Source organism: Urocitellus parryii, chromosome 1, assembly GCF_045843805.1.
Source record: "Urocitellus parryii isolate mUroPar1 chromosome 1, mUroPar1.hap1, whole genome shotgun sequence".
NCBI lineage: Eukaryota > Metazoa > Chordata > Mammalia > Rodentia > Sciuridae > Urocitellus > Urocitellus parryii.
In genome coordinates this window covers 147,261,863-147,333,951 of record NC_135531.1, presented here as the reverse complement: position 1 = coordinate 147,333,951, position 72,089 = coordinate 147,261,863, and the positions used below count along the sequence as shown (strand labels likewise).

General features: G+C 41.1%; 1 protein-coding gene across 5 annotated transcripts; it reads left to right on the top strand.

The window, feature by feature from the left end:
• Nucleotides 1–29,086: 29,086 nt before the first annotated feature.
• LOC113187525 (PWWP domain-containing protein 2A) lies at nucleotides 29,087–65,968 on the top strand. Of its 5 annotated transcripts, none has more exons than XM_077797644.1 (4): nucleotides 29,087–29,676; nucleotides 50,231–51,192; nucleotides 61,203–61,322; nucleotides 63,769–65,968. In XM_077797644.1, the coding sequence occupies exons 1-4, from the start codon at nucleotides 29,093–29,095 to the stop codon at nucleotides 63,780–63,782; spliced, it is 1,680 nt and encodes a 559-aa protein (XP_077653770.1). In that variant the 5' UTR covers nucleotides 29,087–29,092; the 3' UTR covers nucleotides 63,783–65,968. The 5 variants fall into 5 exon arrangements, with proteins under 5 accessions (XP_077653770.1, XP_077653773.1, XP_077653780.1 ...); XM_077797647.1 differs by lacking the exon at nucleotides 63,769–65,968 and adding an exon at nucleotides 51,784–51,925 and having other exon boundaries at nucleotides 61,203–61,288; XM_077797654.1 differs by lacking the exon at nucleotides 61,203–61,322.
• The last annotated feature ends 6,121 nt before the right edge of the window (nucleotides 65,969–72,089 follow it).

The window sequence follows — 72,089 nt, the reverse complement described above, 5'->3', positions numbered from 1 at the left end:
GGGTAGAAAGTCCCTGGGCCCAACTTTCAGGGCAGGTAAGGGGGATAAGCAGTCAAGGTCTGCTTTCCCCAAACCACATAGAAGGAGAGTGGAGAAGTGATTTCCTGAAGGATAAACGAGGATGCTGCTGACAGAAGGAGCAGAGTGGGTGCTGGGCCAGGAAGAGCCACAGATGTCCTCTCTGGAGAATTCCACAGTGTGAAAAAAAGCTGAATCACAGAGTCATGGAATCAGAGTCTAGATGGTAGGAGCTGAAAGACTCCCTAAAAGTCGGCTCATCCAACCCTTTACGGGACAGCTGCTGTCCTGGGAGCCCCATCCTCTCCCTGGCTGATGCCAGAGTCCCCAGCAGCCTGGGAAGTCTGCGAAAGGGTCCCTTGGTGTTCCCCCTCCCTCTCCACTGCTCTTCCGAGGGAAGATTCTGGGTCACAGCTGCCCACCAGGCGCCTTGTTTACGCTCCTCCCCAGGGAGCTCTGGGCTCTGGCCATCTGCCAGGCTGGCAGACAGCCACAGCCAGCCCCGGACTGCACACTCTCTCCCTGACACCGGGCCAGTGGTAACGACATCCGGGACTCCACGGGAGCTCAGCTCAGGCTAAGGAGCATGAAGGGATGATCCACTCCGAGGCCAAGGCCCAGGGCCCTCCTCTGGACTGAGATGTTCAGTCTCCTCCTTGACACCCTCCACCAGCGCTGGGAGCAAGGGCCACGCCTCTCCCAGCGCACGGGAACAGCCTGTTCAGACAGACCTGCTCAGACATTGCTGAAGCCTACGTTTCTCCCAAGTGAGAGCAGAGAGCAAGGGGAAAGGAAGGATTAACCTAAGTGAAGCCCAGGGAGCAGAGAGGCCAGGCCTTCCCCTCCCTGACCTCTACTTGGTGTGAATCAACAGAGGTTCAGAGGCTCTGCAGAGGCTGAGCAGGTCTCAGGGACAGTCCCCAGTGGCTCCTGCCAGCCCCTCATCCTTTCATTCTTCCCTCTGGCAGAAAAGGGAGCTTTAAAAACACCTAATCCAGAGATTGCATAAAGTTGGTTCACAGTCTAGAACATACTGGGTTTGGCCCTCCCACTATTTAGGGAAATTTTGAGCCAATCTAAAAATTCACATATGTGACTTCTCTAGAAGGCTTTTAAGTTCTGTTAACACTGGGCCTGTGAGGCCAAATGGTACCAGTCTGCCCATGTTGAGTGTCACTCCAAAGACAGAGTAGCTAGGCATCCCACATGTGCCCCTACAAACAGGAACTGGGCTCTTTTTAATTTTTTTATTGTGAGACAGAGTCTTGCTATGTTGCTGAGGCTGCCCTCCAACTTTTGATCCTCCTTCCTCAGCCTCCCAAGTTGCTGGGATCACAGCCATATGCCACTGCACGCGGCTCCCCTTTTGTTTTCCACCGGAGTCAAGTGCCAAATGGCACTTTTTTTTCCCTTGTTGCATTTTTAGTTTTATTTCTTTACATAGTTTGCTTCTATGATTCCACCAGAAATAGGAAAATGAAATAGTAGGAGGGTTGCATGTTGCAAGGAAATTGAAAGAGAACCTACCTTTTTGCAGAGGAAATGAATATTACCAGGTGTTTCTACTGTCAGCCAGCCTGTGAGGTTTGGGTTTATAATTCCAATCTAACAAAGGTTTGCAGAAGGACTTATCTGGGCCCAGAAACCACAGTCCAATATCTTGGCCAAGGTTGCAGCAAGTGTGGGGAACGGCTTCTATGCCTGAACTTCTTGAATATCCAGGGGACTCTGTGTTCTCTCCATGCTTGCATGCTCTTAGCAGGGAATGAGGACATCGTTGGAGAAGCAGCATCACCCTCATCCCTGAACTTCTCAAAGAAGGATCCTTTGTGGAGACTTAGAAGCCTTGCTGGGTAGTGGGGGAGAAGGGGCCAGGGACAATCTCTGAAAAGCTGTCTGGCAGCTGCAAGCTGACTTCTCTGCAGCTCCAAGCTCTGTGCAGTGGTCCCTGGGAAGCAGGCATCTTCCCACCAGAGGGAAAATTTTTCTGTTGAATCTTCCTGTTTGAAGAAGGAGCTGCTGGAGAGGTAGGAAGTTCCTGTTTGGAAACCATCCAGCAAGGCACAAATCCCCTGATGGAGATGAAATAGCAGAATAGGAGGTGGAGGGTCTGAGTTGGGCTGAAGTTATTTTTTGCAGGTTCTCTGATGAATATTGAGGTTTTGTGAAAAACCTAAATTCACAGTTATGTGTCCAAAGAGATCATTTATGACTTTTCTCTCTGATTCAACGGGATGGGTAGACTGACTCAGCGGTCGGACTGTGCCAAGGTAGGAGGGCACTGCGCACGGGCTGAGGTGGACTCTGTTCCATTTACCAGCCGTCAGCCAAGCCACTGCAGCGACTAGCTGCTGACCCTCTCTCGGCTTCCGGTTCTGGTGCTGCATCCCTGAGACAAGCATGACACTGCCTACTTTGTAGTTTTGTTGAAGTTTAAGTGAATTATAACGTTTGGAACTATTATTATTGCTGATAAATTCCTTTCAACTCTGGGATTCTATTTTTGAATGTGTGCATAAATGGCAAATTTTACAAAGTCTGCATTTTCAGAATTATGCATTTTAGCAAATGCTGTGATCCATTGGCAGGACTCTAATGGTGGATCCCAATCTGTTGTGGGGCAAAGAGGGGGAAACGACATAGCTACACTTTGAACCTCTTTTTTTTTTTTTTGGTGGTGGGGGTGGTACCAGGGATTGAACTCAGGGGCACTCAACCATTGAGCCACATCCCCAGCCCTATTTTGTGTTTTATGTAGAGACAGGGTCTCACTGAGTTGCTTACCACTTCGCCATTGCTGAGGCTGGCTTTGAAATTGGGATCCTCCTATCTTAGCCTCCTTTGGGATTACAGGCTTGTTCCATCACTCTCTGCTACTTTGAATCTTGTTAATATGACTTTGAACAAGTTCAACTTCCCCGCCACCCCAGTACTGGGGATTAATCCATGGCCTTGCATGTATTTAGTTCTACCACTGAGCTACATACCCTGCTCTTTTAATTTTTATTTTTCAGACAAGGTCTCACTAAATTGCCCTGGCTGAGACCTCAAACTCATGATCTTCCTGCCTCAGCCTCCTGATTAGCTGGTTTTAGTTTGTTTGCAGTACTGAAGATGGATTCCAGGACCTTGAGCTTGCTGCACATGTGGCCTACCATGGAGACATATCCCAAGCCTTTTTATTTTTTTGCTGTTTAAAACAGGGCCTTGCTAAATTGCTGAGGGTCTTGCTAAGTTGCTGAGGCTGGCCTCAAATCTGTGATCCTCCTTCCTCAGCCTTCTGAATAGTTGAGATTATAGGTGTGCATCACTGTACCTGGCTCAAGTAAAACTACTACTTTCTTTTCCTCTTCCTCCTCCTCCTCAGATCCTCCTTCTCCTCCTCCTCCTCTCCTCCTCCTCCTCCTCCTTTTTTTTGTTACTAGGGATTGAACCCAGGCATCCTTTACCACTGAGCTACATCCTCAGCCCTTTGTACTTTAATTTTTTAAAAGTCAGGGTCTTGCTTAATTGCTTCCAGCCTTGCTTTAGCAACTTAGCTGAAGCTGACTTCCAACTTGCTATCCTCCTATCTTAGCCTCCTGAATGTCTGGGATTACAGGTGTGAGCTACCAAGCCCAGGCTCAAATTAAATTACTTACGGCCTTAGTTTTCACACCTATAAAAATGGGAGTCATAACTGTTACTATGTCTAGAGATGCTTTAAGAAAATATAATTCATTTAAAGATTCCATATAGTAAGCACTCAAAAAAATATACTTTTTTTTTTTTGGTGCTGGGGATTGCACCCAGGACTTTGTGCATGTGAGGCAAGCACTCTACCAACTGAGCTATATCCCCAGCCCCATCAAAAAAATTATGTCAGTTAGGTATGGTGGCACACACTTGTAGTTAGTTTCAGCTGTTTAGGAAGCTGAGACAGGAAGGCCAGCCTTAGCAATTTAGTGAGGCCCTAAGCAACTTAGTGAAACTCTGTCTCAAAAATAAGTAAATAAATAAAAATAAAAGGCCTGGGGGTGTAGCTCAGTGGTAAAGTGCTTCTGAGTTCAATCTCCATATAAATAAATAAATAAATAAATAAATAAATAAATAGTGCTTGCCACCTCATTCTAGGTTCTTCCTATAGATCCTAAAATGACAAAATGAGTGTCTTCTGCACATCCTAAGCTCAGTTATCACCCTGTATGTTTCTGCGGTTTATGTTTTACATATTTGCCCTTTTCTCTTGAACTCTAAAGCCCATGGGGACAAGAAATGACAGCCACCACATGCATTGAAAAGATCAGGAACTCGGGAGCCCTTGGTTCTATTCTAGCCTCAACTATGACACTAAGGAGTAGTCGTATCTTTACCTTGGATTTCAAGGTTTCGTTTGGATGAGAATACAGCTAAGAATTATTTGGTGGTATAGGATGTGGTGGCACGCACCTGTAATCCCACAGATTTGAGGGGCTGAGGCAAGAAGAATGCATGTTTGAGGCTAGCTTGGGCCACTTAGCAAGAATCTCAGAGGGGTGGTGGCTCAGTGGCAAAGGGCTTGCTTCACACATGTGAGGTACTGGGTTCAATCCTCAGCACCACATAAAAATAAGTAAACAAAATAAAGATATTGTGTCCATCCATAACTAAAATTTTTAAAAATATATTTTTTAAAAAAAGAATATCAGCAATTTAGTGAGACCCTGCTTTCAAATTAAAAAATAAAAAGACCTGTAAAGTGCCCCCGGGTTCAAACCCCAGTACCTAGAAAAAATCAATCCTGTAGCAAAATAGGAAAAAGGCTGGGGCCCTAGGACTCCTCATTATCCTACCCTCAAAAAAAAAAAAAAAAAGTAAAGGTAGCTTATATTTTCATCTCATTTTACACATGAAAAAATGAGGCTCATAGAGGAAAAAGGTGACTCTAGATCACACAAGGGGTAAGAGATGGAGCTAGTTTTGCCCTCAGAGTTCAAGTACTTTACCACTAAAATCAACAGAGTGATTTCCAAGAACCCGGCATCACCGGTGGCCAAGCATCATAAATCTAGGAAACTCAATTCAACTCCAGTTCATTGCTTTTTCCACTTTCCATTTCTCTGCCTTACCCACCTTATACCCATCTTCTAGCAAAGTTGGTACCAGTAGAAAAGCCTTCATTTATTTACATTTCTTTTCTGGGTCATGGAGTTATGAACTCCTCCTCCTTGGTCTGCACAGCTAAATGCTTCTTTCTTAAGGGTTGGGATGTAGAGTACTTACTTAACATGCATGAGGCCCTGGGTTTTATTGTCAATACCGCCAGAACAGAACAACAAAAAAATCAATCTCTGTCTGTCTGTCTCTCTTTCTTCATATATATATATATATATATATATATATATATATATATATATATATATATGACTGCTGGCTTCTTAATAGTTACTGGATATAATATATAATATATCTGAAGTATCCCAGATGTACAGTTGTATGGTGATTTGCAAAAACAAGAGTTAGCCTAACTCTTCAGTGACTCCAGAACACCATTTATTCCACAAATATTTATTTATTTGGTGCCAGGGATTCTTAACCACTGAGTCACATTGCCAGCCCTTTTTATTTATTTATTTATTTTTTTGAGACAGGGTCTTGCTAAGTTGTTTAGGATTTTGCTAAATTGCTGAAGTTGGCCTCAAACTTGTGATCCTCCTGTCTCAGCCTCCCAGGTGTGTGCCCCTGCGCCAGGCTCCTCCATTATTTTTGTGTTGCTGCCAGGGAACAGACTTCAGGGCAGGGGGTGGGGGGGACGGGACTTGTCCTAGTCCCCGAGCTTGCAAGTGGCTTGCTGGGCACCCTGCCACCGCGAGTCTGCGGATTTCTTCGCCTTGTGTGGGCTGCACTGTGAAACGTGTGGGCCGGACTGGTAACTCCTGAAGATGCTTCCTCCAGCGTGGTGCATGTAAACCCTGAACAAAGGCGATGTGCAGGCAACTGACGCCTCAGAGCAGGTGCTCGGCTCAGTTCTCCTTACACAGGAATAAAATACTAATTAGGACCCCAGCGCTGCAGGGCTGCGCTCACCGATGCTTTGTCTGAAACTGTCTGCTCTGGGTTTCAGACAAAGCCTTGTGGTTTGGCAGCTGCAGGAACAGGTCGGTAGTTATGATACCTAAGGCAAGCGGCTTGGCCGGAAATCCCTGCCCTGGTGAAACAAAGGACAGCACCTCAGGCATCTGGCAAGGGCCAGGGCCAGGAGCCTCCTTCTAGAGGTGGACAGCTCAAGGGAACTTCCTCTTCCCACGGGGCTCTCCTGTGGAGCAGCCCCTGGTCCAGGCCACAGAAGGCCATCGCCAACTTCCTTGCTTCTGCTCTTCTTAGCTCTTGGTTTCTCCCTCTATTAGACCACTCCTAGGGGGGAAAAAAAAAGAAAGAAAAGAAAAACAACAACTTGGCTATAATTCAACTCCCCCCACCCCCTGCAATGGTAGGGATCAAACTGAGAACCTCCTGTATGCTATGTAAGTGGACCTCTGACTACACCCTCAGTGAAATTGATGATGACCACTGTGATCCCCTGCTAAGAGGCCTCATAAACTCATCTCATCTAGCTTGCTTATTCATTTATTTATTTAGGGTACCAGAGATTGAACTCAGGGCACTTGACCACTGAGCCACATCCCCAGACCTATTTTGTATTTTATTTAGAGACAGGGTCTCACTGAGTTGCTTAGTGCCTTGCTTTTGCTGAGGCTGGCTTTGAACTCGTGATCCGCCTGCCTCATCCTCTCTAGCCGCTGGGGTTACAGGCGTGTGCCATGGCACCTGGCTCTAGTTGATTTTTTATGGTGGTAAAAGTATATTCAGTGTGAAGGGTTGGGGAGGTGGTAGTGGTAGAGTGTTTGCCTAGTGTGCACAAGGCCTTGAGTTTGAGACTCAGCACTGCGGAATAAATAAATATTTTAAAAAAATATTTATTATTTATTTATTTTTTTTTTAAGTGGACACAAAATCTTTATTTTTTATTTTTATATGGTATTGAGGATTGAACCCAGTGCCACGCATGCCAAGCGAGTGTACTACTGCTTGAGCCACATCCCCAGCCAGCAGAATAAATAAATAAAGTGGCTGGAAGTATATTTAGTATATATAAATGGTAAGTCCAGCTTACCATTGTGATTGATATATATATATATATATATATATATATTTGTTTGTCCTGGGGCTCAGACCCAGGGCCTCACACATGCTAGCAAAACTCTCTACCACTGAGCTACAACCTTAGCTATTATTATTATTATTGTTATTATTATTTATGTGGTGCTGAGGGTTGACCCACAGGCATGCTACTGCTGAGCTACACCCCCAGCCCTTATTATTTCTAAAGTTCATTCCCTTGATGATTTTTTAAAAAAATTTTTTTAACTTGTCAGTGATCCTTTTTTTTACTTAATTTTATGTGGTGCTGAGAATCAAACCCAGTGCCTCACCCATGCTAGACAAGCACTCCCTTAATGATTTAAAATTTTTTTTTTTTTTTACTTGTCAGTGATCCTTTTTTTACTTAATTTTATGTGGTGCTGAGAATCAAACCCAGTGCCTCACCCGTGCTAGACAAGCACTCCCTTAATGATTTTTAATTTTTTTTTTTTTTACTTGTCAGTGATCCTTTTTTTACTTAATTTTATGTGGTGCTGAGAATCGAACCCAGTGCCTCACCCATGCTAGGCAAGCACTCTACCACTAAGCTACAACATCAGCACCTCCGCCCCCAGTCCTTTTTATTTTATATTTTGAGACAGGGTCTCACAAAGTTTTTGAAGATCTTTCTAAGTTGCCTAGTGCCGTAGCCTGCTGGCTAGGCAAAATAACGGGGGGGGGGGGGGGGGTGACGAACAACTTGTGTACATTGATACAGCAGGAGTGGAAGCCATTTATTGTAGGACAACAGAGGTATTTATACATTCCACACAGCTTATCTTAATTAGCATAAACTACATACAGCAGTCAACCAATAAGGAATCTCTACACTTAATGGCTCACTGGCATTATTTCACAAACCACTCCCTCTGTCATTTTGCCAGGTGCCATCTTGACTTGTTTACAGACCCTAACATTTCTCTGGCAAAATGCCTGGCACCATCCTGACTTATTTATAGACCTTACAGCCTAGGCTGGCCTCAAACTTGGGATTCTCCTGCCTCAGCCTCCCAGATTGCTGGGATTACAGGCGTGCACCACTGCGGCGGGCTCCTGGTTTGAATTCCTTAGGTGCAACTGTAGCAAGGACTGACACTCTTCACTTCTGCCTGTACAAGGCCAATGGGCAGCTTAAGGCAGGATTAAAGACTTGGCATCTCTGCTCCATTTGGCATCCATCTCCTTGGCTCTGAGTCACCTTGGATTCCAGGAACCAGATCTAACCCACACATATCTTAGGTAACAGGGACTTTCTTATGGACCTGGCCAATCCTGAAATAATCATGGACCAACCACACCTGGTCAAGCTCACCTGCTTTGGCAGCTGTGAAAAGCCTCCAACCCTGCAAGCCCCCAAGTCTTGCCCTTTTTCCACTTTCTAATAAGACCTCAAAGTCGTGGTCAGTCCCTCCAAGACAGGGTCAAGGGCATGGGTTCCCTGTCTTCCCTATGTAGCTGCACTGATTAAAGTTCCTCTCACGCTTTTCACCATTATCTTTTCTGTTTTTTTCCCCCCTTTTGGTACCAGGGATTGAACCCAGGAGTGCTTAACTACTGACCCACATCCCCAGCCTTTTTATATATTTTATTTTGAGACAGTGTCTCAAAATAAAATATATAAAAAGTTGAATTGTTTAGGGCCTTGATAAGTGGCTGAGGCTGGCTTTGAACTTGCACTCCTCCTGATTTTTTGTTTGGTTTTTGGGCGAGTGGCTGACCTGGTTTGTTGGATCCCCTGAATCGGGCCTCTACCCTAGGACATACCTCGAGGTGGAATTTGGTCCATAATTCATCTAATCTTATTAGGTAAGAAGGAAGGTAAAAATATTTACATTTCATGTATGAAACAACAAAATCTCAAAGAATTCATTTGCCCAGGGTCAGTAGATTAAAAGGTATGTTGTTGGTGGGAGGATGTCACTTAGTGGTAGAGTACATGCTCAGCATGTGAGAGGCCCTGGGTTCCATCCCTAGCACACACCCAAAAAATGTAAATTAATTAATTAATTAATTAAAAACCTCTCTTGTTTATATCTGTCTGTGCCCCTAGATTATGACCTCAAGGTCCCTGACTGCCTCTCCCCTAGTTTCCATCCCAGTGACCAAGAGCACCATCCCAAAGCCCAGGCCACTGACAGTGCTGTTAGACACTGAAGGTCGCTGTAGATGTGGCTGCCCCTGTCTTCCTAGAACCCACAGTCTAGTGGGGAGAGGAAAGACATGAAGCAACTGGGTATACAACAAGTCACTCAGTGACAGCTGTGACAGGTGCCAGGTCTTCCCATGCTCCACCACAGCCCATCACCAAGCCTCAAAGCTGCATGGCCCTCCAGGTTCCAAGGCTACCTCCATCCACAGCCTTGCCAAAGTGAGGTAGGACGAGGCAATAAAGACGGGTGAAAAGAGAGCTAGCTGGGCGCATTGGGGCATGCCTGTAATCCCAGCCACTCAGGAGGCTGGCACAGGAGGATTGCAAGTTAGAGGCCAGTCTGGGCAATTTAGTGACAGCCTTCTCAAAATAAAAAAATATAAAAAGGGCTAGGGGTGTAGCTTAGTGGTAGAGCACCCCTGGGTTCCATCCCTAGTTCCACAAAATAAAACAACAATAAAAACAGATGAAAGACCAGGTGCTGTGGTGGATGCTTGTAATCTCAGCAGTTTGGGAGGCTGAAGCAGGAGGATCACACATTCAAGGTCAGTCTCAGCAATATAAGGAGGCCTTAAGCAACTTAGGCAACTCAAAATAAAATATAAAAGGGGCTGGGGATGTGGCTCAATGGTTAAGTGCCCCTGGGTTCAATCCCCAGTACCAAAAATAAAAAAGGGAGAAGAAAATATAACTTTTCGTTTTGTGTGTGTATGTGTGTGTGTGTGTGTGTGCGTGCGCGCACATGGTTCTGAGACTGAACCCAGAACTTGCCAGACAACTGCTCTACCACTGAACTATATCCCTAGCCCTAACATGTGTTTTGAGAATAAATTGAGCAAAGGGAGATACAAAACCAACAAGGTAGAGTACTTTTCTGATGTTATCTACTGATGCTATCCCGGGGGTAGGGGATATCATCCTGAGGATCCTGAGAACAACCAGACCATCATAATCTGTTCTGTGATCACCAGACTGATATCCGAACATACCTTCCATACACACCACTCACCAGGTCTCTTTCAAAACAAGAGACTGAGCCGGGGCGCAGTGGGTGCATGCCTGTAATTCCAGCGACTCTGGAGGCTGGGACAGAGGATCATCTGGAATTCAAAGACAGCCTCAGCAATTTAGAGAGACCCTGAACAACTTAGCGAAAACATCTCTCAAAATAAAAAGGGCTTTTTAGTTTTTATTTTATGGGGATGGGGCTCATTGGTTAAGGGCACCCAGATTCAATCCTCAGCACCAAAAAATAAAATAAAGAGACACCTGAAGAGTGTCTCCCCTCTCAATGGCTCCCACACTCCCTTGGGTGTGTATTCCTTTCTTTCCTAAAGAAATGTCCAGCCGGTTCAGAAATTCTCTTCCATGGCATTTGTCAAGGACTCTATCTATAGAGATCACCTTCTCCAGGACCTCCTCACACAACCCCAGGGACAGAACAGGACAGTGGGTCCCCCCAGATTCTGTACCTTCCTCACCATTTCTCACCAAGCAACCAAAGGGGCTCCTTCTCCTCCTCCTTCTTCTCCAGGGGATTGAACCCCAGGGCACTCTACCAAAGGGCTACATTGCAGCAGTCTGGCCGGGCGCGATTCAGGAGCCACTTGTCAAAAGAAACAAACTTTATTTTTGGAACCACACAGGCCAAACAAAACAGCTCCTCAGGAAAAACCCTCAGAGCCCAACTGCCACCACCGGCTTCCCACAAGCCTCTCACCCCCACACCAGCCTCTCCACCTCCCACAATCCTCCTGCTCTTGAGGCCGATTGGCTGGGTCACGTGGGCGGAGCCAAAAAAAGTCCCCCAATGAGCAGCTCCATGGTCTGAAAGAGCAGGGAAACAGCCCAATGAGCATCACCTCAGAGGAGCCAATCAGCTAGATGTTGCTGGGGCCGCTGTGAGCCAATCATCAGCCGGCAGCTGGAAGTTTGCTGGCAGCTGGAAGTTTGCTGGGGCCCCTTCAGCTGTGGCTCTCAATACTACATTCCCGGACCTTTTTATTTTTATGTTGATGCAGTCTTGCTAAATCCCCCAGGCTGGCCTTGAACTTGGGATCCTTCTGCCTCAGCCTCCCAGAGCAGCTGGGATTACAGGCGTGAATCACCATACCTGGACCAGAAGGGCCTTTTAAAAGTTGAAGTCCAGGCCAGGCCAGGCATGCGCGGTGCTGTAATCCCAGTAGCTCCGAAAGCTGAAGAAGGAGGACTGTGAGTTCAAAGAAGCCAGCCTCAGCAGTTTAGCGAGGCCTAAGTAACTCAGTGAAACCCTGTCTCTAAATAAAATATAAGAAAGGGCTGAGGATGTGGCTCAGCGATTGAGTGCTCTTGGGTTCAATCCCTGGTACAAAAAAAAAAAAAAAAAAAAAAAGCGGGGCTGGGGAAATAGCTCTGGGGTAAAGCACTTGCCTAGCATGTGTGAGGCACTGGGTTTGATTCTCAGTACCACATATAAATAAAGGTCCATTGACAACTAAAAAAATATTTTTTTAAAAAAAGTAAGTCCAGTCCTGACACTAAATTGCAATGATTAAAATTTCTCATTGTTGCTGGGCATGGTGGCACACGCCTGTAATCCCAGTGGTTTGGGAGGCTGAGGTAGGAGAATCACAAGTTCAAAGCCAGCCTTAGCAATTTATGGAGGCCCTAAGCAACTCAGTGAGACCCTGTCTCTAAATAAAATACAAAATAGGGCTGGGGATGTGGCTTAGTGGTTGAGTACCCCTGAGTTCAATCCCTGGTACCAAAAAAAAAAAGGCTGGGACTTGGGTGTTTCTGTTAAAATTCACATTTATGATGCCCCTTCATTTCCCTTATCATTCCCTTGTCATAAGTCACCAACATGACCTATTGACAGGTGAGTTGCTAAGGGAAACAAAGGTGGCTGAGGGATGCCCTTACTTACTTTTGAGATTGAGGACAAAGGGGCAGCATGGGATAGTGAGTCCAGGGCAGGGATGTCCAGTAGAAACTTCTGGAGTAACAGAACCATTCTAAAATCTGCACTCTTCAAACATGGTAACCATTAGCCACATGTGGCTATTAAACACTTGAAATGTGTCAAATAACTGGGTGTGGTGGCATATGCCTGTCATCGTAGGCATTTGTGAGGCTGAAGCAGGAGGATCAAAAGTTGGAAACCAACTGAGGCAATTTAGACTCTGTCTCAGAATAAAAACTAAAAAGGGCTGGGGTGCAGCTCAGTGGTAGAGTCCCCTGGGTTCCATCCCCAGGACCACAAGGAAAAATAAAGAGATTCAGAGAAAAATGGCGATGTTTGCTCTGGGGTGGCTGCCCTATGGCTTGCTAATGGCTACCCAGAGCACAGTCTTTGGAAGGTAAAGGTACTGGGGATGAAGCCCAGGGGTTCTCCACCACTGAACTACACCCCTAGTGCTTGTATTTTTTGTTTTGAGATGTGGTCTCACTAAGTGGTCCAGGCTGGTCTCCAGTTGGTGATCTTTCTACCTCGGCCTCCTGAGTTGCTGGGATTGGTATAGTGTGCATCACCATGCCTGGCTGAAGCAGTCTTGAGAAGGGTTGTGCAAGCTGAGCATGGTAGTGCGTGCCCTGTAATCCCAGAAGCTGAGGAGGCCGAGACAGGAGGATCACAAGTTTGAGACAAGCCTCAGCAATTTAGTGAGGCCCTAAGCAACTTAGTAAGACCTAGTCTTAAAATATTAAGACTAAAAAGACCTGGGTTTGTGGCTCCATGGTAAAGTGCCCCTGGGTTCAATCCCCGGTATAATTTCCATGCTGCCTGGGAAGAAGAAGGCAGTGACTGGTCAGTAATGCCACTGTGGCATGCACAGTGGATCCATTGCCAAAAGCTCAGTCCTTGTCCCTGATGCCAGTCCAAAAACAAGGAAGTGGTTTTGAGAAAAAAGAAAAAGAAGATTTATTGCTTTGCTAGCAAAGAAGAAACACAGGGAACTCTTGTCCCTCAGCCTGTGATTCGGCCCATCCCAAGAACAGGGGGTTTTTAAAGAGGTGACTCAAAGGTGACATTCTACTGTTCTCTGCCTGGAATTGTAAGCCACTTGTTAATTTGGAAGACAGTCAATTCTGAGATCTTCTGGTGCCATCCCCAAAGCCTAGATGAATTCATTCCTATGGTGGGTGTGTGCTCAGGGACAGATAAATCTACCTAAAAATGGGGTGGAAAATTGACCTTGTTTCCCTGAGATTAGGGAGGGGGAGAGATTAGGAAGCTGCAGGGAGAGAGGAAGAGAAAGAAACAGGCCCATTTAAAAAAATAAATTGCCGTGGCAGAGAAGCCAGGGCTATATTCAAAAGATAAAGTGGACCCTTGTTACAAACCCCCACCTTGGGCAGAGTGGGTGGTGTCCGTACCTGGGCCATGAATTTACAATTAAGAAATCTAGAGAAACTATAACCAAATTTTCCCACGTGGCCCTGGAACCCGAGCTTTGTTTTTCAATCCCTTGTTTTTGAGGTGCTGGGGATCAAGCCCAGGGCTTCACTCATGCTAGACAAGTGTCCTCCCAGAGCCACACCCCAAGCCTCCCTGACACCTATCCTGAGAGACAAAGCCCAGCCCCACAACAGCTCTGCTTTTACGACACAATATTCCCACCAATATTGGGTGCCTACTTTTGTTAAGCAGGGGGCCAAGTATGCAAACCAGAGCAAACCCGCACTTCACTCATCTCTGGGGTTCTCTAGAGCTCTGTCTCACCCAGAAGACTCAAGGCTGCTCTGATTTTCCTGACGTGCCAACAGCTCCCAGGGAGCTTCAGAAAAGCAGAGAACAATCTGTCATTAACAGAAGAGACGGCCAGGGGAAAGGGGGGTGCTCCAGGAAGCACACGTCAGAAGCCACTTGTCAGGGCTTCTGATCTTCTTGTCAGGAGGTGGCATGCGCAGGAAGAAGGCAGGTCTCTGGGTGCACACATTTCTTGCTGGGTGTGTCTAAGTTCCATTTATGGAGTTTCATGGTCCACTTTATGCTGTGAATATAGCCCTTGCTGCTCTGTCACTGCAGCTGATTTTTAAAATGAACATGTTTCTTTCTCTTCCTGTCTCCCTGCTCCTACCTAACCTTTCTTCCCCATTTTAGGCAGTCCCTGAGCACACACACACACCATAGGAATGAAGTCATCCAGACTTGGGGGACAGCACCAGAAGATCTCCGGAAGTGACTATCTCCCAAATTAACAAATGAATAACGACTCCAGACCTAGAACACGTGAAATGTCACCTTTGAGTCACCTCTTTAAAAGTCCCTCTGTTCTGCTGATGGGCAGAATCACAGCCTTTGGGGTAGGAGTCCCCTATGTTTCTTCTTTGCAAAGCAATAAACCTTCTGTAAGGGTCTGGCAAAGCTTCGGAGGAAGAGACCACCAGAGACTGACTCATGCAATTGCAGAAGGGGATTTATTGAGGATCCAATTCAGCTCCAGGCTCACTCAAGAAGGGAGAGCAGCCCAGAGCCCCGGGGAGGGGTCGAGCAGTGCTTAAGTACACTTTTGGGGGAGGGCAGGGGCTTTGCATACATCAGAACAAATCAGCATGAGGCGCGGGAAAATTGAACAACAACTCTCATACATGATTAGCACGTTCATTGGTGGGAACAGGTCGGGAGGGGGTGATTGGTCACTCCTAAGCAGGGTACACATTCAAACTGATTGGTTCGGGCCCTGTATGCCTACGTGACAAGCTGCACAGGGCCCTAGGCTAAATGGCCAGTAGGGCGTTGTCTTAACTGCCTCAGGAATTTCAGGTTCTGGGTGTAGCAGAGGAATTTAACAATACCTGGTCCTTCACTTTTTAACTCAGGCCTTGCAGCTTAGAAACTTTACAATGCCCGGTCTTTTGCATTTTAACTCAGGCTTTGCAGCTTAGAAACTTTACCCTTTCACTTCTGTTTCATTTTTCTCAAAATCATGTCTTCATTACTAGATTGGCATTGGGGACAAGGACTGAGCTTTCAGTAACATTATGTGCAAGCAAGAGATACATTACAAACATTTATCTAATTTAATCTGTAATGCGTTTGGAGTTCTGATCTGTTTTGTAGAGATTAAACCACAGCTCAGGGGCTGGGGATGTGGCTCAAGTGGTAGCACGCTCGCCTGGCATGCGTGCGGCCCGGGTTCGATCCTCAGCACCACATACCAACAAAGATGTTGTGTCCGCCGAGAACTAAAAAATAAATATTAAAAATTCTCTCTCTCTCTCTCTCTCTCTCTCTCTCTCTCTCTCTCCTCTCTCACTCTCTCTTAAAAAAAAAAAAAACATTAAAAAAAAAAAATAAACCACAGCTCAAAGAGAAGTGAGTCACTCATGATTGCATATAACCTGCTGGAATTCAAACCCAGGATTTTCTGATTCCAATGCCCATGTTCTTATCACTACTGTTCCTCTTTCCAGCCTCCTCTTGTGACTGCAAACCCAGAGGGTCAAATCCATCTAGAATATCAAAGTTGAATGGGCTCTTAGAAATAATCCAGTTTAGGCTGAGCATGTAGCTCAGTGTTACAACACGTGCCTAGTATGTATGTGTAAGGCCCTGGGTTTGATCCCAGTACTGGCAAAAAAATAAAATTTTGAGGAAAAAAAAAAAAAAAAGAAAGATCCAGTTCAAGCACTTAGCTTAGGTACTAACCTATATGCTAATTTTGATCCATTGGTGGGACATTATGAGAACACAGTGTTAAAGGATTCTGAGGCCTTTTTCTGTAACTCCCAGGCCTGGCCTGCTGCGATGGGGGTGTAAGGTAGAATGCAGGTCTGCTCTCAGGTTTTCCAGAATTGGTCCAAACCTCTCACTTTACAGATGAAGAAACCAAGGCCCCAAAACTTTTCTTAATTTTTTAAAAAATATTATTTAGTTGTTGATAGATCTTTATTTTATGCGGTGTTGAGAATCAAATCCAGTGCTTCACACATGCTAGGCAAGCGCTCTACCACTGAGCTACAACTCCAGCCCCACGTATCTTAATTTTAATTAAGTCACAGGGTTGGTTGTAGGCAGAACCAAGACCAGAACCTGGGTAATCCATGTCCAATGTGTGCATCACGCTTGGCCTTCCTGGCTATTTGAACAATGTCTGCACCCAGCAGATCTGTCTAGACTAGGAACATTTCATGTGTTTAAGACCCTGTTGGGAGCTGGGTGCTATGGTGCATGCTTGATACCTCTGCAAGTTGGGAGGCTGAGGCAAGAGAATTGAAAGTTGGAGGCCAGCCTGGGCAACTGAGTGAGATCCTCTCTCAAAATAAATTATTATAATACTATAAAAGCAGTTCAGTGGTAAAGTGTCCCTGGGTTTGATCCCTAGTATGGAGAAAAAAATATATATACCCACATGGGGTGAGTGACCATTGTGTTGGGGAGTATGAGATTGTAAGTCTGGAGGGTATTGATGGTAAAATTATGGAGAAATATCAGTCTCTTCTGTTTCCTTTCCATGTCTGAGTTTGTTGTTATGGTGCTAGGAGCTCAACACAGGGCCTCATACATGCTAGTCAAGCACTCTACCACTGAGCAACATCCCCAGCTCTCTTTATTTTGAGACAGGGTTTCCCTAAATTGCATAGGTTGGCCTTGGACTTGTAATCCTCCTACCTCAGCCTCCTCAGTAGCTGGGATTCCAGGCATGGGCCAGTGTACCCAGCTTGTCCAGAGTCTTTCAAATAAAAAATAAAGCTCTAAAAAGGGTCTTTTAGGAGCTGGGATTGTGGTTCAGTGGTAAAGCACTTGCCTAGCATGTGTGAAGCACTGGGTTCAAGTCTCAGCACCACATATAAATAAATAAATAAATCCAATAAAGGTCCATTAACAATTAATAAAATATTTTTTAAAAGGGTCTTTTAGATTTATTTCATTCACCTTGAAGTGTCTTCTGTGAAAACCTTCTCTTCCTGTTTGACAATGGAAGACCTTAGGCTCTGGGTGGGTCTGACAGTGGGATGCAAATTTTCTCTTTTTCCTTTGAGTAGTTCTAGCAGGAAACTACTTTCAGATCTTATAATAGATAACACTTATTAAATGCCAAACACATTACTATGTGATTTACATATATTTCCTTACTTAATCTTTTCAATGATCCTATATAGAAGGTTCTATTATTATGTTGTTTTTACAGATGGAGAAAGGGAGGCTCAGAGAAGTTATTTGTCCAAAGTCACACAGCAAACAACTAGTAGGACCTGATATCCTAGAGTCTGAAGCCAGTGTCTAGACTAATGAGCTACTAGACTAATGAGTTAAGACTCACGTTTACTTCTCACTCCAAGTGGATCCATTCAACCACTCTCGAAACTCCCAGGTTTCTCACTTTAAAAGGGAATAATAGCTTGGCATGCTGCCCTGGCCTGTAATCCCAGAGATACAAGGCCTAAGGCAGCTGAATCCATATTTAAAGCCAGTTTGGGCAATTTGGCAAGATTCTGTCCCCAAATAAAACCAAGAGCATTGGGGGTGTAGCTCATCGGTAATAATGGTCACCTTTGGGGGTTATTTTTAGGACTAAATGAGCTGATTTACTTGTAAATCTGTGACCAAAATGGAAGTCTTTGGCTACAGAACTTCTAGTTCAGGAGGAGCTCATGATCTGATTGCCATAATCACTGGTAATAACCTTTAGTGACAATCTGAGGAAGTGTGAGGCCCAGTGCTTGTTACAAAGTGTCAAGAGGTGAGCCTGGTGCAGTGGTGCACACCTGTACTCCCAGCAGTTCAGGAGGATTGCTAGTTCCACATCAACCTCAGCAACTCAGCCAGACCCTGTCTCCAAATAAAATGTAAAAAAAAAAAAAGGCTGGGGATGTGGCTCAGTGGTTAAGCACCCCTGGGTTCAATCCCTGGTACCAGAAATTAATTAATTAATTAATTTAAAAAAGTGAAAAATCCTGGGCTCAGATCAGAGCCTTGCACGTGCATGACCGATGAGGTGCCAAGACCTCTACACCAGGAATAAAGAGGGCCCTGCTCCAGTCTTGGCTGGTTCTCAAAAGGGCTCAATTGCCTTAGGCAAATCCCTTCTCCTCTGTGAACTGAGGGGACAGGACCAGAGTACACGTGAACACCCAGCACACCCAGCCTTCAATCTTCCCTCTTCCCAGCAGCGGACCACCCCACCTGCAGGACACACACTGCCTCAAGGCTGCGGTGTCCTGGCCTCGTGACTCCCAGTGCATGCAGTGCTCAGTTCCCCAGTGGGTGGAAAGCGCAGGGGTGGCCTTATTATGAATGAATGTCAAGCAATAACTGCAGGGTTGAGGCTTCAGAAAGAAGTCACTATGGTGACCAAAGCGGAACGAAAGAGTACAGCCTCCCAGAGCCCTCTGAGTTCTCTGCCTTTCATTCCAGAACTCTGCCTGCTCTCCGCACCCTGAGCTCTGCTGTTAAGTGCTTCAAGGTCGAGGGAACAAAGAAAGGACAAGTAAATTCTCTTTTCTGTTCCCTTCTTCATCAGCATCCACAGACCAGGCTGGAGCGGCTGAGTCTGGGAGGAATAAGGATTTACACAGAAGAACCAAATACTGCAGAAACGGGGGCGGGGGTTGCCTCCCAAGGTTCTGGGGGGCTGCAGCAGGGCCACCTCCATTGCTGTGCCAAGATCCAGGACTTGCCCTGCTGGATGGAGATGCACCTGAGGAATGATTTAGAGTCCTTGAACTACTACCATCTGGGGACTTGCTTCTCAACTTTACCCACTAACATAACACAACAGAAAATGGTGTGCTGTCATCCAAAGAACACATATGAAACTGGGGGTGGTGGCCCACACCTGTGATCCCAGCTGCTCAGGAGGCTGAGAGAGGAGGACCACAAGTTCCAGGCTGGCCTGGGAAGTTGAGCAAGATCCAGTCTCAAAATAAAATTAAAAAATAAAAAAAGGGCAGGTGTGGCAGTTTATGGTCTATGTGCTCAGCTATTTGGGAGCCTGAGGCAGGAGGACTGCAAGTTTGAGGCCAGCCTCAGCAATTGAGAGAGACTTCTTGTCAAAATAAAAAATAAAAAGGGCTGGAGATGTAGATCAGTGGTAGAGCACCTCCCTAGCATGCATGAAGCCCTGTGTATGCCAAGAAATAACAAAAACCAGCAAACAAACCCCACCCCAAACTGAACAGAAATGGCAGGCTGTGGAGCCCGCTTCTCAGTTGAAGACTTTTGTCCCTTCCACCCATTACATCCCAGGGCAGCCCAGTCACCCATTGTGGCTCTGCATTCACCGTCCAATTACAAGGTGACCCAACCCTGCTTTATTCTCTTTTTATATATTTATTTCCTTAGGTAAGAATTTAAACAATACGCCCTCCCCCAAGAAATCCATGTTCTTGTTGAAAAACTAGGCAATTAGAATACTTGGAACTTGTAACTGGACATAGTGATCCCACCACCTAGAAATTACCATTCATTATTTATCATTTGTTTAAAAAAACTCTATAAGTTTTTTTTTTTTTGTACCAGGGATTGAACACAGGGGCACTCAACCACTGAGCATCCCCAGCCCTAGGGTCTCACTGATTTGCTTAGTTACCTCACTGTTGCTGAGGCTGACTTTGAACTCATGATCCTCCTGCCCCAGCCTCCTGAGAAGCTGGGATTACAGGTGTGCGACACCATGCTCAGTCTACAATTTTCTTTTTCACATGTATGACACTCAGGGTGGGTGAGACCTAGGACCTTGCACAGGCTAGGCAAGTGCTGTAGACCGACTCCATCCACACTCCTCTTTGTTTTATTATTTTTATTATTTATTTACTGTGGTTCTGGGAATTGAACCCAGGGGTACTCTACCACTGAGTTATATTCTCAGTTCTTTTTATCTTTTATTTGGAGACATAATCTTGCTAAATTGCTGAGGCTGGCCTTGAACATATGATCCTCCTGCTTTATGAGTAGCTGGGATTATAGGCCTGTGCTGCACCTGGCTTCTGCTGTTTTTTTTTTTTTTTTTTTTTTGGCTACTGGTGATTGAACCCAGAGGCACTTGATCACTGACCTACATCCCCAGCCCATTTTTATATTTTATGTAGAGACAGGGTCTCGCTAAGTTGCTGAGGCTGGGGTTGAACTAACCATCCTTCTGTTCCAGTCTGCTGAGTTGTTGGGATTACAAGCATGTGCCACCCTGCCTCTGCTGCTGTTTTGAAAACAAATACAAATAAAACAGAGAATAAGGATTTGGAATAGGGCTGGGGTTGTATCTCAATGGCAGAGCGCTTGCCCCGCACACGTGAGGCTCTGGGTTCAATCCTCAGCACCATATAAAAATAAAGACATTGTGACAAACTACAATTGAAAAAAAATATATATATATATATATATAAAGAATTTGGAATAAAAATGAACCAAAGTAACTTAGAGCTAAATATTCAAGCCATTTTAGTGTAGTGTTTGTCCTTGGACAAGCAAGTGTACAGTCAGAGGAACAGCTGGGCATGAACCCTGACGTAGCTACTAGGGAAGGAATGGCTGTGAAGTACGTGGTATTATATAAATAAAGTGCCTTTCCTGTGTCCCTGCTTCTGGCTTGAGATTTACTTATTTATTTATTTTGGTATTTTGAACTCAGGGGTGCTTTACCACTGAGTCACATCCCCAACCCTTTTTATTTTTTTATTTTGAGACAGGGTCTCATTGATTTGCTGAGGCTGGTCTCAAATTTGCAATCCTCTTGTATCAGCCTCCTTAGTAACTGGGATCATTGGTGTGCACCACTGTACCTGGCAGTATATCAGTGTTCATGTAATGGGGTATACTTCAGTGGTAGAGCATTACTGAACACTGGGTTCAATCTCTGACATCAGAAACTTTAACTAAAAAAAACAAGAATAAATATTCTGCTGGGCAAGATAGCACATGCCTGTAATCCCAGCTGTTCAGGAGGCTGAGGCAGAAGGATTGCAGGTTCAAGGCCAACCCTAGGCAATTTGGAGAAACTCTATCTCAAAATAAAAAGTAAAAAGTGCTGGGGACAAAGCTCAGTGGTAGAGAGCCTATGGGTTCAATCCTGAGACTGGAAAACAAACAAACAAACAACAACAACAAATATTATTAGTTTTTTTTTCAGGCATTGCTACAATCAAAGGTGTTTAGAATCTAAGGTCAAGTTTACACTGTGGGCTTGGAACTAGAAAATTTGACAAACGCACATCCATAAATCATTAATCCAAGAATCCTGTTTGAGGCTTGGCTAAAGAAATTAAAAAAAAAAAAAATCAAAAATCAAAGTTGCCTTGGGGCTGGGGATGTGACTCAAGCGGTAGCATGCTCGCCTGGCATGCATGCAGCCCGGGTTCGATCCTCAGCACCACATACAAACAAAGATGTTGTGTCCGCTGAAAACTGAAAAATAAATATCAAAAAATTCTCTCTCTCTCTCTCTCTCTCTCTCTCTCTCTCTCTCTCTCTCTCTTTCTCTTAAAAAAAAAAAAAAAAAGCAAAGTTGCCAAGAGTACATTCTATGAAGACTGACAGGCCTAGCTCCCATCCTAATCCCTGTCTATACCTTTGGAAGTTTCCTTTGACCTCTCTGAGGTTCCCTTTACTTGCTGGTTTATTGAGGGATTGGTGTTCGTCTCTGCAAAACACATAGCACGAAGCCTGGCTGAATCTTATGGTTTACCCAAGATTGTTCCACTTTTTGTTGTTTTTGGGTTTTGGTGTGAGATAGGACTCAGAGCCTGGTGCATGCTAGGCAAGCACTCTACCACTGAGCCATATCCCAGTCCCCCAAATTGTTCCACTTCTAATACTGAATGTCCTGCAACTCAGACCCTCAGTCCCAGCAAACCCAGATCAACCGAAAATCGTTCCTTCTAAAGTATTTCCTTTGGGGTCAATATTGAAGGAATTATGTTGGCATGACAATGATTATTATTATTTTTTGGTATTGGGATGTGAACCCAGAGGTGCTTAACCACTGAACTACATCCCCAGCCCTTTTAATTTTTCATTTTGAGACAGGGTCTTGCTAAGTTGCCTACAGCTTCTCTAAATTGCTGACAATCATCTTGACCTTATGATCCTCTGTCTCAGCCTACAGAGTCACTGGGATTATGGGCATGCTCCACCACACCCAGCTGTTGACATGATGATTATCAAGAATATATAAAGAGGGAGCATCCAGGTACCAAGTGCATACCTGTAATCCCAGGGACTTGGGAAACTGAGGTAGGAGGATTGCAAGTTTGGGTCCAGTCATGGCAATTTAGCAAGACCTTGTCTCAAAAACAAACAGACAGGCAAACAAACAAATAAATAAGGGATGTAGCTCAGGGGTAGAGTGTCCCTTGGTTCAATCCCTAATACTGGGGGAACATTTTATATGGGGAACAGTGTGAAAACAAGACCCCAAGATTGCTGAGGAAGATGTCTCAGCATGGTTCTTACATTTTAGGTGCTTGATTTCTTCAAGTTCACCTCCTTGCTGTCTCTGTCAGGTACCTAGTAGGTACTCAATGAATGGTTGGATTCATGGTGGCTCATGCTATAAGGAGTGTCCTCAGTATTAGGATTTTACCCTTGTAGTGTGATGACTTTTTTTTTTTTTTTGGTACCAGGGATTGAACCCAGGGGCCCTTAATCACTGAGCCCCAGCCCCCTCCCTTTTTATATTTAACTTAGAAGGTCTCACTAAGTTGCTTAGGGCCTTGCTAAATTGCTGACTGGCTTTGAATTTGAGATCCTCCTGTCTCAGTCTCCAGAGCTGCTGGGATTATAAGCGTGCACCACCTCGACGGGCAGTAATGGCTTCTTGTACCTGCCAGACGGAGGTGAGGATTTGCCTAGGAGGGTGCAGGGGTAGACATTCATGCAGAGCAGGAATTTTTAAAAGTCCACAGAAGAGCATGCAACCCTGGGTGAGATTCAGGGGGACCCCCTTGAAATATTTTCCCTTTTGATTTGCTTAAACATTTAAGTTGTGTGGGGATTGAACTCCACCCACTCTACTGCTGAGCTACACTCCAGCGATGGGTAGAACACAGCAGAAGAGATGGGATGCCTCTTCTGAGACTCAGCTCTAGAAGAAGGTGGCTTCTTTCTAGCTCTCTCTGGCTCTTCCGCGATTGCTGTAATGACGTGAGCTGGCCTATGAGGCAGCTCTATGTGGCAATGAGCTGAGGGAAGCTCCTGGCCAGTGGCCACTGGGATCTGAACCCTGTCAGTAATCATGTGAGTGAGCTTAGAAGTGGACGGTATGAGTCAGAGTTCTCAAGAGAAACAGAACTGAAAGAGATTTAACGTGAGGAATTGGCTCCTTTAAATATGGAGGCTGAGAAGAAGAAGAAAAGTGTGGTGGTATTCTAGACTCAGTCCAAAGGCCTGAGAAGCAAAGGAGCTGCTGGTGTAAATCCCAGTCCCAGAGCAGACATGTCCTGATTCAAGCAGGTAGACAAGAAGCAAATGGGGTGAATTCTTTCTTCATTTGCATTTTGTTCTGTTCAGGCCTCCAAAGGATTGGATGATGCCCCACCACATGGGGAGGACCATCCCCAAAGGAGTTGTAATTCACTTGGGTGCAACAATTCCCAAGCTAATCTCATCTAGAAACATCCTCACAGATGCATCAGAAATAATGTGCAATCTGGGTTCCCTGTGGCTCAAAATGACACATCAAATCACCTGGACCTTTCTCTAGTTAAGCTTTTAGCTGGGACCGCATCTAGATGGCAGCCCTGTGTGAGATTCTGAAGCAGAGGACCCAGGTAGGCTATGCTGATTTTCTGAGTCATAAACACTGTCATAAAACAAATGCATGTTGTTTAAGAAAGGAAGACACTAGAGTAATAGATAACTAATACACCTAACTAATACAACTTACTTTACACATGCTTATGAGAAAAGTATGCATAAGCATGCTTCTTGATGTATTTTTTAAAAAAATATTTTTTAGTTGCCAATGGGCTATTTCATTAATAAATTAATTAATTTATATGTGTTGCTGAAAATCGTACCCAGTGCCTCACACATACTAGGCAACTATTCTACCACTGAGCCATAACCTCAGACCCTGATGTACTTTTTTAAACTTTAATTTTTTTTTTCTGTTCTTGGGACCAAACACAGGGCTTCCTACATACTAGGTAAGCACTCTACCACTGAGCAACACTCCCACCCCTTGATTTTTTATTTTATTTTATATTGGGGATTGAACCCAAGTGTGTTTTTTATCAATGAAGTACATCCTCAGTCCTTTTTATTTTTTATTTGTATTTTTTGAGATACTGGGGATTGATCCCAGGAATACTTTAACACTAAGCTGAGACATCAGTCTTTTTTAATTTTTACTTTGAGGCAGGCTCTCACTAAATTGCCCAGGCTGGTCTTGAATTTGCAATCTTCTTGTCTCAATCTCTAGAGTTGCTGGGATTACAGGTGTGTGCCACCCTGCCTGGCTTCCTTGATGCATATTTAAAAGCTGGGCATACCTGTGCAACCAGTACCCAGACCAAGAAACAGAAATTATCAGAATCCAGCAAACTCCACTCATATACCTGTTAGTCACTAGCTACTCTGCTCCTACTTACCCCCTGCAGAGAATAACCCTATATCTTGAATTCTGATAGCATCAATTTGAAGACAGGTACATTTATGCAAGCCTGTAGTCTCAGCTGCTCTGGAAGTTGGGGCAGGAGGATTGCAAGTTTGAGGCCAGCCTGAGTGAATCTGCAAGAAAACAAACCCCAAAGGCCTAGAGATGAAATTGGTCAGTGGCAGAGTACTTGCCTAGTATGCACAAGGTCCTGGGTTCAACTCCCAGTACTATAAAAATACCCCAAGGGGCTGGGTATATGATCAGTTGGTAGAATGCTTACCTCACATGCACAAAGTCCTGTGTTCAATCCCCAGCACCATAAACAAAACAAAACAAAAACCAAAAACCCCAAGCCCAGCATCATTTGTTTTGCTTGTTTTTATGGGATCCCACCATATGTACAAAATAACTTTCAGGCTGTTTCTCATAGAGATCTCCTGATACATTGAGAACTATTGAGACATAGTGACAGAGTCAATGATTGACACATTTGTCAGTAGTCATCTATCTCCATCTCAGTCTTGGAGCAGAAGAACTGATTATAGAAGAGAAATATTGGTTACCTACATGGAAATAGACACAGAATTGGAGGAACAACTCATTTAGTCGCTATGGTTTGGCAGTTATGTCCTATGAGAAAATCCATTCCCTTTGTCCTGAATGAGTCTTTACTCCCCATGTTTTCTTCTCGCTATAATTGGACTTCCCACAAAATCCAGGCCCACAAAAATAACCACTAAGCCATATTTAAATATATTTATCCTTCTTCATGTATCAACATCCTAGTGTTTCAGTTTTTGCTTAATGATAACAAGTTTGATTATTGGGGGGTCAATACCCTTCATGTACAATAAGACTAAGTTTCTTTTTTTTTAAAAGAGAGAGAGAGAGAGAGAGAGAGAGAGAGAATTTTAATATTTATTTTTTATTTTTCGGTAGATACAACATCTTTGTTTGTATGTGGTGCTGAGGATCGAACCTGGGCCGCACGCATGCCAGGCAAGCGTGCTACCGCTTGAGCCACATCCCCAGCCCAAGACTAAGTTTCTATACCTTGTTGCTAACAGATATTGAGCTACTTTTACTATGATTGAGGGTATATGTTATGCCCTTTTTACTTTATATAATTAAAAAACAAACCCTAGTTTGTTATTATTAAGATACAAGTGAGATTACATAATATGTACAAAATAGCTTATAAATGAGCAAATAGAGGCTAAGCAACTTGCCTAAGATCATTCTTAGTTCAAATAGCGAGTCATAAGTCTGACTGGGGAGTCAGACACAGGTTTGTTCACATCTACTCGAGTTTTTTGTCACTAAATTATAGTATCCTGCAGAGCTTGAAATCAAAGTCTGTGACAGAGAGGATCTGCTGAAGCAACCAGCTGGATTGCTTATCCCTGCCAATCATCCATCCAACCATCCATCCATCTAGTCAACCATCTGTCCAATCCTCCAACTATCCACCCGGCTCACTATCTAGCTAGCCACACATACCATGTGGATATCCATGACATAAACATCAAGGGTCTCCTCTAAGCCAGTTCTATGCCAGAAGGACAGTGACTGCAGAAGTGACTAGGAGACAACAGCAAATGTAAAAGCCAGGTTCCCCACTAGATCTGGAGTTCCCTGAGGGCATAATTCCTTACTTTTGTATACTTGACATATGATTTAGGCCTTGTTTTCCTTCCCAACCTCATCTCACCCACTCATCTTGGTGTTCATTCCTCTTCAACCACACTGGAACAAGTCAAGCTCTCTTTTGCCTCAGAACTTTAAGCAATTGCTGTTATTTTTGACCCCAGTGTACACCTGGCAATGCTCACAATCCATCATCTTCTTGTTTATTCATTTAAAAGTTTTTTTAGTTGTAGTTGGACACAATGCTTTTGTTTTATTTATTTTTATGTGGTGCTGAGGATTGAACCCAGAGCCTTCCTTGCACATGCTAGGCGGGTGCTCTACTGCTGAGCCACAACCCCAGCCCCTTGTTTATTCATTTTTTGGATTATTTCTTAGCTTTACTACTAGGAAAAATAAAAAGGTTCAGAAAGGCAGTTACTAAATCTTTTGTAACCTTTATGGCATGCCTTCTACCTGCCTATCCCAGTAACTGATGCACAGTTGGCCTTCAATATTTATTTGCTGAATGAATAAATGAATAAATGGATGAAGGATGGATGACCAGATATTCCCATAATTAGAAGGCCTGAGGACTAGTGGAGAATAGATCTTGAAAGGTAGGGTGAGAACAGAGAGGGCCCTGAAAGTAAAGCAGAAGATGGTACACTTGAGGTCAACATAGCAGGCCAACAGAGACTTGAGTTGCAGAATGAAAATGACAGTTTAGGAGGTGACTTACTATGTCACAATATAAATGTGAAATGTAAATTATTCACGTCAGTATCTTGCAATGAATTGCTATAAGAGGCAATAAGGTCCTAGGACCCAAGTTAGATATTTTTTTTTCTCCCTGTGGGAGATTACACAATTTGGAAACTCAGGGTCTCAGAATTTCACAGCCTATATGTATGGTAACTCATTGTGGTGAACTCTAGACAGGGTGTCATGAAGGAAAGCATCTTGCCTGCAAGAGATAACAGACCCGGCCTTCCATCCCTAACTTCCCTGGGAAAAGCAGGGCTTCACGCATGTTAGACAAGTGCAAACTCCTTAACCTAAGACTCTGCTTCCTAATCCCTGCTACAGAATGAACACTAAGTACATTTATTTCCTTCTGTTAGATTCAGAAACTTTCCTGTTTGACATCTCTTACTGGATTTTTCCCAAGAGCCACCTGATGTGAAATAAATAGGACACATAACGATATTTGCTTATTGCCATTTTTGGGCTTTTTAATGCAAAACTGGAATTCTGACTGTGCAGTTTAGCAGGTGAGTGATCTTAGCAGCCTCTTTGTAGCTCAATTTTTAATAAAACAAGTGTAATAATAGTACCTGTAAGTATTAAATGAGAGGTATATTACAGTATACTAGTACCTAGTGCACGATACTCAAAAATGTTAGCTGCAATTATTCTTTATAATTCCATTTTTATTTCCCTCAACATCGGAAACTTTTCTTCCCTCTGTCCTGTAAGCATACTCACTGCCTACAATCTCTGTTCTTCCATAGGAAAGGACTGACTGAGGCGCAGTCTGAGAGAAACACATTCAGATTCTTCCAGACATAACAAATCAAGAGACTTAAAATGAAAGTAGAGAAGGAGGTGCATCAGGACACTGAAGAGAGATTTTAATACCCAAATAGGCCCAAATAGGACAGGTCAGGAAAGAAAGAATGCTTGCCAGGGACCAGGTGTGTCCCATTTTTGGAGAGAATGAGCAATGTCTCAGGATTGCTTTCACTTTGTCTAGTGTGGAAGGTGTCTCTTCTCTTTCATTAGCATTTTCCTTCTTTGAAATTACTAAATTCCTGGAAAGTGGAGATTCCTTCTTTGTTCCTAAAAAGTGAAGGAAAACACTCCTTGTGTGGAGACTCGAGCGGTTGCCTTGAGGTTATGGGGAAATGTATTGTACATCATACTATAGCCATACTAGTAAAGTGAAGGCCAGAGCAGGGGCTCAAAAAGTGCTTGCAAAATTATTCTCAACTTTAGTTGTTCTTCCTAAAGATGCCTGTCGTACCCACACTCTGCTGCAAGCAGGTCCGCCCCTAGAAATAACATTTATTCTAAGGATCTCTGCGCAGAGATTCTTGGGAAGTGGTTCCCCCTCCCGTATTCTCCCGTTACTCCTCCCCTCCGTCATCTTTGAAAGAACAAGCGCACCACGTGATCTCATCCTTTCTCCCACCTCCGAAGACCGGGACTGATAATGGGCAGGAGCGTAAGCCAATCATAAAGCTACATTTTTCCTTTGAACCAATAGAAAGAAGAGATAAAGTACGGAGCTCGGCTTTTGTGATTTTCCCCGCCCCCCCTGAGCCCACCCCGACTCCTCCTCTCAGATTCGACATTTGACAACTCATCTGGCCAATGAGAAGTTCTTATTCTGTGTGGGAGGGATGGACTGACTAGATGAAAGACGTCGTGGCCTGACCAATGGCATAGCACAAGTGCGGGAGGGGTGTAGGATGGAGCCAATGGCGCGGTGCCAATAGCGAGCATGAGGGAAAGGGCGGGACGAAACTGTTCGCGGGAGGGAGGGGAAGGCCTAGGGAACCAAGCAGCGGTGCCGCCGCCGCCGCAGCCGGAGTTGGAGGAGGGAGAAGCCAGGAAGAAAATGGCGGCCGTGGCTGCAGAGGCGGCAGCGACTGCTGCGTCCCCCGGGGAGGGGGGCGCCGGCGAGGCCGAGCCGGAGATGGAGCCCATCCCCGGCAGCGAGGCCGGCACTGATCCCCTCCCGGTCACGGCCACTGAAGCGTCTGTGCCGGACGGCGAGGCCGACGGGCAGCAGTCCGCTCCTCAGGCCGACGAGCCGCCGCTCCCGCCGCCGCCGCCGCCGCCAGGGGAGCTCGCCCGCAGCCCGGAGGCGGCGGGGCCGGAGCTGGAGGCTGAGGAGAAGCTACCCGTCCGGGCGGCGGAGCCGGCGGTTGCCGCAACTCAAGAAGGGCCGGACCTTCCACCTTCCCCAGCGCCGCTTTGCGAGCAGCCCCCGGCTCCCGAGGAGCGCGAGGACACGCCGCTGCCCCAGCCCACAGCTCCGGCGCTGGTGCCGCCGGCGGGCGGGGACTCCGCGGTGTCGCAATTGATTCCCGGCTCGGAGGTGCGGGTCACTCTGGACCACATCATTGAGGACGCGCTCGTCGTGTCGTTCCGCCTCGGAGAGAAGCTCTTCTCCGGGGTCCTCATGGATCTGTCCAAAAGGTACCGCGCCCGTGCCCCGCTCGCTGCCGCCGGCTCGGTCCCGAGAGAGAGTGAGCCCCGGCGGCCCTTCTCCCAGGCTTTTGCCTCCTGTGCTCGGGGCCCCGCCGCCTGCACCGCCCTCCGGTTCTGAGCTGCGCGTGGCGCGCGCTCCGCGTGGGGCAGCGCGCGAACCTGGGAGAGGGCGGTCCCTGCCCCAGGTGGGCGCCTGCGCGGGCAGGTGTGCCACGGGTCAGGGGGCGCGGGTGCAGATGGAGGGGGTCGTGGATCTCGCCTCCCAGTCTCAGCTTCCTGAGACTTGGCCCTGGCTCACCTACCCAGGATCGGGTGGGTTAATGCAAAATGCAGATGGAGTTTTGCAGGGAACTGGGTACTACAGGGCGGAGAAGATGCATAGGAGCACTTGTCTGTCCTCAAATTAACCTTTAACTTTAGCAGGGTTGGAGAAAGGGGTGTGTGCAATGGGTTCTTAAAAGGTTACCTGTCACTCCTTACTGGGGAAAGAGCGTTTGTTAAGTTAAACCAACCTTTTACTGTTATTCTTACTACTGTCAGCAGTTCCCCATAGGTAACTATTAAATAGGGAAGAATATTTTGCCAATTTTAATGATAGTTAAAAGAAATATCTAAAGAAGAGATAGGATATATATGTGTATATATGTATATGTATGTATATATGCACACACACATCCTTTTTAACATAATTTCTAATACTATAGATGCGATTTAAATTTATATCGCCACCCCACCCCCACCTGGGAGTTGCACTCAGGAGCACTTTGTCATTGAGCTATATCCTCAAGCCTTTTTATTTATTTTTATATTTTTATTTTTTAATATTTATTTTTTAGTTTTCGGAGGACACAACATCTTTGTATGTGGTGCTGAGGATCGAACCTGGGCCGCACGCATTCCAGGCAAGCGGGCTACCGCTTGAGCCACATCCCCAGCCCCCCTTTTTATTTTTTGAGACAGGTTTTGCTAATTTGTCGAAGCTGGCCTGTAACTTGCTGTTCCTCTGTCTCAACCTCCCCAATATTGGGATTACAGGTGTGGGCCACCATGCCAGAAAATTTGTTTTAAGGACTAGAAGGTAGAGTTCATCTACAAATCTGTCTTAACCAGTACATGTTCATCCTTTTTAAAATTTTTGTACCGGGGATTGAACCCAAGGACACTTAACACTGAGCCACATCTCCAGCCCATTTTAAAATTTTGAGACAGGGTCTCACTGAGTTGTTTAGAGCCTTGCTAAGTTGCTAAGGCTGACTTTGAGCCTGCCTTCCTTCTGCCTCAGCTTCCCAAGTGGCTGGGATTGCAGGCTTGCACCACTCCCCCAGGCCATCTTTTGATTTAAAATGTTTATGGGCACTGCTTTAAACAAGTAAAAGAGATAACCTGTTTTAAGTTAGTTAACCTTTTTATTCTCTTCTTTTGCAGATATGAAGTGCAGAGACTCCCATTCACTGCTCTCCATTCTGTTTCCTGCAATAGCACACACTAATGGTGTCTCACCTGTTTGGAAATGACTTATTAGTATGTTTTACTTTTAATTCCTTGCCCTCCCATCAAGTTTCAGAAATCCTTTTCCTTATGGGGAAAAAAAGAAACATTTAAAATTTATATTGAAGTATGATGTTCTGGGGAAAAGACAGGAGCAGTTACAGTTGCTCTGTATGTTGTTTAATAACTTTTTTGTGGGGAGGTACCAAGGATTGAATTCAGGGGCACTTGACTGAGTCACATCCCCAGCCCTATTGTGTTTTATTTAGAGACAGGGTCTCACTGAGTTGCTTAGTGCCTCACTTTTGCTGAGGCTGGCTTTGAATCTTCCTGCCTTCCTAGCTGCTGGGATTACAGGCATGCAGTACCATGCCTTGTTTAATTTTTTTTTTTTTTTTGACGGTGCTGCAAATGAACCAGGGCTTCATGCATGCTAGGCAAGCACTCTACCACAGTTACACATCTAACCCTTTTTTTTTGGGGGGGGGGGAATGTAGTGAGGATTGAACCTATGGGTGCTCTACTAACAAGCTATACACCCAGCCCTTTTTTTATTTTTAGTTTGAGACAAGATCTTGCTAAGTTGCCCAGGATGGCCTTGAACTTGCCATCCTTCTGCCTCAGCCTTCCAAGTAGCTTGGATTACAGGTGTGCATCACCCTGCTCTGCAATTAAAAAAAAAAAAAAAATTGGGGTTAGGACTTTTGTACTTCTGTTTTCCTAGTTAGAAAGCAGAATAAGACAAGTGTCCATTCTACTGATGTATTTAATAGTGACAGAGACACTCTAGTGTGTATGCTATTGAATCAAACAGAAGAGGCCAGTGATTGTGAGAGAATCTGAATTTCAAATCTGCAAAAGAAAGGTGCAATAAGGTAAGTTATTTTTAGAAATGGAATGGAAAGTGCTTTCCTGTTTTTTGGTGCTCATTCTGTCAATGTTTTGATTTTTAAAAAATTTTCTTTGGTAGAAAATTGCAATTTTGAATTTGGTCTATTTTGCTAACAGTGTTTCTTATAAACAGTGATTTCTTCTGTTGGAAGAGCTATTTTTTTTTTTTTTTTTTTTTTAATGAGACAGGGTCTTGCTATGTTGTCCAGGCTGGCCTCCAACTCTGGGGCTAAAGCAATTCTCCTGCTTCAGCTCCTTGAGTAGCAGAGACTATAGTAGCTGGTATTGCAGGTGACACGTGCCACTGCATCAGTCCATCTGGCTTGAAAGAGCTATTTTATTTGTTAAAAAAAGCCATTAAGGGGATCATCTCAATTTGTTTTTCAGTGTGGGATGGAACCTAGGCCCTTGCATGTATGATAAGCAAACTCTCTACCATTGAGCTCCACCTCCAACCCCTTATCAACATTTTAATTCAAGAAAATATTTATTGAGCACGTTGGTATGTAATGTGATGTGGTACCCTCCTAGGTATTTTGAGTATAGTTGTGATACATAGTCCCTCCCTTCTAAAACCTACGTGGAGAGACCAGTCATGGAAATGGTGAGGAAATAAAACACAGTGACTTTACGGTTTAGCTATTCAAGGAATTATCCTAAGACCGATGATTGAGTAGTTTGAGTTCCTTTTTCATTATAACATGTGGCAACCCCCCAGCCCCCGGCCTGTGTCTTTGTTTTTTCCCCAGTGCTGGGTACTGAACCAAGGGCTTTGCCATCTAGTGTGCTCTACCGTGAGCCATGCCTCGGCCCTGCACTTACCTTCATTGCCTGATTTCATATATAATTCTGGTGTTAACTGATGGATCCAGAAAATTTTCTTTTTAATAAATTCTACCAAGGCCATGACTACACTATATTCATTAGTCCCTTTTTTTTTAGAGAGAGAGAGATTTTTAAAATATTTTTTTTTAGTTTTCAGCGGACACAACATCTCTGTTTGTATGTGGTGCTGAGGATCGAACCCGGGCCGCACACATGCCAGGCGAGCGTGCTACCGCTTGAACCACATCCCCAGCCCTCATTAGTCACTGTAAAAAATAATTTGTATCCCATTTGAATTGGACATAGAATTATACCTTGAGGTAAAAATAACAGGAGTTTCCTATTGAGAACCTATTTTTTACCAGGCATTGTATCACATGCTTTAGTTTTTATAGCTCTGGTAGTATTTTTCATTTATCTAGGAAGAAATTGAGGTTCATTTAATTTGGCCAGTTGCCTTGTAAGTAAAATAAGGATTCAAACTTAATTCTAAAACCTCTTGTTTTTTTTCTGTTTTCATATTAAAGAGTCAGTTGGGCTAGCAACTTTTTTTTCAAGCAGAAAGTAAAAAAATATGTATTTCTAAAATTCAGTGCTTAATTTTAGTGGCTGTGTGGGATAATACAAAGAACATGGGTCTTGGAGCCAAGCAAATTTCTTCAATCAGTTAGTAGCCAGGCTTCTGCTCTGGACACTCCCTGTTTCCTTAGCTTGAATATTGGAGGACATAAAGCTTTGAAGCTTTGGTTCCTGTCTGTCTGAGATAATTGGGAAAGAATGAATGTTTGGGAGACTATGTCAGCGTACATGTGCCTTTCTTCAGTCTGCAAAAAGTGTTACTGCTTTTGTTTTTATTTATTTATTTTGGTGCTATTTATTAAGCCCAGGGCTTCAAGCATGTTAAGCGTGCTTTCTACCTTAGCACTGTACCTTCAGCCCCTCTCTAGTTCTTCTGAGGCTAATTTGTTTGGCTTTCACCAGTTCACTTACATATAAACAAGCAGGCTTAAGCTCCAGCTTATATATATATTTATGTGCTGCATAATGACATTTTAGAAAGGACAGATGATATTCTTGAACCATATTTTTTGATAGTAGCCCCATAAGATTATATTACCCAAGGAAGTTATAGCTGTCTTAGTTTTATAAGTATACATTGATATTCTCAGAACATATCCCCACCATTAAGCAATACATGACTGCACATGTAAGGTGAATACCGTGAAGGAGCGTGCACCATCCTGGTTGAGTGTTATTTCTCCTTTCTTCTAGGTATCTTGTTTGGCTGTAAATGACATGGTCACACTAAGTGAGGGTGTTTGAGTATCTGGTTAAAAACATATTTTGTTTAGTGAAATATTTATTTGAAACTGAATGCCTTTAGGTAAAACATGTGTTCTCTAGTTTACCCTGGGCTTTTTGCCTTTTCTTTTCCTCCTTTGCTACTGGGAATTGAAACCAGGGGCAGTTTTCCACTGAGTGACATCCCCAGCTCTCCACACTCCCTACCTTTTTTTTTTTTTTTAATTTTAACTTTAAGAGTAAGGCTGGCTTTGAACTTTTGATCCTTCTGTCTCAGCCTCCCAAGTCCCCTCCCAAGCACCATCATGCCTGGCCTCCTTTTTTTTTTTTTTTCCTTTCTTTGGTTGCATTGCTAGGTATGGTACCCAGGTTCTGGTGCTTGCTCTACTACTGACCTACATCTCTAGCTCTCTTAGTTTAAATTTCCTGCCTGTTGTTCAGCTTGTTAGCAATGTGTAATGAAAACAGTTAAATACTAGCTGGTGAGAATAATCAACACCATGAATTCAGTTTGGGTTTTCCTTTTCTTCCTTAATCTTATGCTTTTGTAATTTTGATATGTAATAAGTATTCCTTCAAGTTACTTAATGATTATTAATTATTAATGGTTTAGACAATAAGAAATCAGTGATGAGGTGCTTTTTGTTGAACTCTTTTATTATTGGAAATGAACCTTCATACATGTATTGTTTAGCTTTAACATTCACTGCTTTTTAGTCAAAATTGTTACAGTTGCTTTCACTGAATTATTTTGAAGCAATTTCCAGGCATAACCATAAATATTCCAGTATAGATCTCTAAAAAGATAAATACTTAAAAAAGACCCCATACTACCATTCACATTTAAAATAATAGCAACAATTCCTTTATATCATTAAACTTCTAGTTAGTGTTAAAATGTCATAAACAGTCTCAAAATGAACATCTCAATTTTTTTTTTTAAGTTGTAGGTGAACACAATACCTTTATTTTATGTGGTGCTGAGGATCAAACCCAGTTCCTCACATGTGCTAGGAGAATGCTCTACCACTGAGCCACAACCCCAGCCCCAAGATTGTTTACGTTTTGTTCAAATTAGGATCCCAGAAAGTCTTATAGAATTTTCTACATTTTGGATTTTTTGTTTCTTGATTGCATACCCTCAGATGCAAATATCAAATATTCCTTTTTTTTTTTCTTTGTACTAGGGATTGAACCCCCAGGGGTGCTTTACCACTGAGTTAACATCCCCAGCCCTTTTTGATTTCTCACTTAGTTACTGTACTGATCTTTTTTTTTTTTTTTAATATTTATTTTTTTAGGTGTAGATGGACACAACACAATGCCTTTGTTTTTATGTGGTGCTGGGGATCGAACCCCGGCCGGGTCCCGCCTGTGCTAGGCGAGCGCACTGCCGCTGAGTCACAATCCCAGCCCAACTGTACTATCTTTAACTTGCAATCCTCCTGTCTCAACCTCCCAAGTTGCTGGGATTGCAAGTGTGCACCATCCCACCTGGCCTGGTGATGTAAACGTTCTTTTACCACAGTAGCAAACTGAAAGGGCAGCAATCTCAGTCCTCCCATCCCTGTTTTTGAAAGCCACTGTTCCTTTGTTTTAGGGTAGTAGAAATGATTATGGATATCTTTTATCTGCCTGCAAACTTTTAGACTTGTTGCTTAAACACAGCTCTAACTTTAGCAATTCCAAGCATAGAAATATTTAACCAGTCATGATTATCTGCAAAAGGTAAAAACTTCAGTTCTGGCTTCTAAAAAGGTAGTTTCTCACCTGTTCAATCCATGTCTGAAGGGACATTATTTACTAAGATCAATAGCTTCTCTGTACACATTATTCTGCTTATTAGTCCCATCTTAAATAGTTAAAAAGCAAATTTGAACCCTGAAAAATCTTTCTGAAACTATTTTTTTTACCTGACATGAATTAAAGAATCATGAAGTACATATTTTGTGTTTAAAAATGCTTGTGCATTTTAATTCTTTGGCACATGCATATTAAAGGTTATAGCTAGTTGTGTTTCAGAACTGATCATTTTACAAATAACTATATTGACTTTGTGTATGTGTGGGTACCATTTGCATTAGAAAGAACTGAGAAAACTTCAGATTTCACTGTCTAGGTTCTTAAAATTATTTGTAGAAAATTTACTTTTTAAAGGAAATATAAACCAAGACAATGATTTCTTTTCTTTGCAGAGACCATGAACGTATGGTGCAATAGCTCTACTTTTGGTGGGAAAAATATACAGCCATTCTGGTGAAGCAGTGAGTAGTGGTATCAGTAGCTTATATTAAAGTGTCCAGGTTGAGAATTTAGGTCCTCGAGTATATGCTTGAATGATTGTCTTGAGTTGTACATATTTAAAACACTTAAGTATTTTGCCTGTGATTATTCTACTTAAATCTCAGATGTCAATAAAGGGCTCCCACAATAAAATAGCAGAGTCAAGTGCCAGTCACTTTCTGATCTAGACAATCTAGGATGGTCCCCTGTGCTGTATCAGAGTTCTTCCATTGTATGTTGCAGTAATCTGATTTTTTTCTTTTGGAAGTGATTAGTTGTTGGGCATTAAAAATCTAGTTTAAATCTAAGAGCAGAGACTTCTGGTATTAACAAAAAGTTTTATAAATATATTTTATGTGCTAGTTAACTAAATATATCATATACAAACTATGCCAGTCATGTTTTATTGGATCTGATGTTTCTGATGAATTTAATTTTCTGCCTTTACGTGTAAATAAGACCATACTTTGTACTGTTTTAAAGTAAAGCTCTTGATAACACTGCACATGATCTTCCTAAGATCAACTTATCTTTGTGTGCTATTAAAAAATTCATATGTGCTTATGTTGACTGTTATGGCTAATTTCCTATTGATAAAAAATGAAAGATATTCTTAGTTATTTGTGCCTATGAAGTACATCATCATTTCTTGTTGGTCCTGTTCTCCCTAAATTCCCCAATTAATTCAGACACACATTACCCGTAGAACAGAAACTGGCTGGGCAGATCTTAGAAGAGCATGAGTAGAGGTTAAGTGAATTTTTGGGTAAATTTGTATAAGATGAATTTGCCAAGTACGTTTGGGCAGTTGTCTTCAAAACAAATGTGCATAGATTTCTGAGCTCCATTCTACCAGTTTGCTTTTTTTTTTTTTTTTTGATACCTAGTGCACGCACTCTCTGAGCTACATCCCCAGCCCTTTTTATTCTGAGAGGGTCTTGTTCAGTTGCCCAGGCTGACCTGGAACTTGTGATCCTCTTGCCTCATGTACCTGAGTAGCTAGGATTATAAGTATATGCCACCACACTTGGTGAAAGATAAATTTCTTTTTTCTTTTGTTAAATATTTTTTAAATTGTTGATGGACTTTTACTTTAATTTAATTTATATGTGGTGCTGAGAATCAAACCCAGTGCCTCACACATGTTAGGCAAGTGCTCTATCCTACCACTGAGCCACAACCCCAACCCAAGATAAATTTCTTAAACATGTTTTAAGGAGTTACTGGTTAATTTAGAATGGAACATAATCATAAGCCATGCAATGCATGTGGAGATGTGCAGAGTGGTGGCAGATCCAGGTTCTTATTGTAGACCTGGTTATTAAACTTGCAAATTGTTTTTCAAATTTGGTTGCCCAATGAAAGTTTAAGTAGTCCATATTTTTATCTTTTTCCTTGAACTAATTTATAAAGTTGTCTTATTATGACAGTATGTTTTAGCCTTTTAAAACTCATACTTTCTTTATACTCTTACTATCTAAAAAGTTTACCAAGCTTTACTTTTCATATTAAATAGTAGCTACTGTGTATTTCTATGTTAGACTCATTTCTTTGTTAGACTCTGTGCCAGGTACTTTGTATACATTGTTTCATTTAGCCCTGGAAATTTGAATCAGTAAATTTTGTTAATACCTATATTAATACTCATTTCACAGATAAAGACAGGTTCAGATTAAGTAACTTCCTATAACTGTAAAAGGCAGATATTAATAGGAATATCCAGAATTCTATCCCCCCCCCCTTTTTTTAGTGGTACTGGCATTGAACCAGGCACTCTACCACTGAACTATATCCCATTACCTCTATATTTTATTTCTTGTTTTTGAAATCCTTTTGCCTCAGACTCCCAACCCAGCCTCCTAAGTAGTTGGGGTTACAGGTGTGTCCCATTGTGCCTGGCCTCATGTCTGACAAGTTTATCTGCAATTCTATAATCCACAAAGCTTTGAAAACTAAACTTTTTGATACTTTTTTTTTTTTCTTTTGGTGCCAGGGATTGAACATAGAGGCATTTTACCACTGAGCCACATCCCTAGCCCTTTTTATTTTTTATTTTGAGATAGGATCTTGCTAAATTGTTAATAGTCTCACTAAGCTGGCCTCAAATTTGTGATCTTCCTGCCTCAGCCTCCCAAGCTGCTGGGATTACAGGCGTGTAGCCTGGCCTTTTTTTACTTTTTTTTGGTACCGGGGATTGATCTCAGGCACTTGACCACTGAGCCACATCCCAGCCCTATTTTTTGTATTTTATTTAGAGGCAGGGTCTTACTGAGTTGCTTAGTGTTGCTTTTACTGAGGCTGACTTTGAATTCGAAGTCCTTCTGCCTCAGCATCCCAAGCTGTTGGGATTACCTTGTCCAGCTTTTTGGTTACTTTTTGATGGCAAAACCTAACCTGACCTAAGATGATGTGAGGGTTTTTTTTTTTTTTTTTTAAATCCATTTAATCATCCCATTTAGTGTGAACGTGCTTTTATTTTATTTCACTGCTGAAACATTAATATATTTATGGTGGTGCTTTATTATCTTAAAACATGGCATAGTCTGAGTTCTGAAGCTTGTTTGTCTCCACAGCATTCAGAAAGGAGCATGCAGACCCATTAGTGCCTCTGCTTCCTTAGTGGAAAAGTGGAGGTGGAGGAGAGAGGAGGCTAAATAACTTGATGAGATAAGAGGCAGTAGTAAAGAACCTGACTTTGGGCCTACTGCCGGAATTCATATCCCAGCTCTACTGTTCACCAGAGGTGTGATCTTGGGAAGATTGTTTACTCTCTCTGCTTTGGTTTTCTCGACTATAAAATGGGGGCAGAAAGCTGGGTATTGTGGGACACCCTGTAGTTCCAGCTATTCTGGAGGCTTAGGCAAGAGGGTTTCTTGAGTCCGGGAGTTTGGGGCCAGTGTGGGCAACATAGCAAGACCCCACCTCTTTAAAAAAAGGAAAAGGAAAAAAAAAATGCTGGGGCCTAACTCTGTAGTAGGACTCCTGCTTAGTGTGTATGAGGCTCTGAGTTTAATCCCTAGCACTACACACACACATCAAGTGAGGATAGTAGTAATACTTTACTAATGGGGTTGCTGTTATGATTTAAACCAATTATTGTAAACGTTTATTTAGAATAGTGCCTGACATATAGTAACTGCCATATCGTTAACATTGTTACTTTATAAAGTAGGTATTAAGTAGCAGAACTAGGGTGAATGACAAGTCACTTAATAAGGGTTGGCTTGAATGTCCATTCAGCCTAAACCCAGTGATACTGTGGCCTACAGAATAAATCCACATCTTTCAAATACTTTGAAAAGACTTGTAGAAGCTTTGGATAGTATTAGGGTAACACAACTTTCCTCTTTTAATAAGGAAGGATGTCTCTCTGATATGCCAATGCAAACACACAATAAGGTGGGTAGGGAACAATAGGAGTTAGTTGGATTAGACAAAGAGAATGAAGGGAAGGAAGGGGTATGGGAATAGGAAAGAATAAATCGGATATCATTGTCTATGTCCATTATGAATATATGACCAGTGTAACTCCACATCATGTACAGCCACAGAATGGGATCCTAATAAGTTATACTACATGTGTGTGTAGTAGGCAAGATAAACTCTACTATAATGTATATTTTAAAAAAACAAGTAATAAATAAATTATTGTCACTATAAAAAAATAAGGAAAGATGACGTGTGTTTTATTAGGGATGAGATAACAGTGGACTTCACAATGGAGGGTGGAAGTGTTTCCCAATCTTTTTTTTCCACTAACATTTTGGGGCAGATGGTTTATGAGGAAATTATAGGCTTTGTCATGAAGAGAAGGTTACAGTCTCATTAGGGAAATTTAATCCTTCCTATGTACTCTTTAAACTAATTGAAAAAGGCTCACCTTTGAGAAGGATCTATTTCAAAGTGAGGGAAAGCAAGATAGTTTTGAGCACTTTGTACTCAGTAAACGATAGGATCAGACTAATGTAGATGAGTTTAAGGTTTTTAACAAAGTGAAATAGACGCTTGTGCTCATATTACTATAGAACAGTCAGAAGCCTTCAGTGGCTTCATCTTGTTAAGGAACCAGTGATTTTATTTTTGGGTACTGGGTATTGAACCTAAGGGTGCTTTAACCACTGAGCCACTTATCCAGCCCTTTGTCTTATTTTTTTTTTGAGACAGAGTCTTGTCAAGTTGTTTAGGGCCCTACTGAATTGCTGAGGCTGGGTTATAACTTGTGATCCTCCTGCCTCAGCCTCCTAAGTTGCTGAGATTACAGGCAGAACCCCCTGTGCACGGCAAGAGACTAGTTATTATTCTCAGTCAACCACACACCTAGCCCCCTCCTAGAGACACATACTCTAACCAACATCCTCTCTCTCCAGGAGGATTCCCTTAATCGCTTTTTTATGCCTCTGAATCCTTAACAGCCTTTAAAAAAGGGTAAACAGACCACCATTTACCATTCCTTGTTTTCCTTTTTTTTTGGTTGGGGGGGGCATTTAACTCAGGGGGTGCTTAACCATTGAGCCATATCCCTAACTCTTTTATTGTTTTATTTTGAGACAGGATCTCACCAAGTTGCTGAGGCTGGCCTTGAATTTTTGATCCTCTTGCTTTAGCTTCCTTGCTGGGATTACACCCATGTTCCACTATGCCCAGGATGTCTTAATCTGCTTGGGCTCTTCTAGGTCCTTTTGCCTGTTAAATCCATTTTCTAATCATCAATGCAGAGTGATTTCTTTCCCTCTGGTTTGTAACTTAATTTGACAATGACTTACTGCTTCAGTTTTCACCTATTATAAAGCTGGTTCCTAGGTCTAGGACTGTTTTATACTATCAGACCAATTCACATACTTTGTTAATTTATTTTGCAGTGTGGGGAATTCAACCCAAGGCCTCATACATGCTAGGCAAGCTCTCTACCACTGAACTACAACTCCAGCCACAACATACCAGTTTTTGAGTACATATGTGATTAGTGGTCCATGAGATGAATTTCTGGGCATTTACACTTAAGTAGAACAAAAATTTTTTTAATAGATTTTCTTTGCTTAAAAGTTGGTGGAACTGGCTGGGTGTGGGATTCTTAAAGTACTGTTTTTTATTTGTTTTGGATGGTGCTGAGGATTGAACTTAGGGCCTCACATATGCTATGAATATGTTCTTATCACTGAGCTACACACTTAAGCTCCTCTAATTAAATTAGGTTATTCTCACAAACATTTCAGTACCAATTTTGTATTTTACAATATAGCTGTCTCAAAATGGTTTCCAAAATCTTGGCAACTTGTTGCCTTAGAGTCATTTGCACATCCATAGTCATAGCATTATTCACGATAGCCAAAAGTAGAAGCAACTTGACTTCTAGATATTCATTAAGTATCTGTTTCACCTACACAAAAGATAAAATACTTAAAAAATATTTTGTAGTTGTTGACCTTTATTTTATTTATTTATATGTGGTGCTGAGAATCGAACCCAGTGCCTCACATGTGCTAGGCAAGCACTCTACCACTGAGCCACAACCCCAGCCCCAAGATAAATACTTTTAATGGACTTACGTTCAAGTCTACATATAACTGGCCTCTTATTTTTAATGGAGACCAAAGCTTTTAGGACCTGTTAATAACCCTCTTCTTTCTGCCACATTGAGAAAATTGGATCGTGAAGAACAGGCATATAGAAACTATGAAATGGTATAGTCATATATTTTCAAATCTATGAAATGCTGGTATATGTAGTCTACCATGTTTATTTCCTCATTTTCTCTAGAAATTAAAGGTTATTTAGGGTTAAAATTAAAATCAACACATAATAAAGTTTAATTTAAAATAAGATACAATAAAGAGACTTCACTATAGTAAAAAATTATTCTGTGAGTTACTGAAATTGGAAAACAATGTGGTATGGGACATACTAAACATGTGTCACCTAAGTGGATTAATATGAGCACAGTGGTCTCAGGGCTTGTCCATTTTTGTAGCATGAGACATGATTTCCTTTTTTAAATTTCCTTTTTGAGGATGAAAATAGCACACTATGTGTGTGTGTGTATACATATTCTTATGTATATATATATATATATATATATGCATGATACATATATATGTATGTACATATTTCATATTTTGTCTCTTCATTTGCTAGTGGACACTTGGGTTGCTTCTACTTTTGGCTATTGTGAATAATGCTGCTATGACAATGGATGTGTAAGTATTTCTTAGAGATCTTCCTTTCAATTGTTATAGATACATATAGCCAGAAATGGGATTGCTGGATTATATAGCAGTTGTGTTTTTTATTTCTGAAGAAATAGGTGTGCATTTTGGTAAGATTTTATATTGCATTTAGTTGAATATTAATTTCATTTTTTCTGGATTAAGTTTTGACATAATAATTTGTCATCACAAGGACATGAAATATGAATCAAAGTAAGCTTACTTCATAGTTTCCCCTTTTTAATGATTTAACCTATTGCTAATTGTAAGGATAGGTAGTTTCTAAAAGCATCTGCTTGAAATAAATCTGCATATTATTTTTTAAGGGGTTAGTTGCATACAGTTTTTTCCTATAGCAGAAAGGATTTCATTTTGTCTCCTGCTAATCTTCTGGGAGGGAAGTCTTGTCTAGCCAGAGCACTAGGGCCTATCACAACTAACCCTCCTGAATTTTTTCCTGAGCCTTTAATTCCTTGGAATTTCTCTTTGCTTGCTTAAAGTTTGTAATACCTTTGCTTTTGTATTTCTTTATTTTTAGTGTGAAATATATTAAAAAGATCCCCTTTTACAGTTGCAGCTTGGCAAAAAGAATTGGAGGGAAGAAAATGAGAATCAGTTGTGCATTCTTAAACTGTTGTAAACAGGAAGGAAAAGAATATAATCCTAGGTCAGAGATGAGTTGATTGAGTTTGCTGTGAAGTTCATGCTGATGAACCCTGATCAGCATTAAAAAAACAAACAAAAAAACCTTTCAAATTAAGAGGTAAGAATTATAAATATGTCTGACTAAAATGGGTAGTTTTTGGTAAACATTTTAGTTATGTTTTAAGTACTCCTTTGAAAAAGGAATTTGGATAATGGTTATGAGCTTACCCCAAGAAGCCACACACATACTTAAGTATAAGATTGTTTGCTAGGGCTGGAATTGTGGCTCAGTGGTAGTGCGCTTGCCTAGCATGCGTGACACACTGGGTTTGATTCTCAGCACCACATACAAATAAATAAAATAAAGATCCATCAACAACTCAAAAAAAAAAAAAGATTGATTGGTAGTCCTAGAAATCTTGAGCAAATACAACTTATATAAAGCTTGTTAGTAGGAGAATAAAGACTGATTCTTTGGTCAAGGCTAAAATAATCACAAAATTCAGACATCTTAAATGGAATACAAATACTAGAAAACATTTTCATATTTCCTATAATAGTCACATTTTTGGATTTGACCTAAATCCTCTACATTTACATCTTCAGTTTTATCATTGCATTAGGCTGAGATTTTTTTTTTTTTTTTTTGTACTGAGGATTGAACCCAGAGGCAATTTACCACTGAGATCTATCTGAGTCCTTTTTATTTTTTATGTTAAGAGTCTCCCCAAGTTGCCCAGGCTGGCCTCTAACTTGTGATCCTATTGCCACAGTTTCCCAGTTTTTAGCTAAGTATGGAACTCAGGGGTGATTTACCACTGAGCTACATCTCTAGCCCTTGTTTATTTGTTGTTTTGAGACAGGGGGCCTCAGAATTTCGATCCTCCCAAGTTGCTGGAATTATAGACATGTGTCACTGTACCTGTCACAGCCAAGATTCAAGATGAGATTTAAGATTCCTTTTTTTGGTACCTGGTATTAAATCTTTGGGGTGCTTAACCATTAAGCCACATTCCTAGCCCTTTTTTATTTTTTGAGACAGGGCCTTGCTAAATTGCTTAAATTGCTTGCCTTGCTAATTTGCTAAGGCTGGCCTTGAATTTGCCAGCCTCCTGTCAGTGGTATTACAGGCCATGTGCCACTATGCCTAGCTCTGAAAATACTTTTTATTTTTTTTTTAATAGTGATATCTCTTGCCTTCACACAGAGTAATTATTAAACCCCAGGATTCTCTTCCCTCAAAATTTTGGCATTCCTCACTCTTAATTTATTTGGAAGGTAACTATTTAAAAAAAAAATTTGTAGGGTGGAGTCTTACTTTGTTACTCAAGATGGTATTAACCTCCTGGGCTTGAGCAGTTCTCCCGTCTCAGTCTCCTGAGCAGCTGGGACTACAGCACAGACCACAGTGGTTGGTAGACCTTTGTACGCATTGGCAAGTGGACTATCTCTGAGCTATGCCCTCAGTCCTTTTTTGCTTTTCTTTTTGTTTTACTGGGGATTGAAACCAGGGCCCACACCTGTAATCCCAATGATTTGGGAGGCTGAGATTGGAGGATTTAAGTTCTAGACTAGCCTCAGCAACTTTGTGAGACTCTGTCTCAAAATAAAAAATAAAAATGGTTGGGGATGGGCATGCAGCTTAGTGGTAAAGCAATCTCTGGTTAGATTCCAAGTAGCCAAAAACAAAATCAAAAAGAAAAACAAAACAACTTTATTTAAAAACAATTACAGATTCAAAGAAGTTGTGAAGATAGGGTAGAGAGGTCTCTTGCACCTTCACCTAGTTTTCCCCACAAGTCATTTTAATGTTTTTACAGTGCCTGGGATTAAACCCAGGGCCTTACTCATATTATGCAAATGCTCTGTCACTGAGTGTGTCCCCAGCCCTTTTTAAAATTTTGAGACATGGTCTTGCTAAGTTGCCAGGCTGCTCTTGAACTTTCGATCCTCCCTACTTCAGCCCTGCCCCACAGAAGCTGGGATTACCAGCTAGAATTTTTTTGGTTTTGGTTCTGGGGATTCAGTGAACCCAGGAGCTTATATGTGCTAAGTGCATGCCTTACCACTGATCTTTACCCCTGGCCCAGAATTTTGGGGTAGTAAAAAAGACTGAAAATGGGTAAGGGTTAGAATAAGTCACTAAAACATTAGTGTGCTGCACAATGGAGTAGGGAAGGAAAGTGACACAGTTGGTGTCAGTTCTTAAGAAGTTCTTTTAGGAAAAGCTTAAGCAGGTTAAAGGTGGTAGCACACACCTAAAATCCCAGCTACTTGGTAGGCTAAAGCAGGAGGATCATAAGTTGAAGGCCAGCTTAAGCAATTTAGTAAGACCCTGTCTCAAAATAAAACGGACTGAGGATGTAGTAGCTCAGTGGTGGAGCAATTGCCTATCATGTGTGAGGACCTGGGTTCATCCCCATACTGTAAAATTTTTAAAAATTAAAAAAATAAAGGGCTAGGGAATGTAGCTCAGTGGTCAAGTGCCTCTGGGTTCAAACCCAGTACCACAGGGGAAAAAAAAGCCCAAGCAAGGGACACCATTCAGCCTTTCAGCTCTCCATTTGCTCAGTAAACATTGACATGGAAAACATTGACATGGAACGTAGATGTCTCTACCTTAGAAAGAGCTCTAAAGCAAGGTACTTGCTAAAAATTTAGATCTTGGGTTCATTGTAGGAGAGTCTTATGTTTCAGCTTAGGAGTCTCCGTTTTTCAAATATTCCAGGGTGTTGTGATGAAGATTTTCACTGACTGTTCTTGAGAAGTTAGTATTTAGAATTTTAAAGAGACAAGTATTTTTGCTAATTTACATTTGTAGGTTAGTGGCTTTTAAACTTTGTGTACAGTAGCCCACATTGAATCCAGGGCCTCATGCATGCTTGGCAAATATTCTATCACTGAGCTTCAGCCCCAGCCTTTTCCATTTCATTTTTATTTTTGAGACAAGTTGTTCAGGCTGGCCTCAAACTTTCTCTTGCCTCAGTCTCCAGAGTAGCTGGGATTATAGGCATGAGCCACTGTGCCCTCTGACTTTCACATTTTGGAGCATAGTGACATAGTGACATCTAGATTCTTACACACACACACACACACACACACAAACACACACACACACGTGCGCGCGAAAATATTCACTGCAGTTGTGGACATTTACTCTTGCTGTTCTTAAATGCTGGCTTTATTTTTATCATAGCATGACCCTGAATTGATACCACAGCCAATGTCTCTATCCTCAGTTTGATAACGCTGTTCTAGATAGTTAAGTGATGTCCGTGTAAGGTTGGTGGCACAATTACTCATGATTACTGAGATGGAAAGATGATGTGTGATTCTACCTTTTCCCTTTGTTTTTTTTTTTGGGGGGGAGGGGAACCTTTTATTATTATTTAAAAATATTTTTCTGCTTTGCTAGTCATTCACTATCCTGAGTTACCAGTTTGGGTCCTTTTTCTTTTTTTCATTTTAGTAGCCTCTAATTTCCATTCATCATTACGTAATTAAGTGCGTCCTCTGTTATTAGAAACATTTTGAGGGCTAAGGGTGTAGCTCAGTGATACAATGCTTATGTGTGAACACCTGGGTTCGATCTCTAGCATGGCATACAAAACCAAACAGAAAACACTTCATGTTTGAGTAGTTTATATGCTTATGGGGGAAAGGCAAAGAGAAAACCAATCCAGGTGAGAACTATTAATGTTCTCATTGAATTCCACAGGATAAATAAATCAAGATTCCACAGCATTTTTTTTTGTACCTGGGATTTAACCTAGGGGTGCTTAATTTTTTTTTTCTTTTTTTTTTATTTTGAGACAGGCTCCCACTAAGTTGGTTAGAACTTGCTAAGTTGCTGAGGCTGACTTTGAATTTGTGATCTTCCTGCATCAGCCTCCTGGGTTGTTGGGATTATAGGTGTGCATCACCACGTTCAGCTCACGGCTTTCTTGATATAACCAGCTTTAAAGTAATTAGCTGGGGTCGTGCTCACATTGAGAGTATGTATATATTTCTTTACATATTTTCACTTATTTTTTTGTAGTGCTGGGAATCAGTCCCAGGGCCTTGTGCATACTAGGCAAGAGCTCTACCACTAAGCTTCACCTTCAGCCCCGACATGGGGAATATAAATTCAAGATATGAGGAGGGGGCTGAAAGCAGTGGCATATACTTGTAATCCTGCTAGAGAGACCAAGGCAGAAAGATCCGAATCTTGACGCCAGCCTGGGCAACATGAAACTGACTCAGAATTAACTAAATAAATAAATTAATTTAAAATAGTACTGGGGATAAATCTCAGTGGTATAGTACCCTGGGTTTAATCCTCAATATGAATGGGTGGAGGGGCATATGAGGAGATTCCTAAACTCCACTGTTAGCAATGCTAAGAAAAGTGGCTAATGTTTATTGACCTTGAATCCATTTTTTTGGTGGGGAGGGTACTGGGAATTGAACCAAGCAGTACTAATACCACTGAGCTACATCCCCACTTTTTCTGTCTTTTTAATTTTGAAATAGGGTCTTGCTAAGTTGTCCAGGCTGGCTTTGAACTTTGATTCTTCCTGCTTCAGCCTCCTGAGTCCCCGGAATTACAGGTTTGCACAGCATACCTGTATCTATATTGTCATTTAAAAAAAAAAATGTAAGAACACCTGTATGTAGAAAAGGTTAAATGCTCAATCAATGAGTCAGGAAGCAAGCAGTTATCAGATGCTATGCTAGATTAAAAAGCAACTTTCTACAAAGTCAAATATAGTTGAGGAGAGTGCCTTTCCATTTTGAACTAGCCCAGACCCATGCTTGTAATACTGTTGGTGAAAAAAAATGCTTTTCTTTTCTTTCTTTCTTTTTTTTTTATGGTTTGTAAGTATTTGCTGTTAATTTGTTGGTTTGAGGTAGCCAAGACTCTTCTAAAGACTTTTAAGAAGAAAAATATTAAAATTGGATACCTGCTCTGTGTTGGCTCTGTTTAAATCCCTGCCCGGGCTGGGGATGTGGCTCAAGTGGTAGCGCGCTCGCCTGGAATGCGTGCGGCCCGGGTTCGATCCTCAGCACCACATACAAACAAAGATGTTGTGTCCGCTGAGAACTAAAAAAAATAAATATTAAAAAAAAAAATAAATAAATCCCTGCCCTAGTTGTGTTACCCAGTTTCATGAATTTGTTTTCAACAAAGGAATTCTGAACCTTTTTGGGAGCATGAGAACATATTTTTAAGACTCTGAGTGCCAGACTTCAAAAAAAAAAAAAAAAACCAAAAACAAAACAGACATATATAACATTTGCATCTGATTGGAGGGATTCTGCCTCACTCACTACCTGAAGCCAGTCTAAGAACTGTTGCCTTATAGGACTGGCGTTAGAATCTTATTGTTAGGTACTGTTTGATCCAGTCAGTGCTTAAAATTAACATGTTTATATATATGCTAAAATTTTTGGTAGTGTGATTTAAGTTTTATGAGAAGGCAACTGAGTATGGCCAGTTTAAAGGTCAGGTTCTTGATAATTGAGCCCAGGCAAATTAAACCATAGTTATTTCTAGGTCTTCGGGAGAAGGAAATTTATTGACCCCAGTTTATTTGAAGCTGATAATTGTGAAGATTTTGTATTCTGGACCACTGCTTTGAAAATTGAGTGTCTAGGGGTTGGGGTTGTAGCTCGGTGTTAGAGCTCTTGGCTACCATGTGTGAGGCTCTGGGTTTGATCCTTAGCACCTCATAAAGATGAATACATAAAGGTATTGTTCATCTACAGCTAAAAAAAAAATAAAAATAAAGGGTCTGGATTAACTAGTATTAATACAAATGAAATAGACAAGAGTAGAAAAAAAGAATAAAGCAAACATATCATTGTGTATCACATAAGGTTCAGTATTTGCTGAAACTTTTGTGTATATTGTATATTTATGTATGTATACAATGTATACATACATAAATAGTGTGTATATTTATGTATACAATGTACACATGTATGCATGTGTAAATAATTTCTATATTGGGTTACAATCTGAAAATATCTGCTGATGGAGTAAGTATATGATTTTAAAAAAGCTTGAAAGCCACAAGTTGTGTACCTGTCTGTTTTGAAATTCCTTTGAGTATTTGAGTTCTTGGTAGTTTTGTGTTTGGGAGGTTGGAATTGTAGGCTTGAAAGAGTTAGGAGATAAGAATAAAGGAGCAACTTTTTTGTTTTTTGACCCTTTAATGATTCACCAATAAAGGTGAAACTAGATTTTACTTTTTTAGTATTTTTGAGTAGTTAAGAATGGATTTACTTTGTAAATCTTTTGAAAACTATTAACCAGAGGAAGATATATATTTATGTTGCAAAGTCCTATTTGTAAGTAGTTGAAGATGTTGCATGTAGTTCAGTGAATATAACACATGACATTGGATATCAGGTTGTTTGATAGTACATCCTTTTTAATTCAACACTGGAAAGGCCCATTTTAAGTGAAGTCAGCTATTCTATTGTTGCTTAGGGCAATCATTTGGAGTATTTCTGTTTATACCTAAAATGTAGGACCGAAGAAATGGAGGTTTTTGCTGGGCATGGTGGCGCATGCCTGTAATTGCAGTGGCTTGGGAGGCTGAGTCATGAGGATCTCGGGTTCAAAACCAGCCTCAGCAAAAGTGAGGTGCTGAGCAACTCCATGAGACCCTGTCTCTAAAGAAAGTACAACCGAGGATGTGGCTCAGTGGTCAGGTGCCCCTGAGATAATCCCCGGTACCCAAAAAAGCAGAAATGGAGGGTGGAAGGGGGTAGTCAGTAGATTTTTGTTTTATTTAAATATGAAATAGTTATAAGGAATAGTCATAAATAAACATGAAAGCTGTTTACATTTAAGCATTGAATTATAAATGTCAGCTTACTGGATTCTTTCTTTCTTTCTTTCTTTTCTTTCAAAGGTTTGGGCCCCATGGGATCCCTGTGACAGTATTTCCTAAAAGGGAATATAAGGATAAACCCGAAGCCAGGCAGCTCCAAAGTAATACATTCCAAGAAGGGACAGAAGTCAAGGGTGAAGTGAATGGTGCTGTTCCCAACGATCCTTCTGTCCCACCTCCTGAGCTGAGTTTGGCTGAAAGCCTGTGGACTTCCAAACCACCACCTCTCTTCCATGAAGGAGCACCTTATCCTCCCCCTTTGTTTATCAGGGACACATATAACCAATCAATACCTCAGCCTCCTCCTCGGAAAATTAAGCGACCCAAACGAAAAATGTACCGGGAAGAACCCACTTCAATAATGAATGCTATTAAACTACGACCCAGACAAGTCCTCTGTGATAAGTGTAAAAACAGTGTTGTTGCTGAAAAAAAGGAAATTAGAAAAGGTAGTAGTGCAAGTGACTCTTCTAAATATGAAGATAAAAAACGGAGAAATGAAAGTGTAGCTACTGTGAACAAAAAACTGAAAACTGACCATAAAGTGGATGGGAAAAACCAAAATGAAAGCCAGAGAAGAAATGCTGTGGTTAAGGTTTCAAATATTGCTCACAGCAGAGGCAGAGTAGTCAAAGTTTCTGCTCAGGCAAATACGTCAAAAGCTCAGTTAAGTACTAAAAAAGTGCTCCAGAGTAAGAACATGGATCATGCAAAAGCTCGGGAAGTATTGAAAATTGCCAAAGAAAAGGCACAAAAGAAGCAAAGTGAAACCTCTACTTCCAAAAATGCACATTCAAAAGTCCATTTCACTCGTCGATACCAGAATCCTAGCTCAGGTTCCCTTCCACCCCGGGTTCGTTTAAAACCACAGAGGTACAGGAATGAAGAAAATGACTCTTCTCTGAAGACAGGACTCGAGAAAATGCGGAGTGGCAAGATGGCACCCAAGCCCCAGTCTCGCTGCACCTCCACCCGCTCAGCAGGTGAGGCCCCTTCAGAAAATCAGAGTCCCTCAAAAGGCCCTGAAGAGGCCAGCAGTGGGGTTCAGGACACAAGTGAAGTGCCTGTACCTGGTGAGCAGGATGAACCACAGACACTGGGCAAAAAGGGCAGCAAAAGCAATATCTCTGTTTACATGACCCTAAATCACAAGAAATCTGACTCTTCCAGTGCTTCAGTGTGTAGCATTGATAGCACAGATGATTTGAAATCCTCCAACTCTGAGTGTAGCTCTTCTGAAAGCTTTGATTTTCCTCCAGGCAGTATGCATGTACCTTCCACCTCCTCCACTTCCTCCTCTTCAAAGGAAGAGAAAAAGCTCAGTAATTCCTTGAAAATGAAAATCTTTTCCAAAAACGTCTCTAAATGCGTCACACCAGATGGCAGGACCATATGTGTAGGGGACATTGTTTGGGCCAAGATATATGGCTTCCCTTGGTGGCCAGCCCGTATTCTTACTATAACTGTGAGCCGGAAAGATAACGGCCTTTTAGTCCGACAGGAGGCCCGTATTTCGTGGTTTGGGTCTCCAACAACATCTTTCCTTGCTCTTTCGCAACTCTCCCCCTTTTTAGAAAACTTCCAGTCACGCTTTAATAAGAAGAGAAAGGGCCTGTATCGCAAGGCTATCACAGAGGCGGCTAAGGCTGCCAAGCAGCTGACCCCTGAAGTGCGGGCTCTGTTGACACAGTTTGAAACGTGAACATGGACAGTAAGGTAGGCAAGAACCCTTGGAAAGCACCACAGATTTTCTAGTCTAGCTAGGAATAATTTCTACAAAATAGCTTGGCCAAATTGGAGAGAAAAATTGCACTCAGTTGGCTGACTTTTTATACTACCTTATAGCCATTTTTAGACTGAGAAGCTTAAACTGAACATGCAATCAAATTTTGTCTTCAGGAAGTGAGATTTTAGCAGTATTTTCCAATTTTGAAATCTAAAAACATCCCAAGGCATAGAAGCCATAGCCTCAACTGAAACTGAATTTTTTCAGGGACTGTTAATTGCTATTTGTACTATTACTGTATATATATCTTCACATATATATAACATTGCCTGTCACTATGTGACATAGGTTGCGTATTTGGGATTTAGTAAGGGCTGGTGACCTGGGGGCACATTGTGGATATTTAATGACTACTATTTTTTTTTTTAAACTAAAGAAAATTAGTCTTTCTATGGTCATAATGGTATAAAAGTTTGATATTTGGGTGTTTGACAAACTGAGATGCTTGCTTTGACAAACTGAATGCTTGCTATTCAGTGACATGCTGGGGAAGTAGCCCAGTATTTGGGATTAAAACTGTCAAGACTGGACAGGTTTGAGTCATTGTTCTCCTTTGTGCAGTGGGGATATAGCAGACTTTCAAGCTTCTGGTTTGGGAGCTTAGATAGGTTTGGTTTTGGATATGTAAATAGTTGATTGCTAAATTTGGTCAGATTTCTCCTGACTGGCTGTTCCTAAATTCCTAGGATACGTCCCAGTAAATTACACTTTGTGAATTAATTGTCAAATGTGTAATTGTTGCATTTTGGATGTACCTAATTTGATAATTTAAAAAAATTTCCATTTAAGGTATCTGTTTGCAGGTCAGAAAATGAGAAAATGTAATTGTGTAATGCTCTGAAATGTAAAAAAAAAAAAAATACAAACAAGAAAACAAAACGAAAAAAATCTGTAAATAAAATCGACTAAATCCAAATTATTTGTGTGTGTTTCTCAAAAAGCTTTGAAATATTTCAAGATGGTTTGCCCTATCAGGGAATACATTATCTGAGAATAGGTGAAATTCAGATAAGAGATCAATCAGTACACTCTTAATGTGAGGTTTTATAGTCTGGAGGTCTGATGTGCTTCTAGATTTGATACTCCCCTCCCACCAAGTTCTCAAATGTATAGGTTTTAATATTTTCCTTTTTAGCCGTAATATTTCACTACATGCTTAGTTTCTAAGGAATTAGAACCAGTCTCATTTGGGGATTAGAACCAGTCTCTTTTCTGTTTGATCTTCTGCCTGAGGTGCCACTGCTTTTTGCTGGTAACTTACTTAGCTTGCTATTTTTCTAAATGTTCTATCTGTCCCTGAGATTTGATCTCTTATTTTGCAGTTTTAGCTTTGTACTGTTAGTGAAAAAATATATCTGATTGCCTCTGAAGGCAAGTTTATCCCAACATTTTAAAAGTTGCTTATAAGACTTGCATATAAATTTTAAGTGTGATATAATTTCAATTCAACACTTTTAGATACTTGAACCTTTAAAAGGGCAATTTTTCATGTATTTCTAAATAATCCAGTTTGAAATGTGTCAATTCAACACTTTTGGAAACTTGAACCTTTGAAAGGGCAATTTTTCATGTATGTCTAAATAATCCAGTTTTGAAATGTGTTAGTTACTATGAAATTAATAATGATTAATAGAGATTGGAGATCTATAGTCTCCTGTCAGCTTCCTTAAGGTCATGAACTTCTTTGATTAAGTACCAATTTTTGCAAAAGCAAGTATAATTTCTTCTGGGGAATTTTAGTCAATGCTTTTTGATTCTAATAAACACACAATTAAAAAAAAAGATTTCACTTTAAAAACATATTCTTTCCTGCAAACAGAAACAACTACTATAGAATTTTTTTATTATAACAGGTTGAAGGAAGTTCACAGTGTTGGAGAGGTTATAAAAATTATCTTTAAATATTTTCTGAGTATCTTTCAGATTATTGAACTTTTTCATTCAGGTATTTTTAAACGTTTGAATATAAAGACAAATTTAAACAAAAAAGTCAATTAAAGTATGTTATCTTAAGGCTTTGTAATGAACTGGGTTTTATCAGAATAGTGATTTTGAAAGTGGATTGCTAATACAGTCAGGTACTTTGACAAATATGCTTTTGTGGCTTAAACCATATTTGGTTTGTTTCAGAAGCCATGGGGAAAAAGAAGAAAAAACTCATGATTGTAGAGTACAAAACTAACATTCACTTTTGTAGTTTATACTATTGAGGAAAAGGCTGAGGCATAATAACAAATGTACATGATCTAGTTATGTCAAATAATCCCTCGATTTAAATTTACAGTCTGGTGTGTTTCACTATACCTCTCAGTAGGGAGGGACAAGTTTTAGAGAATTCCTGTAATCTTAAAATGCATATTCTAAACACTAATAATCCAATAGCTGATTATTAAAGTGTTGTATTCAAATAGAAATGTCTTAGATGAATCCAACCAGTATCTACTGCAGATGGAGATAGAGTTGAATTGGATAATTATAGCCATTTTTGCATTTCTGTTAGAAGTGCTAAAGGTGCTTTTTTCATGGAGATAATCCAACTGGATATTTTTTCCCTTTGAATAGAGAAAAAGTAGGGTTACATCAAGTTTCTAGTGGTCTAAGAGAAGTGGCCAAAACAAAGGATAAGCAAGGGGAGAAACACAGTGAAATCAGATCTTTGAAAACTCAGAAACCATAAAAAATTGAAAGCATCAGATTCCCACCCCCCCCTTTTTCCCTGAAACTTAGACCAGAAAGCTTCCTGGTCATTTTGAAAGGACATCTGCTCAACTCTCATTTACAGATGTGGAACCAGAAATGTAAAAGATGGGGAAACTAGGATTCACTAGTCTGTATGTCCTTAAGTGACTTTGATGGAAAAAATTTCTAAGTTGATAGTAATTGTAGCTCAGTACTAAGTATATGAATAGACAGGAATTTAGAGATGATACTTACTGTAGGCAAAGAACATGGGACCATATTAAAATCAACCATATTACATATCTTCATTTGTGGGTTTGGGCTTCTAAATTACAAACTATTAAATTGAATTTCAGCTGGGTGTCATGGTATGTGCTTATTATCCCAGCTACTTGGAAGGGTGAAGCAGGAGGATTGCAAGTTTTGAGGCCAGCCTAGGCACTTTAGTGAGACCCTGTTGTGAAAAGGGCTAGAGATGCAGCCCATTGGTAGATCACTTATATAGCATTCGAAAAAAGGTTCTGGATTCAGTCCCTAGCACTGCAAGAAAAAAGAAAGAAAAACTGAATTTCACCTCTATATAAAAGAGGCTGTACCTTTCTGAAATTGACTATGTTGAAAGGAACATACATATTTAAAAGATTGCAAGGTGGCCAGTTTGCCTTTTTACTGAATAACTGAATTGGGAATTGCAAATAAAAAATCTGTAATTTGGATTTAAAATCAGGTTTTTCTATTTTAAGTTGTGAATGTTCTATGGTTTGTGCTGCACTGGTTCCATTTGTTATTACTTTTAGCTGACTGGCAAATTTCTAGAAAAGTCAATAATATTTTAACTCAAGGATTTATGTCCAGTGATGGCCCCCAATAGGGAATTTGACTGAACGAAGACCCATTTTCTAAGTTAGGGGAAATCAGGTTTTGCTTTGGGACTGTACTAATTATACCTGTTAAGACAATATCTATTAGAAATGCCGAATACAGGAACTCAGAATTAGGTGGGGCCATCCAACTGCCAGGAGAAGGTAAACAGCTAAGCTGTATTGATTTTACCTTGTTCTAAGTAATGAGGCTCTTCATATTCTGTTTTTGTGTACACTTAATTGTGTTCCTTCAAGCTTGCATTGAATTGAAAAGTGGAAGCATTTGCAGTTTGCATTTCTGTTGTGTTATTCTGAATAAGAAATAAGAAGTTTAAAGTCATAGTGATAGAGATGATTTATATTTTAGTTTTGTAAAATGGATAACTGACACTAAGATTGAAATGACTCTTTGTTTGATCTTCATTCAAGTAAAAAACAATATTTTATCATTTTACTTTTTGCAGTTATAGGTATGGATCCCAGGTTCTTACCCTGAGCTATTTCCCCAGCCAAGACTTAACATTTATATAGATCCAAACAGATTTTCCTTGTTGGATCAAGTAGAAATAGTGTTTTGTTTTAATAAAGCATTGCAGTTTTTTGGTATTTAAAAAATTGTGCTTAAATAGGCATAATGTAAAATTTACCATTGAACTCAGGAGCACTCAACCACTGAGCCATCCCCAACCCTATTTTATTTACAGTCAGGGTCTCACTGAGTTGCTTCGTGTCTCCCTTTTTGCTGAGGCTGGCTTTGAACTCGGGATCCTCCTGCCTCAGCCTCCTGAGCGGCTGGGATTACAGGCATATGCCACCATGCCTGACTCTAAATTTACCAACTTAAAATCAATTTTCATTGTACAGTTTTATGGTATGACATATATTCACATTGTTGTGCAACCATCACAACTATCCATCAGTAATTTTTTTTTTTTTGTACTGGAAATTGAACCCTGGGGACTTTACAACTGAGCAATATCCTTAGCCCTTTTTATTTTTTAAATTTTATGACAGGGTTTTCCTGTTCCCCAGGCTGCCCTTGAACTTACTGATCCTTCTGCTTCATCCTCCCAAATAGCTGGGGATCACACACCTGGCTTTTGATAGAATCTTTAAATTTGCAGTAATATTGTTCTAGAGGGTATTGGAAATTAAGTCATAGGACCCACCCGTTTTCTGGGGAGGTCATCGCTGTAATTGGATTAAGCTACTGGTAGTGCTAGCCTTCCAGGATTCATTCCTGGTCCACTTGTAGCCCTGTGCAAGGAAATGTTGCCCCAAGTGCTAATGGGGCAACACTTTCAAAAACTATATCTTGGTAGAATTTCTAGGTGAATAAATGTGACTGCATCTACCTATCAGGAGTAGGTTTTAATTAAAATGGTCCCCTTCCAGTAATAAGGACAATTATTGGACAATTTTTATGAATGTGGAAATAAGTTATTAGTAATTAAATTAGATTACTAGCCCATCATACTTTTGTCATATTTTCATTATTCATATACTGCTTTCTTTAATTTATTCACTTCCCCCTTTGTATGTGAGTAGTTAATTGAAAACAAATAATGCCTTGCCATACATAACGTTTAACTTTAATAAAGTTCTGTCATCATCTTTTGTACCACAATTTCATAGGAGATGCTGAATTAATTTTTATATTGAAATCTAGCTTGGGATGGACTGAGTCAAATTTCAGTGATTTTTTTTATCCCTGAAAAATCTAATTGCTGAACCTTAATTTTTTTCATATAGATTTCAGCATTATTCTGTGAGGAGGGGTAAAGAGGAGATATTGTAAACTCAAAAGTCAATCATCAGATACTGAATTTCTGAGTCAGTTTCATTTTTCAGTTGAAAAACATAGGTGGCTATAATGCATGTTGTCTGACTCAATGGGCCTTCTTTTATTGAGTTTCACCTTTTCTTTGTAAAACAATTTCATAAAGCTTTCATGTTGAAAACAGGCCATTCTTAAAACTTAGTTTAAACATGAATTAAATATTTTCTTGAAATTCCCAATTATTTGGTAAGGTCTCTTAAATAAATTGAAAACAATTGTCATTTAAATATAGAACTTTCCTTATATCATAAGAATGTGACAGTTGCCACTTTATGTTGCTTAGAAATTTGACTCTTAATCAGAAACCATGATTAAAACTCATGGTCATTCTGTACTGATGTCGGTATCAAGAAGCAAAAACAAGTACTCCTTAGCTGAAGTGTTAGTTTTTTATGATCACACACCACCTCCCCGCCTTTTTTGAAAATTAAAAACCTTGTCTTTATAATAATTCATAGCAAGTTTTAGCAAGAGTGTCTTTTCCTTTTTTTAAAAAAACTATTTAACATAGTTTTGTTACACTCAGTGCCTCCTGCTCAGTTCTTTCAGCCCAGAGATTCACTTAAAAGCTGTTGAAAACCCTAGGAGTATAGTTTTTCCCCACAGGTAAAATATATTAGAAATTTTTGGTTGCCTGAGGAGAGTGTTTTTGTAGAAATATGGGAGTGTCATCCAGCTGATTGTAAAATATACAAGCGGGTCCTTATGAGTATACGACTTGCCAGTGATGCAGGTAAGCTGGAGCATTATCAGTTTCACACCAGTAGCGGGTGGTAGCAGGCTTTTATTGAGCAAAGAATCATCTCTTTCACTTTTTAGGCATGTGGTGGAAAGTACAGGCTTCTGAGCCTGATAGCCTAGATTCACAACTTGACAAGTCAGGCAAGTTACCTCAGTATCATCATCTGTGAAATGGCAGAATAATAGTAACTCTTCTTAAGGTAATGGTGAGAATTTAGATATTTAAAGCACTAGAAAAGAGCCTGGCACAAGACCTACATAAATACTTCCTATCACTAACACCATCTTTGTGTAAATGGCAGAGAAATTTCATTCTGATGGTTTTTGATAACTATTTTTTGTGACATACATTCATTTTATTTTTATTTATTTATTTTTTTAGAGAGAATTTTTAATATTTATTTTTTAGTTTTCGGCAGACACAACATCTTTGTATGTGGTGCTGAGGATCGAGCCCAGGCCGCACACATGACAGGCTAGCACGCTACCGCTTGAGCCACATCCCCAGCCCCATACATTTCATTTTAAATGAAAAAATGTTATTTAGGTTTCAATAATCAGTGTGATTATTCCAGTCATCATGGTATGATTATTCACAGATTTCTAGAAGTAGCATGAACTCACTGATTTTAACTGGCATTTGAGGAGGGTAGGTAGGTTGGAGGTCACGGGACACCACGATGAAAACTCCTATTTAACTCACATTAGCATATTTTTACTCTTCATGTAACATACTTCACTCACGTATGTAACTCCCATTTCCACTCTGTGGCAGGCACAGGGCGTGGCATGATTAGAAATGATCATCTACTTATGTATGGATAGGATATGTACTAACAACTGATCACCACCTCCCATGGCCTGTACCTCCCAAATCCTTCCCCTGGCTCTGAGAAAACTGAGCTCCTTGCATGAAGCTCCTGTCAGAGCTTGACAATGACAAAGGTGTTAGAACTACAAAACTATACCTGTCAGATTTTAAGTAACTGTGGATTTGCACAGATGCTGTGTTCCCTTGGGACCTTGGCATTTTGTTATTTTAATGTTTTGGTGAGCAGTAAACAGTGGATATTAATTGGAAAAAATTGCGTTGCTACTGGTTTGATTGAGTAGGAAGCTGTTTCCCTTCCCAGGAGGGATGTACTTAACATTTCAAGGCCAAGATTTATGTCTCATGGCCTTATTTTCCAAAGGATAGTCATTTTTATCCATGATTCATTTTTGAGATGCTGTTGATCACAAACCTATGATTTCTCCCAGTTTAGATTTTAGCAAGGAATTTTGCAGGGAGTGGCGCATCTAGGTGTGAGTCCTGGTGTGATGGGAAGAACTATGTACAGTTTGTTCAAAACTAGAAAAATAACTGGTTAGAAAAACAGCACTAAGGCTAGAAAACCAGAATGTCTTGTAAAATGAGGTACTATTTATGCATTTCCGGTTCTTCTGTGTTGCATCCCATTGTATTAAAATCTATATTGAGTGTTTAGTGAAATAATAGGTACATGTGTATAATCTTAATCGTTGAGTTTTCAATGCTGGACTTTGCACTGAGAGCATGACCTCTTCTACTTCCTTCTTTCACTCCAAAAGGGGGACTGACTGTTGACAGCCTGTTCTGATTTGTGCCTTTAGATCTCTGCTGCCTCCCAGGAATAGGGCCTTCGCAGCAGCTTTCTCTTAAAGGACCAAATGAGGAACTTCCAGGGAAATCGCGCCTTCCATGGGGGTATCCCTCCTTTCACTGCATCACAGCCAGGCTCCCTGGCTCTTCCTAACGCAGATCCTGCATGGTGATGAATTTCTAAAGAGAACATGGAGACCCTGGAAGCATTGAAGGGAAACTCACATTAAATATTAGCACCAGACTCACAAGCCAGGCGCTATGGAGGGGACTGGCATACTGGTATTTTATGTAGCATTCCAGGAGCTTGCCAAAGAGGAAATATACAGGAGAAGATGAGATAGATCATTCTTTGATGTATCTTAGCTCCCTGCTTTAGAATCAAAAAACAGATTCTTTAGAATGATTGTTGGAACCTAACAAAAGTTTTACTTAGGGACAGTTTCCAAAGAGAAGTCCTCTAGTGCATTCAGATTCCTTTTTCTTGCATGATTTTACTGGGTTATAGTTATAGTATATTTAATTTTTCCCTTGCAAAATAACCTCATTATTAAACCTCATTTAAAAATTGTTTTCATCTGGATTAAAACTCAGAGGTAATTATATTTAGACCTCAGGTATATACAGGATTTTTCCTTTTCAATGTCAGAAAGCCCTTTTAAAAAACTTTTTTTTTTTTTTTATCATATGTGACTGCTTCTGATTAGAATCTTAAAACTATCTAAATCAGTGACCCTCGAGTTGAGTACACTGAAGTGACAGGTGAATTGATTCTTATTTGTACTTAAACTAGGGAAGAGGAGGTAAGCAAACAAGCAAATATGTTAAATGAAAGCTTAAAAAACCAGTCCTTCATCGGAATTATGCTTAGTATTTGGAGTCTCTGTTGTGAAAGCCTGAGGTTTAACTCATCATAACTGCTATTTTTCAACCAGTTATCACCTCATAAATGTTAGGTCCTGAGTAGTATGCAAGGTGGTCATCCCTGTGGAAAGAAAAGGGGCTTAAGATGGTGGATGGTCTTTTGGAAACAGGTCTTCAGAGTTTGTGAATGATGTGATACGAGGGAGGATACTGCAGACCTTGTTGAAGATCAGAATTGCCCCAACCCTAGGCTAGGGTTAGCAGTTACTTTTTTGGGGTCAGGAACATTAAATGTGAGTCCCCTTTTGCTTCTAAGTTTTCTTGGAGGGCAGCATAGTTATGTGCCCCTGGCATTTTGCTGCTGCTTGGACTTGAGCTGGAGTGTGCCCCCTCCTGGCCGAGGCTAATGTGTCTGCACGGCTCTCAAGTCTTGTAGTATCAAAGCTTCGCATTTTGTGAAGCCAGCAGTTTACCCAGAATACATAAATTATGAAAATTCAACTGAATTTTGGTCTTATTTTTAAATTATTTTTTTAAATAGATGAAAAAGAACTCAAATGACTGCTCTATTTTTGTTAACTTGGTTTTTTCTACCATAGGTCTCAACAAATGGCAGCTATTACATCAGACAGTGACGAGTCCTGCTGCTCCCTTACAGTGTCTGACAGACCACTGTGGATTCAGACTGGGAGCATTGAAGTTAACAGTGAAACGGGCAGGTCTGTCTGTTTGAAGCCCTGCCACGAAGTGAAGAGGGCATCATGTCATCACTTAATCATTCCTGAAGTAGACTAGGCTAGATTTCAAAGAATTCATTAGTCCTTTTTCTTTAGTTTTCATTGACCTTGATAGCTGGATGTACTTCATGTAGGTGATAGGTTTAATGAGTGAAAATAACTTTTAATCGATTCTACCTGCTGTGATAAAGAAGCAGAGCTTCCTGTGAGTTTCCATAAATTGAGCACAGTTTCTTGTAGGATGGTAGCAGTTGGGAGTTTCTTTGAAGAATTATATCACATAGCTGCGTATCCATGAAAATCAAGTACTGGGTTTCTTCATTTTTTTCCCTATTTCAATCTTTGTCACTTTTATATTCATTTCTTTAATCTCCTATGAGTGATTGCTTCTTCCTGTATACATAAGTATGAATACACACACACACACACACACACAATCTTGAATTCATCTCAGAACCGTAGTCATTTACATAAGGTAAGAATTCCAGGGGTGGTAAAAGATAATACTGAAATGTAGTTATAATCTATTTCCATAAGCTTTTATTGATTTCCTGGATGATGCCTGAATGGCTTATTTTGGACTCTTTTATTTGGTAGGAAAAGTTCAGGGATTTTTGTGTTGTTGCTGTGCTCCTTTTGAATTTATGATCTTTCATTACTTTCTTAATAAAAGTAGGAAGTATTTAGCCTTCCTTTTGGGGTAGGGGCAGTGCTGTTAACCTGGTATTTTTGCAGCTACTGAAGAGCTAAATAGTTGCAAATGAGCTATAATTTGCAAGCTGTGTCAGAAGGGCAGGTTTAGATCAGAGACTAGTTGAATTTGGGACTCATCTGTAATGGTGGTAGCTACCTTACAGTGATCTCTTGAGGGAACAGTGGTTTCGGTTTTCGCCCCTCTCATAGGAATCCTTGGCTTTCCTGCTCTGATCTTAACTGAACTTGAGGAGGCCTCACGAAGATCAGTCAGGTTTTGAGACTCAAAAATAGAAGGTAATGGAATCATATGTGGCATTGACTCTTTTTTCCTCTCAAAAAAGTTTTATGTGAGTCTAAATCTGTGAGGATTGTGATCATATTAGCTGGGTCTCTTACTTTTAGAAAGTAAAAACTTTTCTTAATGTGGAATTTTAAAACTTAATCATTCTTTTTCTTCAGAAGTGAGGACTGCCTCCGCCTTTCATATTGATGTGTGCATTATTTATGGCTACAAGTCATTTTTCATTGTTTGTAAAGAAATGTGATAGGATGTCCTGTGGAATTTATCTTATAGGCCTTGATCCACTAAGCAGATGAAGCACGACAACACTGGGAAGTTAACATAAAGTCAAGTGTTCTGTTAAATAATACCACAGAAAAGTCGCCTACTTTGTTTGGAAGTTAAACATTGAGAAAGATGGGGTGGTTTCATTTTTCCTTTTTTGCATTGTTTGTGTGTTATTATTTCACCAAAATACCATATCTCTGGTTTAAAAATGCATTTGACAAAAAACAAACAAGTAAACAAAAAAACTCATGTTTCTTTCCATGGATCGCTTTTTCTGGAGTTCAAACTTTCATTGGCACTTAAGCTCCCACGTTGAGAGAAGCTCCCATAGATTATAGAGGGTTTCAGTGGGATTCTTACTACTTTGTGATATTAGGAGGTTGGTAATGTTGGGCATTGGTCATGCTACTTGGCAGTAATTTTTATAAGCCTTGCTCTCTGTAAGCACATGCTTGAGTCCTGTTTTTTGTTGGAGCTGTGGTGAAGTATGGCTTTGTCAGTAATCAAGTTTGCTGGTGTAATAAGGGACACTGGTCTAACCAGTGTACCTCAGTTGTCTTCCAGTTTCAAATGGTACTCTTGATACCTTCTGATGTGCTGTGTCTACCTCTGGGGAGGCACCCTCCACTCCCCTCTTATTTACTGTGTGCACATGTGCAAACAGGGTGATCTTCAGTTGATTTTTCAGTAGACTGGTTCTATTATATAAATTTTGCTTCCTAAGACTGTAGGTAGGCTCTCTTGTGCTAGAGAAGGCTGGTGTTTCTCAGTAGTCCATACCAGCTATGCTGACTTCTTATTACCTTGATATGTCAACATAAAGAACAAAGTTAAAATTTCCCTGACAGTAGGCAAATATTCATGAACAAGTATATATATATTTAAAAAGACTCAAGTGCAGAATGATTATGTGAAGATGGCAGCATTTAACTTGTGTTGGAATTTGGCCACATAAACTTCAGAAATAATAACAAATGCTTCTGCTGGTTTAGAATGGCAGTAAGTTTTTTCCTCAAAAAAAAAAAAAATGGTCAAGTTTAACTGATTTAAAAGAAAAAGTCCCATAAATCTATATAGGGCTTAATTTAAACAAGGACTTCTTTATTTCTTATATAATTACCTGTGCTTAACTACGTTTTCTTCCTTTTCTTTACTATATTTCAGCACAAAGACATTAGCAGGCTGCTGGTTTCATGGACCTGTACCACAATGACAGAGAACATCAGAGCATCAGGACTGAATGAAATTGGAGATTTTTAAAGCTGCACTAAGAAGTAAATGTTAAGGCAGTGGTTAAACCCAACAGTCTATAAAGGGGCACTTGCATTATAATAAACTGAAGAAAAGGTATTAGGGAATATTTTCTAAAACTACTGCAATAAATTATGCATGAGATGAGGAGAAAGTGATGTGAATACACATAAGAACTCACTTGAATCTTACGTATGGAGAATCACTGACAATAACTTCCTTAGAATGTGAAGTTCTTATCAGTACAGTTTGGACAGGCCTAAAGGGCACGGGATGATGCAGAAATGCTGAATTATTTTTCATACCTAAACTTTGTGCTTGCTCCAAGGCTTATGTTAATCAGTTCAGATATGAGCAATGGTATTTCTAGAATGGTTCTTATGAAACAGCAATAGTCTCGTGCTAAGGCCAATGTCTCCTTCAGGGTGCCAGTGGAAATAAGAGGAAAGATTATCTAACATCCCGCTGGAGGGATGGCAAAGTGCCCCACTCCACAAACAAATTTGGATCATTTCTTTCTTTAATAAAGCAGGGCTGTATTATCTTGAATACATGTTTGCTTGTTAGAACATATTAAGGTGTATTTATTTGCCACTAGTATTTAACATTTTGTGCACATTTTCATAACTACATGCTTATCTTTTCATATTTTGACTCCAAGTGGATAGTCTAGTGTTGACCTTGGAGTGAAAATGTATACTCCAAGAGCTAGTTCTTAATTTACCGAGCTGGAAAAAGTTTTATTCTTGTCTCTGTCCTTATTGATTTTATCTTGTTCAGAAGAGGTAACAACATCTGAATTTTGATGTGGACCTCTTTACAGAGAGCCCCTCCGTCTAATTGCAAGAAATTCTCACAGGTGTCAGGTAGGACTTGGCCCTGGGGGATGAGTGGCCAGAAGAGATCCATAAAGATAGCTTGAACTTTCTGTGCATGGAACATGAATTCTTAGTAGAGACCATAATTTCTTTCTTTGATAAGTACGTATTATGAAAAACTTTAATTTTTCTTTTTTAATGAATGGATAAAACATGAGAAAATCAGATGGACCTGTTAGTACTACATTTTTAAGGCATTTTATATTTGATGGTGCCGTACTTTTAATAAAAAAACCGAAGTTTTTTAGTGGCAATACTGATTTATTTTTTAAATCAGAAAGATTATTCCATATTGGTTACTTGTTAAAAAAAAAAGAAAAAAATGCCAAAAAAAAAACCAAAACACAAAAAACACCACAAATTCATTTGAAGCAACATAATAGATAGCTGAGCACTTGGCTCAGGTGTTCTAACTTTCCGTGATCTTACTGTATAGGTTTGGAATTACCTAATGACCACATGCTCAGGATTGATAAAATGTTCTAGGTGAAAGTTTTAGAATATTTAATTTATCTGACTGATTGTTTTTTACAACTCAAGAAAACAGACAGTCTTGAGCCTTGTGAACTTAATACAAATCCTGATTACATTGCAAGTAATTAAAAGTGTTGACTGCATCCTACAGTTGTCTTTTTGGAAGATTCAGTATTATGAAGTCATTATATATCTTATCAAATTGGAAAAAGTCAGCTCAGGAACTATAGCAGCAGGAAATTCTAAAGATGACAGGTACTATCAGGTGCCCTACTCTAGATGGCCCAAGGGTGATGGCATGGGTCATCTTGGCCTTTCAGATACCTAACACCAGCAGTACCTTTTAGGCTCACTTCAAGAACCAGATGACTCCCAAGCCTTGGTGGGATTACATGTGGATTGTATAATGAGGATTTTAAACTAAGCTTTAGGATTCTTTGTGTAGAGTAATGGGAATGACCAAGAAGTAATAATATAAAGGCAAAATAAATGGGAGAGATCAAGTTTTAAGTATCTAAATATTTTTTTCTCATAATAAATTCTCAAAGATGTTTTGTTACAAACTAGATTTTCATTTTTTAAAAAATGAAACTTGGTGGTATTTAAAATCTAGACCATGTTGTGACATCACTTATATTGCTTTAGTTGCTTAATATTTAAGCTTTGCTTCATGCTACCTTTTGTCTGTATTTCAAATCTTCACAAGCCTATTTCATTTTGTAGACTTGAATGACAAAAATTGTTTCTCATCTTAAGTATGCTCAGAGTTAAATGTTAAAGAATGTTGTGTAACACTTATCCAATAAAGTCTTTGATTTTTTTAAAATTTAGTTATTTAAAAACTTTTACTTTGTAGGGGTTAGTTTTTTTTTTTAAGAGTTAGTTTTACAGAATTATCATTTTTAACTATTGAAATTCAGTCATTGTACTTCAGGAAGCTGTTCAGCAATATTTCTTTTTTTGTTCTTTTTTTTTTTTTTTTTGGTATTGGGGATTGAACCTAACAGTGCTTTACCAACTAAGCTACATTCCCAGCCTTTTTTATTTTGAGACAGGCCTCATTAAATTGCTGAGGGCCTTGCTTGCTAAGTTGCTGAGGCTGGTCTTGAACTTTTGATCCCCCTGCCTCTGCCTCCAAGCCACTGGGAGTACAGATAAGTGCCACAGTGCCCAGCATATAGGGTAGCAACATACTTAAGAACAGTCTGAGGCTTCTGATCACTAGGAGACTTCATGGAGTTCTTTATAACTAAGGATAAGGAAGGTGAAATAGTTTAGTTAGGACCCTGTGTACAATTTAACTACTTTTCTGATGGAAATAACATATCCTTCTGAGTTGGATATAATTAAACAGCCACTGACAGGTTTGTGTGGTTTTGTTGTAACATTAAGGCATCCTAACCTCATGATAAATGGCTGCTTCTTTAAAAGCCCACCATATCCGACAGGAGGTCAAACATTTGATTTGAGAACCTGAAACACTTAGTTGTTAGGGAAAAAAGTAGCCTTTTCAAATCCACCAGACAAGTGAGATTTTTCAGGACTGACCCAGAATCTTAGGTCAGTATGTCCTGCCCACCCTTTTTCCATTTCTGTAAAACAATCCTTTAGAAGGCTGTTATTCCAGAGTACACATGCAGTCTTTCCTCTCAAACATTCTCCCATTTCAGTTTATCTAAAGGAGTATAAAAAGGAGGCCACTGGTATCTGCTCTGTTAATACCCTTTTTCTCAAGTTTCTCACTAACAAAAATGGAACTAGAGACAACAAGGGAAGTTAAGCCACATGCTTGCTTACCAGGGAAGGCCTACCTGAGACCATTCCTGAGCAGGTACATGTGTGTGGGGATAGATACCTCCTACAAGGTACAGGGAACAAGCGAGGAAACACATGGTACAACCTGAAATATTGATGTTGGTCTTTAGATAAAGAAGTGTAACTTCTGAGCCATACCTTGGAATCATGTATAGGTCACACAAGTTCCTTCCTGTCATGGCAAATATTTTAGATAAAAATAAGCTGTTTTCTTATTTTTATATCCAATACCTCATTTTTTCCCCTGTTTCATTTAGTGTTTATTAAGCATACTTTTATTTAGTGATGAGTGTTCTGCCAAATCTCTGCTTATTCAGAATGACAGTTTATGGCCTTAACATTAACGACTCCTCCTTTGCTTTGGTGTTCAGAAGGTAATGAATTGGGTGAAAGAGATGATGATTCAGGAATACTGTGCCAGAGGAAGAACTGGCCAGGTCAGTGACTGGGTCATTAAGAGTTGAGAGTACTTCTAGGATTAGCCCATCCATTATTTCCTTGTGAGGCAAGTTTGTAGAAACAATTTTCTGAGGTAAAGGAGGGACGGCAAATTTGTGATATGAAAGGGTCCTTTTATCAGTGACTTTCCTGGTCGCAAAGTCACACGAACTCACTGGCTGGAATTGGGTGTGGAAGTTCAGTCTCACCAACCAAGCTCTTCAGTTCCTATTCAGCCAAGGCTCAAAATGCTGGGGCGACATCAGGGAATTTTGTCGTTATGTGAACTATGTTCAGTATTTTAACTGCTGCAGATCCTGAGAAGACAGCTCAAATTTTCCAAGTAAGGTACACTATAACATCAGTGTGAAGTGCCACAAGGAAAAAGGGTAGTGTGACAGTTATTACCCCAGAAAAAGCATGCTCAGGCCTTCAGTAAGACAGCAATGGCTGTGATCTTTCACATGCTTGAATGTTAGACCTGCAGAAAACAAGGCAGGCAGAAAAGCTTTGCAGGAACTATTTTCTTTGCTGCCAACTTCACCAACGGCAGAATCCAGCTGAAGTGTCACACTGCCCTAGAAACTGTCAGGCCTTTTCTCCCAATCAAGTGCATGAGGCAAAGCTATAAATGGCATACTGTTTTGGAGCAGTCAAACCACTCCTACAAAACAGCTTGATGTGCCACATCATGGCCTCCCCAAACCTCCCCGCTTCAGTGTTTAAATACTGCTTTCCTTACCTCGCTTTATACCCTCACTTCTCACCCTGGGGGCTCCTGTAGCTCCTTGAACAGTTTTGGGCTTAGAATTTCTGACTGACTGGAAGCTGCATGCTTGTGTGCTGGGGTGGCATGTGGCAGCTGCTGTGTGAACCAGATGGATATCTGGTGGCCAGCAGTCTGGCACTCGACCCCACGCAGGACAGTAAGACTCTAGGATCTCTGGATCCAGCTCTTCACATTTGGAACCCAAAAGAGATGTTCCCTTCACCTCCGTCATACTGACAGGCCACTAAGCCCCAGTGCCTGGTGACAGTTCCCATTTTGTCAGGTCATACTCTAGTGAGAACTAGCACAGGGACTAATAGGAACGAAGACTGGCTGACACTGACTGAGTCACTGCCATAAATCAGTACTGTGGGCTGCCATGGCAGTGAGGCAGCAGGTCCTGCTGTCCCATAAGCAGGAAATGTGAGCTGCTTATTTCCCCTGGAGTGAAGGGAAAAAGAAAGGAAGCCTTGGTCTGGCGGGTGGAACTTTGTATGATGGAGCTTTACTCCCAGCTTGCAGATCTCAGGGGGGTTGAAAAATAGAACATTTTATTTTTTAATTATAGAAAATCTAAATGTATTAAAAAAAAAAAAACTAACCCACTGTGTTCCCATCCCTAGCTTTGACAAGTACCAACTTGTGGTGAGGAAGATGGAATTTTTGTTGTGGCACTGGGATTGAATCCAGGAGCACTATACCACTGAGCTACACCCCCAGCCCTTTTGTAAGCAGGGTCTTGCTAAATTGCCCAGGCTGGCCTCAAACTTGCTGTCCTGCCTGCCTTCTGAGTTGAAGATTGAAATTTTTGATGCTTTGAAATATAAAAACTGGGACATACTCACTAGTTTTCATACAATAGCTTTCTCTTTCTTTGCCCCTTGAATGGTTTTAAGGGGCAGTCTTTGTTTAGCCCTGCCTCTTGGGCTGGCTGATCCCAAGTAATCAATTTTTCATTACCAGGAGCATTAACAGACTCAGTCTGGTGTGGGCTCAAGACAGCTCTATACTCTGCAGAAGGAAGTGATGGGAAATGCTCACCTCTTTTCCCTCTACACCTCACAACTGTATAGTTCAGTGAAGGCACAGATCTTCCAGCCACTTCTGGTGGAATGTGCACAAACTTCCCTTTTCAAGGAAAGCCAAGTGATAGAGGGATTCAGCTTGTCAGGCCACGTACAGAGGCTGAAAAGGACTGCAAACACTGGTCAAGTACAGATAGGAGTTAATACAGAAAGATTTCAAGGCCTTAAGAAATAAGGGAGGGGAGAGAGTAGGCAGGGAAGAGGGGAAGTGATCAGAGAGCAGAAGAAAGGGACATAGAGCCAGGGCTGGCAGTTGCCACTGGGCTGCAGACTCACAGGACGCATCTGAACTGGGACAGCTCCACTGAGCTTCAGCAGCTCCTTGGGCAGGCTTAAAAGAAAGCACTGTTAACAGGAAATGGAAAGGGCTTGTCACCGATCTGTGTGGATTCTCAGACTGCAGTCTGGTTTTGAGATTTTTTTGACTCTTCCCTTTCTCTTCCTCAAGGAAATTAAAGTCACCATTGATCTGCACAGTTGCCTCAGCAGCCCTCTTCTTTGGTCTCCTATCATGGTCTTCCCCTTTAACATTCCAAGTCCTGCTAAGCTGGTTGCAGGGACAGGATTTGCAGGCCTGATTAGCTCTTAGGACCACACACCTGCAAAAATATATCTTTCAGTCAGGTTTACATTTAATACCTATTGCCAGCTCTCTATGCCACTGTCTATTGGGACAGTAAGATGCTTCTAAAACAACCATGTCTGGTCTTCCTTAAATCCCCTATGTCTAGCTTGCAGCTGTGTGACATGCTGCTCACCGGTGGTCTTGGAGGCCAGTTCAGGCTCAAGGAGCAGCAGAAACAACCACAGGCCAGACAACATTTCCTAAAGCAGTTCCCCTACCTTTATCAACACCAGATGTAGTAAGAACAGCTTTGCATTGTGCCTACTGACTATCCGAGCAATTCTGCAGGGACAGTGGTGATGTGGCTAAGGTCATTAGCCAAGGAGGCTTAGCCACTCCCCAACCTCTGCATCCAGACATGGTGTAGAGTTCTTCACTACAGTTACCTGTTAAGTGAGAAGATGTGGCATTGTAGGGGGAGGGGGATAAGGAGCAAAAGGCTAAAAACAAATACAACTGATCAAGCCAGCTGTGCTTGTGAGAGAAGGGAAGCACATGTGGCCTGTTACAGAAGAGACTGGAATTTTTGTTTGTTCTGGGGATGAACCTAGGGGCACTGGGCTTGAACTTGAGATCCTCCTGCCTCAGCTTTCTCAGTTCTGGGATTACAAGTTTGTGCCACTGTATCTGGCGCAAAAAAAAAATTTTCAAAACAGACACTGAATAAAGCACAAGAATCTGAAGAACTCTGCATATTGATGGTTGTCACATTGAGACCATGTCTTGTTCCAGTTCCAATAGACCAAGTCTCCAGTAGAATGTAGGTGCTGGTGCTAAGAGTATGGCCATTCCCTTCTAGGAACTCACTGTCTACTTAGCATGGCAGTAGACAGGGAAACAACAGATCATAGTATTTTATTTATTTTTTTTAAAGAGAGAATTTTTTAATATTTTATTTTTTAGTTTTTGGTGGACACAACCAACATCTTTGTATGTGGTGCTGAGGATCAAACCCAGGCCACACGCATGCCAGGTGAGTGCGCTACCACTTGAGCCACATCCCCAGCCCCAGAACATAGTATTTTAAAGAATGTTTTATAGAGTCCTCAAAGCAATTCTTTATTTTTTTTTATTTTTTAAAAATATTTTTTAGTTGTAGTAGACACAATACCTTTATTTATTGATTGATATGTGGTGCTGAGGATCGAACCCAGGGCCTCAAATGTGCCAGGCAAGTGCTCTACCGCTGAGCCACAACCCCAGCCCCTCCTCAAAGCAATTCTAAAAGGAGATCCAAAGTTATTTTGATTTATTGCAATACTGTATGAATAAGAATATATACCACGCTACAGTGTGATGACCTTAGGAGTAAACTCTGGAGGCTGAGGGTACAGCTCTGTGATAGAGCATGTGCTTTAGCACGTGTGAAGCCCTGGGTTCAGTCCCCAGCACCAGAAAATGAACTCTGCTCTACCTTTTTTGGTTGGGCATCACAGAACGTTAAAATCATACATTTTAGCAGAATAGGCAAATATAGGCACCTTCTTCCCTATTTTTGCATTCTTTCACAACCTTTTTATGGTTAAGCATTTTCTTCTAGATTTCGGAAGCAGGTAGGTGCTGGACAAAAACCGCCTTGGCTTGAGCAAACTCACACCTATTGAGATCCCTTCCTTTTCTTTCCAGATGCACTGCCTGGCCCACTCCCTGGAAGCCTGCAAGGTTGGCTTGGCCTGGCACTCTGTTAAGACTTCAGTGTGGTGGTGGAGGGAGCTTGCCTAGGAGCAAAGCCTCCACATCCTGAGGCAATGGCAGGCCCTGGCATCTCGTAACTAAGCAAACTGTCCATTTCCTGCCCATTGGAGGCAGGGATGGTCTTTCAGGAGTCTCCACCATCTAGCTCTGAAGTCCTAGTAATCACAAAGCAATTCTCAAAATGCAGTTCAAGGTTCCCGAGGCATTCCTGAGACCCTCTCAGGTGCCCATGGGGTCAAAACTATCTTTGTAATGTTGGGGTTATGTGCTCTCTTCACTGTCAATCTGTCATGAGCATGAGGTAGACTTTTCCCACATAACATGTGACAGTGTGACACACTGAGCACAGAAGCAGACGAGAGAATCCTGCTGGCTGTCAGTCAAGAGGCTTGCACAAGTGCAAGATGTCATTACTTCTCACTAAAACATGCTTCGGAAGATATTTTTAATATTTT

Bases quoted from the DNA above. Each gene is read 5' to 3' on its own strand.
- LOC113187525 (XM_077797641.1), top strand. From the start codon at position 29,093: ATGGCGGCCGTGGCTGCAGAGGCGGCAGCGACTGCTGCGTCCCCCGGG. The intron at 29,677-50,230 runs GTACCGCGCCCG...TTTCTTTCAAAG, and splicing joins CTCATGGATCTGTCCAAAAG to GTTTGGGCCCCATGGGATCC.